Source organism: Carex rostrata, chromosome 11 (genome assembly GCF_964058835.1).
Source record: "Carex rostrata chromosome 11, lpCarRost1.2, whole genome shotgun sequence".
Lineage (NCBI taxonomy): Eukaryota > Viridiplantae > Streptophyta > Magnoliopsida > Poales > Cyperaceae > Carex > Carex rostrata.
Window position 1 is genome coordinate 9,735,965 of NC_135928.1, and position 60,948 is coordinate 9,796,912.

Genomic DNA, 60,948 nt, shown 5'->3' on the forward strand with positions numbered 1-60,948 from the left:
ATGGGCTATGGTGAGTTGCGAAGTAAAGCGACTATTTTACTTCACGCTCATATTTTGCGATTTTAAAGTTCAAAATGTCGATTCGAACCGTTCATCTTGTTCTCCATATTGAAATGTGCTTGGAGACCAAATTTTATATTTTTTGGAATTTTTTACTATTTATTAAGCAATTTTGAAAGTCGATGATCTGATGGTCCATAAAATTTTACTGTTTTTTTACTGTTCACAGCAAAACAACAATTTTAAAAAATGCTTAATAAATAGTAAAAAAATTCCAAAAAATATAAAATTTGATCTCCAAGCACATTTCAATATGGATTAAACATCTAATGGTTCAGATCGGTCGTTTGGACTTTTAAAATAAAAATACGGCGTGAAGTAGAAACGCATTTTACTTCGCAACTCACCGTAACCCATCTCACACACACACACACACACACACACATATATATATATGCATGATATGAAGAAATGGTGATAACTGTTTGCTTACAAAAGTATGCTACAAAGTTTCAGTACAATGATTAATTGTACCTTTTAAAACCTTGAGTTACTCTCGATTAAGACTGCAAGTGCACAGTCTTGCTCGTATAGTAAAATCAGGTATCGATCCACAGGGACGGTTCTTTTCTATTCTAAATTCCTACAAATCCGAGTTAGGTACTAGAAGTGTGAAAAGTTTGGTTTGAATTCGTTTGAATTTCCTAATTTCAAGTGACAATTCAATTAACAGTAAATGAAAGCAATTAAAGGTTTTGGTTTTGAACAATGATAAAAGGCGCTCCCAGGGTTTCAGGTTTCATCCCAAACTTTGCCTTCTCTGGACCCATCACGCGACTCGCATCATCTCTGATACGACCCGTATGATGCGACTCGCATCATCTCTGATGCGGGTCGCATGGCCCTCGAGCAGAGCTGACATGTGTTCCTATCTAAGTTGATTTCTTGTGCGAGGCTTCAACCTGTAGCTCTCACCTACTGGTATCTAACCTAAATTGATTGTCTGGTTTGCTAGAAGTATCCACAACCTTTCGATAATGGAAAGTTCACCTCTCGGCTACTATTGATCTTAGATCTACTTCAAATGCTAAATCACAATTGCAAGAAACATAAAGGCCAAATTACTAGAAGAGATGCTATAGACATCTAACAGTAGACAATCAAGAATCAATCAAGCAATCAAAATCAAGCAATCAATGAATACTCAAACAAAGAATCACACAAGTTCAAACTTAGATCAAAACAACATGCAACTCAAAGACAAAGTTTAGAGACTACATCCTAACCCTAGGAACTAGAGATCTACTCAAGCATAGTAAAAGAAAGCTTAAAAGAGAGAGAGAATAGGCAGATCATGATGAAGCTCGAAGATCCAAGGTGGATTGGAGAGGATCTTGCAATCTTCTCTTCTCCTCTTCTTCAAGCAAGCTCCAATCTCCTTCTTCTCTCTTGATCTCTACTCTCTAAGTGATCTGGAATGTAAAGGGGGAAAAAGCTCCCGAAATTCTGGCATAGGACCTGCTTATATAGGCAACGGATCTGACTTGGGGCTTATTGGGTTGAATTTGAATTGGGCGGCAACAGTTGATGTGACTCGTATCAGGTGGATGCGACTCGTATCAGGTGGATGCGACTCGTATCATCTGGTCTTCAAGTGAGGAGTGAGGGTCGCATCGCAGGTCGCTTTGGGCTTTGATGCGACTCGCATCAGGTGGATGCGACTCGCATCAGATCTTCCTGAAGTCTGCCATTTGCTTGATTTTACCCGATTTCGCCTGATTCCTGCAAAGTAAGAACCAAAACATAGCAGTACCACATTCTAGGGATATTCAATGTAAAAGACACTATTTGTTGGTTCAAAACATAGATTTTTGTATGGAAACAAGTCTAAATAATAGGTCTAATAATGTGATATCAATAACATCATAGGTCTTCTAATAAAAAACAAAAAAAATAAAACGGTAGCATTACTATGTTGAGGAGGGCTCAAATGCTCCATTTCCTTCTTTTTTGAGAAAAAAACTTGTAGGTGTCAAATGCTCCATTTTTTTACGTTTTTAATTGTACTTCAATATTTTTATATTCAATTTTAAAGTTTAAACAGACGATCCGAACTGCTCAACATGATATCCACACTAAAATATGATTGTAGACCATGCATGTTTTATATTTTTTAGAATTTTTTTACTATTTTTTAAGATAGGTACAAAATCATTGTTTTTAGATGGTCCACATTTTCTGAAAAACAATGATTTTGTACTTATGTTTAAATATAGCAAAAAAAAATTCCAAAAAAAATATAAAATTTGATCTGTAAGTATATTTTAAAGTGGATATCATGTTGAGCGGTACCGAAGTTTTATATATTATGAACTTGGTTCGGACTGCCCTGATTTATTAATCATATCCTGCAGCCGTACATCAGTTATCTTTTTTAATGTATTCCATGCCTCAGTCAAATTTACATCTGGTGCAAACTGGTAGTGCTTTTGCAATGCATAGTTAAAAATTAATATCGTTTGTTAGCTTAAAAAAAAGGAAACAAGTAATTATTAGAGGTTTTGTTTCATAAAATTTTACTTACCAAAAAATCTGCCTAGATAACTTCCTTAGTATGAACGGGGAAATATGAGTATCTGGAGTACGGGCCAGGATATGCTTGACGTACTTCCTGCGAAATAATTTTGGCGACTTGGTTCGTCTTCTCTGGGTGCCCTGCATCAAATGTCCTACAAATAGAAATAATTATTACAATCACTATAATTAATACATAATTACAACATACCAAAAAGTAAATATTACCTGAAACCCCCTAACTGAAGCACTGGTCGCAAACTCGGATCTGGAGGGGATGGAATATATGCATTTGCACCGCGAATATTTCTCTGACTAGACTCAACTTCATCTTCCGCTGATGCCTTTCCCTTTCCTTTTCTACTCGGTGCCATATCTAGAGTTGAGATGATAAAAAATCAATCAGTTTCACTTAAGCGAATTGAAAAAAAATCAAGTACATATAAATTCTATTACTTTAGCATTCAAACAAAATTTTTGACTCAAACAAACAAAAAGTCCAGATCTATACTTTAGACCCTCAAGATATCATCAATTAATAACGAACCCTCTAAAGCAAGTCATGGAAGAAACTCACAATTAAAAAATTGAAATCACAATCAATTGTTACATCATCCATGCAACAAGACTTGTATACAGCCGTACAAGCGGCATCTACACTACATAAACTATGAATTTAAACATACGTATCATATAGAGAGAGAGGACGCTTCACTTGCCATGCCTTGATTAGGTCTACATAAAATTAAATGCACACGAGGTCAAAACTGAACTTGAAGTTATACCTTCCTTATAATTTGACACTTCAATGAAATAATGATATAAATAGGTCCAAAGTCGTTAGTCTTTTGGGGCTTACAAAGGGTTGGTGTACAATCCTATCCCACTCTTTGAATGCTATGTCTCAGTAATGAAGAAATGTTTATGGATTTAGTATTTAAGAAAAATTCAGTAGCATTTCCCTTTAGTTCCCCGAGTACGCATTAGAAACACATCATTTTGGACATGTTTCAATATGTACTCATAGGAATAACAAGGGAAAATGATACCAAATCTTTCTTAAATACTAAATCCACAAACATTTCTTCACATCGTAAATGAGACAAAGCATTCAAAGAGAAGTCCCAAAACAAGGACTATTCAAAATTAATCCCTATTAGATTAATTTTGAACGGGTATGAACCTAAAAGACATACTAAATGTTTTGGTTTTGTTGGATCATGAAACAAGACTATAATAATAACTACACAATTAATAATTAATTAACTATAATTTCATTAAAAGAGAGAGAAAACTTGCATGACTACAGGTAATTCTTCTGCTTCTTCCCCGTACCTCTCTTCAAGCCTCTTTCCTTATGCACCGATACCCTATATATAACAGGCAATTTAAAACTTAGCTTAACTTTTTTATTTGTTCTTTATAGTTTCTACTTTGATTAGTCAGAAATGTTATTTATAGTTTCTAACTATATGTCAAGCATGCAAGCCTAGATATCTAAATGTTAATTGATGAACATCCTCTCCAACAGTACCAACCATGAGTCCACCCTTTAACTCTATATAAACCCAAAAAACATGCACACGTATCATTGCAATCAGCTAGTAATAATGTACTCAGGCAGTCACTTTGACTTAAAAAAAAATTCTCATATGTGGTATATAAGCAAATGTTATAGTGGCTGAAATTTTCTTAAATAATTTGAGAGCAAAATAAAAATACAAGCAATAGTGCAAGCTTTCTTAAATAATTTGAAGATAATAGTGAGATATTATCCAACGAGCCAAATGGAGAAAAATAGCATAAAAATAGCAAAAAAAAGTCTAACTTTGAAAATAGCTAGAAAATAGCACAAAAATCCAAATGGAGAAAACTTCGGCTCTAAACCACTTGTTTTTCTGTCCTCTATCTACTTGTGTAAGTGGATTTTAGATTTGGACTTTTGATCAGCCTGCATTGGCTGATTTGTCATAGGAGGTCAAGAAGGGATCTTAGCCAACTTATTATATATTCTAACTTTACTATTCTGCAATGGCATATATTATATATTCTAACTTTACTCAATTTTCATAGTTGTTCACCAAATATTTTTTTACTTTGAACCATATAGGTGCAGCCCAAGTCTGGTTCATGCATGGATACCATGCAATCAATAACTAACAAATAATTCCAGCAATTAATTCAAAGATCTACGCAATAGTTCAGCAAGCACACAAGCAAATGAGAAATTAAGATAATTTGCTATAGCCCTATATGGTTCATGCATGTATACAATGTACCCCATTATGTTACAGATCAAAATAAGAAATTTATCATAATTCAATTTTCTGATTTGGTCTCAAGATACATGCATGAAAACAACTTTCTTATCTTCAAAACCCCAAATTAATTAAACCTGGCATGATTCTTCAAAACAGAAAATTAGAGATAATCAAATCAATTAACTAACTTGAAACAGTGCACAGCTGAAGCAGTAGATCCGAAAAACCGAGCACAACTGTAATTAGTAAAAAACCAAGAAATCAGAAAAAAAAAACGAGAAATCACTAAACCTAGATAGAAATTAGAAAAAAAAATCGAGAAATAAAAAAAAAATGGATCAGATACCTTCAAAGAGGAAGGTGGCGGAGACGATGGTTTGGCACTCTCGTTTTGTAGAGAGGGTGGTTGTCAGATTTTCGGGTTTTGCAGAGACGAAGGGAAGGGACAGAGAGACGAAGAAGGAAGGTGGCGGGATTGACTAGGGTTTCGGGCGAGAGCGAGAGCGAGAGACAGAGAGATGGAGAAGAGAAGGAGGGGAGGAGAAAGCGCGCGGCTAGGGTTTTGGGGTGCGCGAATAAGGGTTCTGGGGGAGAAGAAAAAGGCGCGCGAGTTTTCTTTTTTTTTTACCAAACCTTTCAGCGACCGGGGAAGACGCCAGTCGCAGAAGTGGTCACCTCTGATTTTGGTTTTTCTTTTTTTTTTTGGGAAAATTGACTATCTGTGACCGGGGAAGGCGTCGGTCGTAGATGTGATCGCAGAAAAATCGTTCTACTGTAGTGATTATATTAAACGGTTCGGATTGACTGTTTGAACTTTGAAAATGCAAAAATAATCTGGGTCCAAATTTTTTTCCGCCTCGGACCCTAAAAGCTTCAGGACCAGCCTGGCAATGAGACATTTGAGCCCTCCTCTCTACTATGTTTGCTTTTTATTCCTTTTTACACATGAATAGTAACGATATTGTTTTCTTCAATTTATTTTCCTGAGATTATCTGTGTGCAGAGGCATGGTGAAGAAAAAAACCGGCGGCATTGCTACATTCCTTTAAAAATCGCATTATTATAGTTCCTACCACTTAAATAAGTTATTCCCAATTTTCAAAAGTAAAAAAAAATCTACTAGCTAGAGGGGCTTCATTCTACAACAATTAATTTAATATTACTGAAACAGCCTAATGATGAGCATTGAGCACAGAGCATTTTAACAGAAAGCTCATTTGTTGAGCATGCAGCTATATCATGCTGGAACCGAATCTAGGTTGAAAAAAAATTTGTTTATAAAATTATTGACACGTGAATTCAGAATAAATTTTAAGACAAAATTATATATAATATTTAAATGTTAAAACTTACACAGGACCCCATGTGTTAGTAACTCTAGGAGCATGAATTTTCTATTCACAGTGGGACAGATGATTCGATTCCATCATGCTATATCATGCAATCTAATCAGTAGTTGATTATCTGTATTCCCTCTTAACTATATAAAAAAGGAAGAAGTGTAAGCAGTATCAACTCGTTATGGTGCTCAATTTTAACTTATATAAAAATATATATATGTACTACAAAGTTGTTGCCACTGAATATGTTAAAAAAATTAAAAATAAGCAGCCAACATGAATGATATAATTTTAGTAGAAACAATTTTCTTGTCTTTTGCCGTGGAGCTCTTCTTAGCGAGATGGAGGCCTCCTAACGACCTAACTACTTTGTTTAATAAAATAGCAAACCAAAAAAGCACCTCATGTAAAGCTGATTTTGTAGATCCTGAAATTAATTGAGGCATTCATTTCAGGACAAAGGCCCGTGCCACAAATAGGCCGAAATTCCTAACGACCTAACTACTTTGGCTTGATGCAGCGCACAAAGCATATGCAGTGCTGTTTTGATTCTCTAGTCTGTGCGCTGTATGAAGCTAAAATTGCTCTGTTAAAAATCTTTGTACGACAAAGCCATTAACTGATATTCGTAGAGTTAGTCAACTTTTAATTACTCATCAAATCAACAAAATCATGTAAAGATATTGACAGAGTAGTTGTTTCTTAATGCAGCGTTCTAACAATAGAGCCAAAACAATGCTGCATATAACTTGTGCGCTGCATAAAGGAAAAACTACTCTGTCAATAAATTTACCCCAAATTCACTCGAAGCGTTCCAATTTTAGCAATTTTTTTTTTCATTTAACTTTCCTATATTTGGCAATGGCCAATGGGGTTTTGAACAATATCAACGGTGTTTGTTAAGCAGATAATTCTAAATTTTCAGAAAAATAACAGTTTAAAAGGTAAGTAATTCCATTGCCACTCTGATTAAGTGCTTACTTTACTATATTAATTGACTAATGAAAATGGTAATGATTAAGTTCGTTGCTCTGTCAAATGATTCAATTATATATAGTTTAGAGGATTACGATGTCTAATATGCTAATTTGTCATTTTCTAATCAGTCTTTTATAAAATAATATGAACGGCTACTTGATTGTTATAGCATAAATATATGGAATTATTTAGGTGGAAACAACAACACGTAGTACTAATCCAAATTTGATACACTCCCTAGTTCAGGTTATTCGTTATATATTTGTTTTTTTTACCATAATTTTCGGCTCATATTTCATAGAAAGTATGAAAAAGAATTCGACCCTTTTGACAAGTTACTAGGCATGGAAATTTGAGGATTTTTAAAAAGGTCTCCTACTTTTATGGTAGAGATTGTAAACCAATAAATATATGTTAAACATATCGAATAATATAAATAATAATTTGCATTAATTTTTTTCTTACAAACTTTGTAAAGGTAATAAGATATGAAAAATAGAGTAGAACTAGGGTGCTCTTAAGCTCACCAAAGTTTTGGTGAGCTTAACTCTAAAACTCATCAAATCGATTTTAAATGATGATTCTGAATCGTTGAAACCCGCCTACCTTACGTGTAATGCATCTACATCTGAAATTTTTAAACATTCGAATTAATTTAGTATAAAGTCAAGCGGTCAAAAAACGTTCAAAAAATGAATGCACTAAAATTAATTTATTAACCTTCTAATTTTGACCGCTTGACTTTATACTAAATTAATTCGAATGTCTAAAAATTTCACATGTAGATGCATCACATGTAAGGTAGGCGGTTTTCAACGGTTCGGATTCCTCATTTGAAATCGATTTGATGAGTTTTAGAGTTAAGTTCACCAAAACTTTGGTGAGCTTAAGAGCACCCTTGTTCTACTCATGAAAAATATTCTCTCTCAGCGATTGAGATGTTTATGCTCTCCCAACCTCTAGAGTTTATTATTCATCTTTTAGGCTGTACTTCACAATCACAGACACAAAGGAAAGGAATGCGAAAGAAAGAGAGGTGACATGCACGACAATTTACTCCCTTTACATTCTAATTTGGAGGTGAATAAATTCGACAAAATATATAGAGTTTACCTCCGTTTCCTCTCGAAATTTCCAATATATTCTAAAGCAGATGACTCACCTCAATTAACTATGGGCTACCATACCCATTTGAACTAATCAATTATAACATACAAAAATAATAATTACACAGCACAAAATAATTATATAGCACTCATCAACAAGTAAATAATTTACTGCAATTAACAAAAATAAACAACATAACGGCCCGAGGCTAAGCACCTACTAATGTTGCAAATTTTCGTTGATCCCCCATAACATTGGGCCTTGGCCCAATAAGTAACAGGCCCCTTTGGAAAGTCTGGATTTCTGCTAGCGAACTTCTCCTCGGTTCGCAGTCATTGGTTTCAAATAGGGCAGAAAAAAATAGCTGGTAACTTGTAACTAGTTCATAACTTCATTATTAATTTGAGTTGGAACTGATTCAAATTAGAGGACTCATTAACTTAATGAACTGAGCACAAACAAACTCTAAATTACTCATTACCAACTCAAGTTACATGAAATCAAAACATTCAATCTCAATCAAATCCAAACTCAAATCAAAATTGCAAATCTAGACCCTAGTCGGTGAGCCCAATCTATATGATTTTGATTGTAGTTAAATTCGTTAAATTTTCTTTCTATTGTATATTGTTTAGGCTTTAAAAAATTCAAATATTAATTGGTTTTAACAAGTTACTTATGGAGTTATGAGTCAACTCGAGTTGGTAATAAATTGAGCACAAATTAAATTTTCAATTTGATATTGCCTCGAATTAACTCGTTCATCAACTTAATAAACTGAGTACAAACATACTCTAACGCGCTAAAACTCAGTTCATTAACAGTGATCCTAATGTCGTTAAAAATAAGGAAGAAAATGCAAACAAAACAAACTTGGCGCTGCTAGAAAATACTAGCTGGACCTGTACTTTAGTCCATATATCGTAAGCAATTTAAAATAATAAATTTTCTGGACCACACTTGGTGTCAAGAAAATGATTTGCTTAAGGTCAAGGTCATAGCCTACTTTGCTTCGTTTGTTACAACTTACAAGTCATTGCTTAATATATGATAAAACACGCTTTCACCTTACATGCCAACACATTCCGACGACATATTATGACTTTATGAGCATCTTGAATTTTCAAACAATTTGTAATGAGAAAACCTGGAGAAGGTTCACCTGTTACCATCCACCAAGACCTCTTGGATTCCCCCAATCCCAGTGATTTTATATGACACCTACTCCAGATCTACCATTTCTCTTTCACCTGTCTTCTTCCAATACCAAAAGAAAATAGCCCATTTGGTGATAATTCTGCCAATTTTCACTAGTTACTGATAATTCTGATTTTGTTTACTGGAAAGTAGGACTTAAACCAGTATGAGCTGTTTACAAATCTGCTAATGATCTGATTTCTGTTATTAATATCTAATTTGATGGCACTGGTACGTTGATGATACCAGTCCAGCACATCTCTTCCTAAGCAACTTTCTTCATAGTATGGTCCACAACCTTCACGAATAGTCCAGAATATGAAATTGAGTGCCTTCTGTACTGGAAGCAAGATAAATCATATATTCAGCTTATGAAAAAAAAAAAAATTTGGTATTGTAAAATGACTTTGTATTCCGAGATCCCTTTTATTGGTTTCATTGCCTACAACGTACAAACAAAATCCGCCCGCTATTCACTATCCGCTATGGCATTTGCTCCCTGCTATGAATTTGCTATCCACTATTTCAATCTTTGTTCAAAAACCAACCGTTTAGGAGGTCATGAAATCGTAATACATTATTTACTGCTGTGATTATATGAAAATCTTCATACTCATCTCATTCTAAAAATCAGAACTGCAGGAATATAAGAACATTTATTCATTAATTAATCAATAGAATTTTATTACAAAAAAAAAATATAATCAGAGCTACTGAAATTTTTTTTTTTGCCAACACCAACAACTGATATCCATTTATATGCTCCACACTAATCATGATTCATGAATTCAAATTTCAATGAAGTACTTCTCCAGTTCTCTTCTAGTTTCCATCCCATCCCATTCTAGTCTTTTCCACCATTCTGAAGATCCGCGTATCTGCCTAATTTTTATAATTTTGTGCTCCTTGCTTACAGGCAATCTAGCCAAATTTGGGCATTTTTGAACTCTAATATTCTCCAGAGATGGAAATTTTCTGGGACTACAAATGCTCACCATATTTTCCATTTCACTCAATATAACCGATCTTAATTTTGGAAACCCAATGTTTTCTACAGATTCTTCATCGATCTTCTTCTTATTTTCTATGATTCTTATTTGAGATGCTGCTTCAACCAGTGTCTGTATTTCTTGTTCTTCAGACATATGATCTCTCCTGATTTGCATCCCGTGTGCCCCCTTCTCCGACTCAGCTATTATGTGCACCATTCCCTCGCAACGGGATACAACGAGTTTATCAAGTGATTCAAGCTTTGCAACCCAATTGATATTTTCTAACTTGTGGCACTCATAGATTGTCAGTTCTCGGAGACTTCTCAAATAACGTGGCAGTGTTTTAACCAATATTGTGTTGAGATTGGGTAATTGCCGGAGAGTTAACACCTGCATGTCTGACAGTCCCTCGCTGTCTTGATCCATAATTAGTTCACTTAAGTTTGGACATGATTCAATGTAAAGCTCTTGAAGACAAACCATTTGATTGAAATCAGTACCATTGATAGATTTCATATGTGGGCAATCTGTTAGGCTCAATCTATATGTTGATTTCGCTAATGGATGTGTCTTCTTCAACTTCTTCAGAACATCTTCGGTACAAATGGTGATTCCAAGAAAAGTTAGTCCTTCCAATCTATCCAAATTCAGATCAGATACATCACGGATACCATAGTGGCTCCGAAAAAGATTGAGGACCCTTAGATTTAGTAATTTAGAACAATTGTCGTGAGTCTCCTTGAGTGCTTCTGTTAGACTTAAATCAAGGTATCTCAACTCCTTCAAGACCCAAAACCTTTTGGGTAGTTCTGTAATTGGTGTCTGGCTTAGGTTCAGATGTTGCAACTGGCGTAATTCATCACATTCAGGCAGCTCTTTTATACCAGTGTTTGAGAGATCGAGAACTTTGAGATTAATCATGGATTTAAAGAATTTGGGACCGAGGCTTGTTAAATTTGGATTATTCTGGAGCAGCAAGGTTTCAAGGTTAATGCAGTTGGGTGAAAAGGATAGATCTTTAATGTTATTAGACATGAGCGATATCCTCTTAGGCTCATTCCATTGGTCAATTTCTGGTGGGCTCTCAAGATTTTTACCAGATTGTACAAGGAAATTGCTCTCCTGTTTTTCTAGCCAATGACCAAATTGGTGAATTATATTATGCAGCCTTACCTTTAGTCCAGAGTTTGTTTCTTGGAGCAAACATGCTGAAATTAGCTTGTTTATGATCAACACAGAGCCTCTCCATGACTCATTTGCTGGTATAAAACCTTCAGCAATCCAGTACTCCACTAGCTGCTGTTTTCGGATTGAACTGTACTCAGGGAACAGAGTACAGTAGAGAAAACATTTCTTGGTAGTTGAGTGGAGCTTTTCATAGCTATACTTCAATGGTTTAAAGATCTGCTCGTCGACACCTTCAAATTCTCCCAAACTACCCGTGCTTATTGCCATCTTGGCATCTCTCCAGTCATTTAGGCTCTTTAGCCCGGCCACTGCACAGCTTACGACTTTTAGAGCAAGTGGCAAGCGCTGGCAGCTTTTAGTGATGTCCTCAGCTAGTCTCTTGATGGAACCACTAGAATTTATGGAACCCTGGGCATCAGGACTAAGATGACTAAAGAAGAGACCCCAGGAAGCCTGGTCATTTAACAATTGCATCTTGATCAGATTACGCTGTGCCGCCATCTGGTTGCAGACATTCTGTTCGCGAGAGGCGAGAATGATCTTGGATCCATTATCGATATTGGGTGATGGTATGCCGATATCCTTGAGCTGAAAGTTCTTTCGAACATCATCTAACAAAATAACAAACCGCTTTCTTGACAGAGTCTGCATCAACAACCTGGCTCGTGTATCCTCAGTCTCTGTATCAACCCATGGCAATCCTAGCCTCTCGATGATTTTTTGTTGGATTGCCTTCACATTAAGAATCTCCGAGTTGCACACATCAATCAAAATCACCACATCGAAATCACTACGACCCATCATGAGTTGATTATTAAATATGCTTAGAAGCGTGGTCTTGCCAACCCCTCCCTGCCCCCACACACCGATGATGCACCTCTCGTTGTCCTTGAAGCATTTATCAAGTTGCTCTAGCATCAACTCCATCCCAAAGGTCTTTGCTACTGGTATCAGCACAGGATCATCCGGCAGATCAACACCATAGTCTGTAAATTGTTTCCCTTCTTCAATCACGCCATTCATCTTCTGGAGCTTCTTCACAATTCGCTTCCCCAGCTTGCGTCGGCGAGAGAGGTTGAACCTAGAGATAGTAAGTTTCTCATATTCTTCCTCGAGTGTTTTATCCATGATTATCTCTTCAACCCGACTCAACCACAACTTGACAAGAGGATGAACACTTCTTGACTTTTCTATTTCTTTGGCAACCTGAATGTTTACTACTGTCTGAACTGCTAGTAAGTTTTCTTTAGCTTCCGTGAGAGAGGACCAATTATCTCGAACGGATCTGAAGGAGCGAATTTCAGCTGCGACAGCAGCCGGCAAGCCAATGGTATTCAAGCATGCGCATGACTGGTTACATAGGTTTATGAAGTCAGCCATTGGGAAATGATTGAAAAGGAATGATAGATTTGCTTTGGGTATGAGATGGAAGATCAGGCGAGCAGTCTTATAGATTTGGACAAGTTAGTTGTTTTGAATGTGGGTAAAAATGCTGATATTAGCATGTGGCACTGGAGCAGTTTGTTTATTAATAAATTATAATATAATGGTTAATTTAAAGCCTTCAAGTTATCAAGCAATACTAAGCAATTTCCATATACATGCACGGAATATTACAACCATGTTCGACATTGACTTGCTAAAATGACCAGCAATTAATGCTTGCTTCGCTGGGGGGGCCTCCAAATAGGCCATTTGCGTATTTGAATAATTGTTTTGAGAGAATAAAACTTAATTTCATTAATTTCTCAATTGGATTATATATTACATAGAGATCTCTCATCTATTCTCTAATTAACTCTTTTATTAAAATATTCTTTTAAACTATAATTCCCAACACTCCCTCTAAAACGAAAAATATCCACTAAACCCATCTTGTCACATAATCTAGAAAGACTTAAAGAGCTGAGACTATTTGTGAGACAATCTGCTACTTGATCTTAAGTCGAAACATGACTTAGCTTCAGGAGTTCACTAGTTAGTTTCTTCTTGATAAAAAAACATATCAATTTTAATGTGATTGGTTCTATCATACATGACAGGGTTATAGTGAGTGACTAATATTAAAATGTTTGTTCCTACATTGTAGAACAAATGCTTCGGTTTTTACATTTTTAAAGTTTAAATAGTCGATCCAAAATGTTCAACATTAAATCTATATTAAGATATGCTTAATTGGAGACCAAATTTTATATTTTTTGAAATTTTTTTACTATTTATTAAGTTAGGTTTAAAATCATTGTTGCAATGATCCAATATTTTTCCACTGTTTATCAAAATCAGTGATTTTAAAACTGGCTTAATAAATAGTAAAATATATATATATATATATATAAAATTTGGCCTCCAAATACATTTTAATATAAAGATCACATCTAATGGTTTCGATCGACTATTTGGACTTTGAAAACTGGAAAACCAATTAATTGCACCATGACTCCGGATTTCAGAACAAACATTTTGATATTAGCCAAATTTTAATATTAGTTGTGATTATACGTTGAATTTATAAATTTTCGGGGTCCTTTTCCATATATATGAGATGAGAAGGAATATATAGCATTAAAAAAAAAAGGTCGTGCTGAAACGCAGAACAGCTGGCTTGCTAAACGCTTCGTCACACACAATTACTTGTGGAACTAATATTGTGGTTATAGTACTCAGACCGCAGACGGTTTTCTAAACAAAAACTGGTGTAATGTTTACATCAATATATGAATAGAAGTCAGACTTCTATTCCTTCATAAAAAGGAAAAAGAAAAAGTTTTTTTATTAATACCTAAAAAAAAAAATATCAAATCTGTCCTCTTTTTTAATTTGTTTTTAAAAATGTCCTGACCGCCCAAAAGGGGCGGCTTACTCTCAGCACCAGACCGTCCAAGGTGGGGCGGTCAAGTTTCCATACCAAACTGCCCAATGACTGAGCAGTCTAGTATAAAACTCCTATATAAGATATTTTTTCTTTCTTCTGCCCACTCAAAATTCATTCTTAGTTCAGAGAAAAGAGAAGTAGAAGAAGAGGAAGAAGAGAAAGGCGATTTCGGACGATTTTTTTTGGCGACTGCAGGTTATTTTTTTACTTAATTATAATTATAATTATTTTTAATTCATTTTTTTAAAATTAATATATAACTAATAAATATTTATTGGCTAATGTAGATTGTTAAGGACAAAATGTTAATTGCATTGTATGTGGGCGGCAAGCTTACTCGGGGTGTGGAGGAAGCACAATACAAGAAAGATACCACATATGGCTTCGAGGTTAATGAAAGTACCGTATTTCTAGAACTTAAGCAACTGGTATACGAAAAGACTGGTGTAAACCCCAACAAGTATGACTTAGACTTGGTTATTCGGATTGACACACAAAGAGGGGTAATAGACCTTTTTTTGTGAGGTATCCTATAACATATGAGGGGTTGTGGAGAGGTATGCACAATCAATTTGAGTCAAGAAATATTCTAGTAATGGACTTATATTCCAGGAGAGTTCTGCGTCAGCCCGGGGTTGGACCTTCTAGGTGTTGTGTATTTTAGAGGTATTTATTTTGGACTAATTCTTACACAAATGCTTTAAATTTATAAACCTAAAAACACAAAGTAGATTAAATTGCAAGCACACAATCTATCCTTGTAGTAATGAGAGATCGATTCAAAGACTAAGGCAATTGTAATTTTTACTTAAACTAAATTAAAACTAAATAAATTGCAAGTAATTAAAAATGAGGGTTTGTTGCAAAGTAACTAAATGTGGGTTCAATACCCAAAGCAGTTGGTTTGTAACAAGAAACTCAATTAAATGCAAATAAAAAGGTGTTTGTAAATCAAGATAACGAGGTCTAACGGCTTTTGGTCTATAATCACTTAGTCAATCTATTTACTTCTGGAGTTCTCTAAATTCATGTCATGTCTTGATGGAAATTCCAACTAGGTTGGTCTATTTCTAGTTCCTACAACTACCTTTCATAATTCATGATTCCGTATTAATGTACCTTTTAATTAGGGCTCTCATCCACCTAATTGGGTTTTTAATAGGAGGCATCTACTACTACTACTACTACTACTACTACTACTTGGTATCATATTTGGTTCTATGATTCCAGGGGTAGATTTGAGTCCACTTTATCCACCATCTTAAGATTATTTGTGTACAATGAAAATATTTATTCTTTATCATACACCCTTAATGATAAAAAACTATCACTACCCTAACAAGGTTCAATTACCAAAACATAGATCATGCATGTCTCACAAACATATAAAATAAAATCAAACATCAAGCCAAAACAATAATCATAAAGAGAACATCCAATTAAATAAACTAACACAAGTTCATGCTACAATCTAAGCCCTTAGAGAGAAAATTATCCTCTCATGGGTGCAATAACAATAACATCCATGATAGAAAATAAGAAATTCATACAAGTAAAATCAAGAAAATAACAGGAGAAATATAATACACCAATTCCCAAGTTATGTCTCAGTTATTCCTTGCAAGCTCCTCGAGTTCTGCCAAGTTCTTCAATCCTTCGCACCTTTGATTCACTTGAGAGATAAGATGGATGAAGAAGGTGATTAGGGTTTGAATGGAGAGAATTGTGGTATCCTCCGATGGCTTTCCAGATGGCTGCCTCCTGTCTTTTATAACCAAATTCATGGCTTGGGGAATAATCAGCGCAATCTGGAAGTGAATTGGGCGAAGATCTCGCAATAAATGCAAAAAATATGCTGAAATTCACGCTGATGCGGCCTAAGGTGCGGCCTGGTCAGGTTGCATAGGTGACTGCACTATGAAGAGAGATGGAGACTGTGCAGGCAAGGGTGGTCGCACCTTAACTCATAAAAGCCCTCTGACTCTTGGGGTGTTGTTCTGCAGAGGTGTGTGGCTAAGGGTGCGGGCGGGGGTAGCCACATAGGAGGCCGCACCAATGTGCTTGTGTTGTCTTCTGGCGCTTCTGAGAGGTGTGTGAGTTGGCCAGGTCGCACCTTAGGTCACACAACTACTTTGACTTGGCTATTTTTGTTCTTTTTCGATCGAGGCTTCTTCCAAAGTGGATACGGTCGCACCAAGTGCCCAGAAGACCGTTCCAAAGCTTGCAAATGCTCTAAAACTGCAAATAAAATGAGCAAACGGTAGTAACTTGGTTCTTGATGTATTTCTAAGCTAAATTAACCTAAATGCATGAAAATTGGTTAAATTATTGATATAAAATCCTAGGTAAAAGTATACCTAATTTACACTCATCACTAGGGAAAATATAGATTATGACAATTCAGGGTACCATTGCTCCGGTTATGATAATCCGGGGTATCACAACTCGGGTTATGGCAACCCGGGGTACCACAACTCGGGTTATGACAACTTGGGGTACCGCAGCTCCGGTTATGTACCACCGTATGTACCATCTGTTTATGATAATTATGTATCTGATTATACCCCTAATTTTACCGATGAACTACCAACACCACCACTCCAACATGAACCCATAATCCCTAGATTTTCATCTATACCAGAGTCTATACCTAGACTGTTACCCGTTAATCGGAATGATACTGAGATTGATACTGAAGGGATTGATGCCATATCAGAAAGGGAAATAGACATGGGTGATGGTTGGGAAAGGGCTTGGGATTTTGATCACTTATCAGATGGTGATGCAGATATACTACCTGCTCCCAGGGAAGACATATTTTTGATTAGAGGCCGTTGCTACATTCAACGAAACCATAGCTTTTGAAGAGACATATATTAGTTTCTTTGAGAAGTGTGTTGTATACAATCAGGAGCTTGCCCTAGGGTAGCTTTATACCAACATAGATGAATTTGTGAAGAAAATATATGAGACTCATGTTCACGGCAACTGGGAATGTAAAATACAAAAAAGGACCAAACAATATTGGTTGCAGTTTGTAAAGACGCCCGCATTGCGAGTTCCATTTTTTTGTAACCCCTGCGGGTGGAGGGGAAGTATGGATGATTAAGAAGTGTGAACCACCTCATACATGTAAGTCTGCGTCCACAAGGACATACCATGCGCAATTGACAGCATCACTTAATGCCGATGTAATTGAGAAATGCATTAAGGGTGACCCATCGATGAGCATTAAGGAGGTCGCTAGGATTGTCAGACTCATTTACCAACATGCAACCCCAAAATACAACATGTTATGGAGAGACCGTGAACTTGCAGTTTGCAGAATATTCAGTAGTTGGCAGGTTTCATACAACTTGCTTGCACCATTTCTCCAGGCTATAACAAGTACAAATATCGGTATTATATATGAGCAGTGGCATGTCAACATATATGATCACAACGGAGTACTAATGGAGAGAGTTAAACAATTTAAGCCATAGCACGGGCTTTTGGTCCATGTATTCAAGTTGTGCCATACATTAGACTAGTTATCAGTATTGATGCATGCTTCATGTCTGGTCGTTACAATGGGAGGCTGCTGATAGCATGTGCATATGATGCTGAAAACTAGTTGTTGCCTTTGGCCTTTGCAATTGTTGAGAAAGAGGATGGTGATAATTGGAGATTTTTCATGAGTTTTTTACGAAGACGAGTGATAGGGGACAGGTTCTTTTTGTGTCATATCAAACCAGCACAAAGAAATCAAATATGTTTTTGATCTATAGTTTATGGATGGTTAAAAGCGCGTGGCGAGTGTGTGCACAGGTTGTGTATATAACACGTTGCAGAGAACCTTAACAAGAATATCGGAAACAATAAATGGGTTTTAGACATAGAAGGCAAAATCGGACGATCCAGATCAGAATCGGTCGATTCAGGTCGGGATCGGACAAGATCGATCCGATTTTGGACCGATTTACGTGATGGGTGAGTTTTGCTTGAAAAAATCGGCCAAATTAGTGGAATCAGACTAGAATCAGCGGAGTTTTTGTCCAAATCAGACCGATTCTCACGATGTGAGCCTATGATGCATCTATAATAAGAGGAAAATGGAGGAGACGGAGAGAGAGCGGATGGAGTAAGCATTTGGGGGTGAAAATATTGATTTTGACTTGGGTCAAATGACTGATTGGAGAAGAAGATATCGTGGGCAATGCGGGTGGAAGCTCGGGCAGAAAATATTAAAAAGAGAAGCTGTGGTTGGGTCAGCTTTTAATGAAGTAGCAGCAGCCACTGACCATTTGAGGCCCACAAATTTGGACGGGTGGACCAACTAAAGAGATTTAGGGGACCAATTAGAATGATCTTAATTCTTTACTTACATCTATAAATACTGAATCAATCTGTTCATTTTTTAAGAGAATTAATTATTAAATTTGTGGTTATTATAATTCTTTTATTAATATACATTTTACTGGTTTTAATATATGTAATTTATTGTTTTTACTCTATTTGAAAATTAATTAGGCAATATTTTTCTAATCAATTTCATAATACAGACACCGATAAAGTGATCCAGTCAGCACGACATAGTTACTGGCAGTAAAGAAGTGTATTTTTAGTTTTAATGTTTGTATTATATTGTATTAGTGGATTATTTGATTGTAATTATTTGTCTAAATTTTTTTATCAATTTTTTTCTATTTTTTTAGTATAAAACAAGCTTCTGACAAAAAAGTCTGATTTTTCGATCCGATTCGACCAATTCCAACTGATTTTCCGATCCGAGATCGGGATCGGACGGTGCTGATCCCAATTCCGATTCTGATTTTTCCTTCTATGGTTTTAGACACATTTAGAATTGGTTGCAGGAGGAAGAAGCTAAGAAGGGTGGAAGAGATGTTCATAGATTTTGCAAATGTATGTATATTTTATATTGGAAATTTAACATATTGTAGATGATTTTTCATTCAAGTGTTTACTTATATTTTTTGTTTCTTTTTTTTATGTAGTACATGTCAAAGGAAAATGCCTACTTAATAAAGGTGGACAAAAATAATTTCAGAGATTTGCAAGAGCCACCAGTATATGAGAAAAAAATTTCATTAAAGTTTTCCAATAACCAAAATTGTTAGTATTTTCCAAGAACTAGAGGTGGAGTTACACGTCTATTTGATGCCATTTTTAGATCTATAAGTGCTTAAATTAAGTAGGTCTTAATTTAAGTTAACTTGCTCTTATACCTCTTTGTAGTCCCTAATGGCACTTAGAGGACTGGTTAATAGAGTTTCAGCAACTCTTTTTACATTTTTCGATTTGCCTTCTAAATTAACAATTCAAATAGTCCCGTACAGTAGAAAGTAAATAGAGAAGAGTTTAGAGATAATTGACATCCACAATGTTAACAAAGTTTAACGTAAAATGCATATGTCTCCGAGGTAGAGCAACCTCATCAGTGCTCCTTTTCTATTACCCATAAAGAAATGATACAGCTAGTGACATGTGATCCCAAATTGTGTAGGCTGTCACAGCCAACTTTGTGTACAGGTTGAGCCTAGAAGCCACAGCTGGCGAGTCCTACGAAGAAGATCGTCACACAGCTTTAGGTGTATTGAGCTAACACGCTTGAGCTAGTGTACTCCTTCGCGCCCTACAAGCAGACAACACTAGCTAAGATGGAAGGCTCTATAACTAATCCTAGACACTAAACTCTCTCCTAGAAGATGAGTGGATTTGAGTCTGTTAAGAAAATATTGAAGTTATAGTTCACTCAACAATAGAAACTATCAAGAGTTACATGTTAATGCTTTTTGAAATGTGGGAGGCGGCTAGCTTGAAGATTTATAGTGGGGAATTCATAATTAATCAAGATCCGTTATCACGGTCAAAACCCATCAGCTTAGATTGTACGAATAATGAAGTTAGGGTTTCTGCATTTTAATTCAAATTGATATTAACTGTTCTAGGCATTTATGCTCATCCATAACGGTCGATATAATTTGTCTCACAAAACATGATAAGCTTAACCATACGGATAACACTCATCTTGGTTGGAACCAAGTTGGAACATGTTGACTTGTTATTTGAATTGGTTCCACATTTTTTCCACTCAAGATGAATGCTTTAGAAATCAACAAGTTTCAAATATACTTTACTTAACTATTTATTACACAAATTTATAGCTTCGTAAGGATCTTATTGACTTCTTAGGTTCATGTGAAGAATCTTGAAATTGAGCACTTCATGAACCTTAGTTCTTCATTATGAATCTTGAAATTAAAGCTCTGAACCTAACTTGGGTTCTTCATTATGAATCATTCAATTTAATCGAACATGCAAACTCATAAATCATGTAAATGGTTAAATTCAATTAGTGTATGTTTTACAAATTTATTTAAACTAGTTTTGGAAGATTGCATACAACCAACACATCAACTCTTTTTTTTTTTTAAACCATATTCGTAGGGGTTTTTTCCACAAAGTCATCGTCTGAGATTTCAAACTGAATAGGCTACCTGCAAAATCTTTTTTTTAAGAAAGCATATACGACAATGGCATATTTTTTCCTCATTCCTACCTTGACCATCTATTGATCCTCCTCTCTCTATGCCATGATTAGACGATTTACCTCAGTTGCTACTGTTCATCATGTTCAACAACAACAACAACATACTAATACAATCCATATACAACATAAATTACTACAACATAAAATAATAATACAATCCAGATACAACATAAAATAATACAATACATTAGAGTTCATAAAATAATATAACATAAAATTAAGATACGAAAAATCGGTTCAAACATAAAATTATACAAGCCAGTAGAGTTCACAAAATAGTACGATACAATACAATTCAGACTATGGCTTACGAGCTGAGGAACTTTCTCCCTTCTTATTCGAAGCCTGGCGGATGCACGCATGACGATCTCATTTAGTGAGACGAACGTCATTCACCAGATCTGCATTCTTGTCGATGCAATTGACGTGAACAGTTATGCCACAGCTAAAACAAAAGAACATATCCACCATATCTTCCTTCACGTGACATAAGCCGTAATCTCCCCATCCATTTGGAGGGTCTCTGTTTTCCCAATCATCGTCAAGGATTTCTCTAACAGAAGGATCAACTCCGCTCATGAATTCTTTAGCATCTTCGGGTGAAAACATACGTTGCAAATGCCTCCTTGCGAGGGCTTTACTCGTCCAAAAATTGTTAATAACCTCTCTTTTTTCTTCATGTGCTGTTTCACTTCTTTATCTTTTTTTTCGACTTTGGGTGTCATTGTAATTAGGGTTTCAAATGACAATGATGATTTAGACAATTGGTATTGATTCTAAATATTTCCTAACAATTTGTAACGATTTGTAACAATTCCTAACAATTAAAAAGTTTTCTAAAAAATAATTAAAAAAATAACCTACAGTTGTCAAAAAAATTGTCCAAAATTGCCTCTCTTCTTCACTTTCTCTTTTCTTTGGAGTAAGAATGAATTTTGAGTGGACATGAGAGAAAAATATGTCTTATATAGGGATTTTATACCAGACCGCTCAGTCATTGGACGGTTTGGTATATGGAGACTTGACTGTGTCCCACCTTTGGGCAGTCTGGTGCTGAGAGTGAATCGCACCCCGTTTGAACGGTCATGATATTTTTAAAAATAAATTAAAACATAGAGCAGATGTGATATATTTTTAAAAATATATATCAGCTCTTCTCATACAGGTGATCGATTAGAGGCGATATACAGGTAATCGATCATCTCTTGTAATCCTGGCGATCTATTCGAGGTTATTTTTCTGTTCTTATTTCATTTAGTCAATTCAGCAACGTTTCAGCAACGATCGATCACCTATTCATACTCTTTGTAGATTATTTCGTTAATTAATGTTGAAATTACTTTCAATTACATGAAATATGAGATGTTGTTGATAATTTAATTTTTTTTAATTTTATATTTTGTTGAATAATTTGATTCAAATACTTGATCTGATATATTTTTTTAGGGTATTAATAAAAATCACGGCAATTATTGGCAGTCATATATGACGCGCTGTGGTTGCAAGTTGAGACTTAGGGGCCACAAATTTGCCATTAATAATATGAAGCATTTTTCAGAGGATTTGATTTACATGATTATATTATCTTCTCCCTATTTTTCTTCAATTAATTTTTCCGCAAACCTGCTAGTACAAATAATAATTTGAAAGTTTATTTCCAACAAGAAAGTACATATATATTAAAGGAAAATATATTTTTTTTGTAATTAAAACAATTTCTACAGCAAAGCTAGTTTGCATTCAGAATTTTTTTCTGGTGCAAACAAAATACTTTTTCAAAATATTCAAGACATATAAAATGATAAACAACATAATAGCGCAGTAATTCAATGAAGAAATAACAAAGTATTTGTATTATTTTGAAAATGATTACACCTTGGACATATTATAGTGCAATTTGATCAAAAAATAAGGAGAGAAACTAAATCATACAGATAAATATACCGACACACCTAAATTTTTTAAGCTTGAGCATCCGTTCTTTGTTTTTCTTTTGATCTTTTCTGAATCCGTATCCTCTCAGGTATTGCACAGATATTGCAGAGGATCACTTACTTTACGGTTTGAGATTAAATCTCAATCAGCTTGGGATTCGGGTCACCGTAGGGGGCTGTATTTTTGGGCTTTGAGATTCGTGCCAAGTTAAAAAGTACGGTTCAGATCTAGTAATTGTAAAAGATTCCCTTATCAGGTATTGGAGAGGATGTGAATTCTTCTTTTCTTCTCTCTGGCCCGGCAGATATTCCATAGAAACCTTGTCTGACGTGGTGGGTTATTTCTTGTTGGCCCAATTGAGCTTCCCTTTTACAACTTAGTGGGCCGAGGCTTCGCACCTACTAACGTTACAATTTTCAATTCTTTGTAGAAATTGGGCCAAGACCCACTCAATATTTCCTCGCGTATTATTTTTTTAAACGGGGCCCTTGGCAAACAACTACATCTAACAAATAAAAAGCCATCTCAATAGTCACTCCATTAATGAGATGTTCTTCGAAAGAAAAGGACTAAAATCAAGTAGCAGCAGAAGATTTTTTTTTTTTTAAATAAAAGTGTTGATGTTTTTTTTCTTTTCCAAAAATAACAAGTATCTGATCAAATTTTAGGTACATGGGTGTACCAAAAATTGATTCGGTACATGGCATGCCATACAGAATAGGGTGTACTGGAAAATTGGTCCGGTCTAGTGTATTTTTATTTTATGTTTAATATTCATAAATAAATCACAAAAATAATAAATAGTTTTATCAAAAATAATAGTTTTATTTTTATTATTGTTTTTTCTTAGTATTTATATCTCCATTCTATTATTAAGCACGTTGGATGTCCGATCCGCCAACGGCTACGATTGAGAGATGAAACTTCGGATTTAATCTCAGCTCTCCAATTACATAATTTGTCTTCTTTTGATTAAATGCATCTCTTTTATATATAGAAGTCTAAATTTAGTTAAAATCATACTCACCACATGTGCTGCCACACGATACGTTACAATTTAAAATGAACAAATTTTGAAATTTAGCGATATATTTATTTGTTTCCTTATTCCTTTATTTCCATATTTCTCCTCTTCAATTGAGAAGACTCCACTTTCCATTTTCTTATTTATTGTTTTCTTACTTCTTCGTTTCTATACGAATCACAATGGAAATCATTTTTTTTTTAATTTCCTTATTTTTCTTTCTTTGTTTCTATACATATTGGTGTGGGCAATTTAGAATATATTTTCAATATATAATCAATGTGTGTGTGTGTGTATTCCAAATTGGAAACAAAGAAGAATATAAACACACATATTATAAGATACACACACATATTATAAGAGAAATATATATTCACACATACGTTCCAATTTATATTCTTCTTTGTTTCTAATTTATATTCTTCTTCTTATTTGTTTTCTAATTTATATTATTCTTCTTATTTTGCACCAATTCTCATTTAAAATATTATTGTCATTTTGTCTAATTTTTTTAATAAAAATATGTCATTTTGTATGAGATTTTTTTAATATTCTCTTATAATATAATCCGTTGCAACGCACGGGCACGTTACTAGTATATATATATATATATATATATATATATATATATAGAGTTGGGCTATGGTGCATTGCAATGCATGAACCCCCTTATGCATTGCACTATAAATCACGGATTTAAAGTTCAAACGACCGATCCAAACCGTTAGATGTTTAATCCATATTGAAATGTGCTTGGAGACCAAATTTTACATTTTTTGAATTGTTTTTACTATTTATTAAGCATTTTTGAAAATTGCTGTTTTGTTGTGAACAGTAAAATTTTCTGGACCATCAGATCAACGACTTTAAAAATTACTTAATAAATAGTAAAAAAATTCCAAAAAATGTAAAATTTGGTCCCCAAGCACATATTAATATGAAGAACAAGATGAACGGTTCGGATCGATCGTTTGGACTTTAAATCCATGATTTATAGTGCAATGCATGAGGGGGTTCATGCATTGCAATGCACCATAGCCCATCTCTCTCTCTCTCTCTCTCTCTCTATATATATAGGTGAGCCATGGCTCACCAAGCATTTGTACTCCATGTTGTATTTTCATTTTGAAAGTCCAAACGACCGATCCGAACCGTTAGATGTGATCTCTATATTGAAATGTGCTTGGAGACCAAATTTTATATTTTTTTTGGAATTTGTTTACTATTTATTAAGCATTTTTGAAAATTACTGTTTTGCTGTGAACAGTAAAAACAGTAAAATTTTCTGGACCATCGGATCAGCAATTTTAAAAAATGCTTAATAAATAGTAAAAAAGTTCCAAAAAAATATAAAATTTGGTCTCCAAGCACATTTCAATATAGAGAACAAGATGAACGGTTCGGATCGGTTGTTTGAATTTTCAAAATGACTAAAATGAGTTATGGCTCACCAACGCGCTACGAGTCATGACTCATTTTAGCCCAACTCTCTCTCTCTATATATTTATTATAATTGTTGATTTTATTGAATTTTTAATTATTAGTTTGTCTGATATCATATTTCATTCGTCGAGTTGAATGAAATTAACAGTGTAAATAAATAAATTATTAATTTATTTGCAAATGTGGAATTCAGAGTTGATTTTGGTGGCCTGATCAACAACGTAATCCAAAAGACCAGAAAATCATACAAAAGGACACTACTAGAATCTGCACTTTTTCTGAAGGTAAGTTTAGCTTTTTCTAAGAGTAAGAGAGGCCGTCAGAAATAAAATGGTGTTTTCTGACGCACTTCTGACACTTAAAATTTCCAACGGTAGGCCGACGGAAATTGTTGCGGATGGAAAAGCCCTATTGTCCACCCTTAGAAATGTCTCATGTCTGCCCTCAGAAATACTTTTGGATGAGCCATGACCCGCCAAACAAATCAAATACTATTTTTTATTGATGGCCCTTGGAAATAGTTGACCCCATGCCCTTGGAAATGTTTTGGAAGTTGTAACACATATTATTTCCATGAGCTACCCTTGGAAATGTTTTGGTTATTATATTTATATTAGGCCCACATAAATACTTGACTGCTATATCCTTGAAAATGTTTCATTGATACAATTAATATTATTTTATAGCTATATTAACTATTTCTGTGAGGCTACCGTTGAAAATGTTTAGCTCCTAGAGACAGAAGAAATTCTATTTATTATCTCCATTTTAATGTTGAACATTCAATTAACGCAGGATATAATCCCAAAATAACATGCAGTAATTAATCAACAGAATAATTTCTATAACACATCCTAATTAATTTGAAGAGAACTTGATTTAGAGGGTGATTTAGTAATATCATAACTATTGCTAATATATTTAATTAAGATACAAAACATTAGATCAAATGGTGCACTACATAAGATTTTCCTTTGTGTAAACACCTGTTACAAGCAAAATAAGTGAAAAATGTTAATAAAAGACATTTGACCAACAATGTGAGCATAATTTTGAAGTAAATTGAAATGCAAAAAAGCAATACATATGTGTATTCCTTTACCAATTAATATTCTTCACTGGAATCATCAAAGTCTTCATCAACTTGCTCTTCCTCACCCTCCTCTTCCTCTATGTTGTCTTCGGTCACTACCTCGAACTCGCCTTCTTGTTGGACCACACCCTCCCAATCAAAGTCTTGTCCAATTGTTGGCTCAATTGGATTTTCTGGTGCTTGCAAATTCAATGATTAGGGTGAAGCTTCTTTTCCTCAACCAACTCAGGCAGTAGCTTCACAGATGCAGAATGCCAACTCCCAGGTAAGGAGGTTGGCATAAATTCTACATAATTATGAATGCTCATAGTGCAAAATTCTAAATTTTGAGGTTCCTCTATGTAAAATAATTTATTCATAGCAATAACATGTTGTTTCTTTTCCATGTGATATAAATAGGGTACTGATTCTCCTATACAGCAAAATCTTGGATTCCAAGCACTCTTAAGTCAAGCTAATTTTGGATTAGATGATGTACCCACAAATGAAGCTGCACAGGGCCAATGGCGCGTGCATTCTGCCTACAATGGGAATCATCCCCTGTAGTGCATAAAGAGTGCACCTTTTAGGGATTATTATTAGAATAGAAGTTCTAACAAATGAAAGAACTTGGGGTAAGTTATTTTGTGAATTTTGGGTAATTAGGGGTGTGTATATTTTGGTATATGGTTACAACTGCAATATGGTATAGTTTGGTTAACTGGTGTGCATATTTTGGTATAGTTAAAAATGCAAGTGCATTCCTTTCGATGTATGAACACTTTATATGTTATGTTAATGCTTATTAAATGTTAAATGCTTTCCTTATATCTCATTATAAATGAGTTTCTGTTTATATGTTTCAATGGGTATTAGTACCTGGTTGGTACAGGGAGGATTGTACCTGATTGGTACAGAGAGGATTGTAGATGAGAGTATGTGTACAATGTCATTCAAGCTATTTCCGTGGGTATATCCACAAAAAATGAAAACAATTTGCAACTGGGGAAATGTTACAGTGGGCCTCACACACACTGCCCTTGAAAATGCTACGGTGGGACCACAGACGTTGCCCTCAGAAATACTACTGTGGGTCCCATATATGATGCCCTTGGAAATAACCTGTTGGGACCCACACACTTTGCCCTCAGAAATACTATGCTGGGTCCCACATGAGATAACCTTGGAAATAACCTGTTGGGACCCACACGTCCTGCCCTCAGAAATAATACAGTGGGACCCACGCACTTTGCCCTCAGAAATAATAAAGTCATGGGCTTGATGCCAAAGTATTTCTGACGGGGCTCACGGAAAAAGTCAGAAAGTAGTATTTCCAAAGGTAACCGATGGAAAAAGTCAGGAAAATGGTATTTCCATCAAGGGTATTTTTGACGGTAGTATTTCTGAGGGTGGCGCACAGAAATGACGCTTTTTGGGCTTTTTCCAAAGGTACGCCGATGGAAAAAGCCATATTTTAACTCTAAAAAAAAATGCAGATTCTAGTAGTGGGATAACAGACCGCTAATAATTAAACATCATCGATAAAAGGTACAGCCTTAAATATATATATAGATGCTTATCATAATTGGGTTTCATTGCCCATTTAGGAGCATAATCAACAATTGGGACCGAATTCGGTACGTAACCTTTCTTTATTATTGATATACGTAAAAGAGGATAAATTAAAAGAGGAGAGATTACTTGCACTCTTTTTTGGTGACACCGGATTACATTCTATATTTTCAAAGTTCAAACAGTTGATCCAAACTGTTCAACATGATGGATACATTAAAATGTATTTGTATATCAAAATTTATATTTTTTTTTTGAATTTTTTTACTATTTATTAAGATTGGTATAAAATTCAATGGTCTGAAAACAACAATTTTGTAAAATACTTAATAAATAGTAAAAAAAATAAAAAATATGTAAAATTTGATTTGCAAGCACATTTTAATATATTTTTCATGTTGAACGGTTTAGATCGACTATTTGAACTTTGAAAACTTTGAAAATATAGGATGTAATTCCATGTCACCAAAAAAGAATGTAAGTGTATTCCTTCTCTACATAAAAATAGATTTTGGTCATTATTCAAATGTCGATAAAAATAAATCATAACTATTTGAAACTAGATGAAAATGGGACCGAATTCAGTACATAACCTTTCTTTATTATGGATATACATAAAAATCTCAATAAGTTTTCAAACCATTAGAAAAGCCATCAATAAAATTTTAATTTATCACTGTCGGGATAGATTTTTATTTATTTATTTAAAAATAAATAAAGAATTTAAACGAAACAAGCACCTTAAATGCCGGAATTTAGAAAAACAGTTCTACCAAGGCATTACTTCGGTGGAGGATAGAAACATGAACCCATAAAACTTAAATCTAAACTCTCCACCCTCCGCTGAGGCATGCCTCTCAGTGGAGCTGGTTTTTAAAATTTCAGCACCCAAGATGTTTGTTTTGTTTAAATCTATTTGTTTATTTTTAAATAAATAAATAAATCGCTTAGTATTTATGGTTGTCAAATAAATTTGTTTGCAATATACATATTCTTAAAACAAAATATATTCCGGTAAATCGTTTCGTTGATTCAATTCCAAAGATATAATATCATACATTAACAAAAAAAGATTCATAGATAGAATTACCAATTAATCAATAAGTTTCTTTTTTATTAGACCCCATAGATTGCAAAATTACAAACTTTTTTGTATTTATACAATTGAGCCCCTAGTTTTTTTAAAACAAAAATTTGGGTCCAATAAAACAAACCAGCAACTTTTTTGTCAGAAAATTCTTTCAACATTACTTTTGGATAAAATTTAATGAAACTCGGTCAACTCTGTGTAGAATCATGAATAGAAAAACCCCAGTAGGCAAGTACTATTTAAATTCTTCATGTAAAAAAATACTAATTGATCTAAGAAGAAAGTTGTTGCTAATTGCTGTTGATCACCTTTTGACCTTTTCCAAACCTGAATCTAGTTAATTGAAAATATAAAGTGTATGGTATAGCTATTTATCTTCTCAAAGATGGAAAACTTAAATTGAAAAGTTCACGAGCATAATACGGCATACATAGCGTGCAAGCAACATAAGCATTTTTGGCTAGATTGGGGAAATAAACAAACAAAATATTGCAGCATTTTGAATTCTGACCTTCGAAATGTACAAAGAAAATATGTTATTATATATAGAGTTCAAAACAGTTCACAAAACTTCCTGTTTTTGAAAGGACAGCACACTGTTCAAACTCCAAATTGATCAGGTTAATAGTTTGAATAATCAAAATTATATAGAACACTAGGATTACTCCAGAATTCTCTGCTTACTAATTAGTGTATTAATTAAAGCTGTCAGAGATACATAACAGTATAACACAACCGACACCAGAAAAGGAAATATACCATATTACCGTTTATTAAGCCTTGTAACTTATTGTAATAATGATTGTGTATATGATGTAAATTATGAGAAAACACTCAATAAAGTTCTAATTCAATCATTTTGCTAATTGTATCAGACGCGCTGGATTTCGTCAAAGCAACTTGTGCATATCCTGCATAATGATAATTCAAACACGCAAATGGCCTATTTGGAGGCCCCACAACGAAGCAAGCATTGCTGGCAACTTTAGCATGTCATTGTCGAATTCAGTTGCAACATTCTGTGTATATGAAAATTGCTTAGCATTGCTTGGTCGAAACACTCCATCCAATCATAAAATTGTGGGTCCAATAAAACAAACCAGCATTTTTTTTTGTCAGAGAATTCTTTCAACATTACTTTTGAATAAAATTTTAATAAAACTCGGTCAACTCTGTGTAGAATCATGAATAGAAAAACCCCAGTTGGCCAGCACTAACTAAATTCTTCTACATGAGAAATTAGGACTAAAAGATATTAATTGATCTAAGAAGAAAGTTCTTGCTAATTTCTGTTCACCTTTTGACCTTTTCCAAACCAGAATCTAGTTAATTGAAAATATAAAATGTATGGTATAGGTATTTATCTTCTCAAAGATGGAAAGCTTAATTTGAAAAGTTCATGAGCATAATACGGGATATTAGCGTGCAAGCAACATAAGCATTTTTGGCTAGATTGGGGAAATAAACAAACAAAATATTGCAGCATTTTGAATTCTGACCTTCGAAATGTACAAAGAAAATATGTTATTATATATAGAGTTCAAAACAGTTCACAAAACTTCCTGTTTTTGAAAGAACAGCACACTGTTCAAACTCCAAACTGATCAGGTTAACAGTTTCAATAATCAAAATTATATATAACACTAGGATTACTCCACAATTCTCTGCTTACTATTTAGTGTATTAATTGAAGCTGTTAGAGATACATAACACAACCGACACCAGAAAAGGAAATATACCATATTACCATTATTAAGCCTTGTAACTTGTTATAATAATGATTGTGTATGTGATGTAAATTATGAGAAAACACTCAATAAAGTTCTAATTCAATCATTTTGCTAATTGTATCAGACGCGCTGGACCTTGTCAGATCCTGCATAATGATAATTCAAACACGCAAATGGCCTATTTGGAGGCCCCAAAATGAAGCAAGCATTGCTGGTAAATTTAGCAAGTCATTGTCGAATTCGGTTGCAACATTCTGTGTATATGAAAATTGCTTAGCATTGCTTATTGGTCGAAACACTCCATCCAATCATACCTTTTATTTTATTGAGGAAAGTCAATCAATCATTCCTGATAATTAACTTGAAGGATTCAAACCATTTAACTTCTGTCCCTAGAAAAAGTGATTGGCAACCAACTGCTTCTCCATTCTATTATAAATAAACAAATAGCTCAACGGAATATTAACAAACTGCTTGCTCCAGTGATACATGCTAATTATATCAGCAGTTTTACCGCATTCAAAACAACTAACTTGTCCAAATCTATTAGACTGCTCGCCTGATTGATCTCCTCCCTCACACCCGAAGCAAATCCATCATTCCTTTTTCAATCATTTCCCAACATGGCTGACTGCTTAAGCCTATGTAACCAGTCATGCGAATGCGTGAATTCTGTTGGCTTGCCGGCTGCTATTGCAGCTGAAGTTCGCTCCTTCTGCTCCGTTCAAGAAAATTGGTCCTCTCTCACTGATGCTAAAAAAAGGTTGTATGCTGCTCAAACAACAGTAAACACTAAGGTTGCCAAAGAAATAGAAAAGTCAAGGGGTGTTCACCCTGAAGTTCAGTTGTGGTTGAGTCAAGTTGAAGAGACAATCATGGATACAACACTTGAGGGAGAATATGAGAAACTTACGATCTCTAGGTTCAACCTCTCTCGTCGACACAAGCTGGGGAAGCAAATTATGAAGAAGCTGCAGTGTGTGAATGGGCTAATTGAAGAAGAGAAGCAATTTACAGACTTTGGTATTGATCTTCCAGTTGATGTGGTGGATCTGATACCAGTAGCAAAGACATTTGGTATGGAGTCAATGCTAAAGAAGCTCCATGAATACCTCGAAGACAATGAGAGGTGTATCATTGGTGTGTGGGGGCAGGGAGGGGTTGGTAAGACAACTCTTCTAAATGTTTTCAACAATCAGCTCAGGGGTAGTGATTTCCATGTGGTGATTTTGATTGATGTGTCCAACAGAGAGATGCTAAATGTGAAGGACATCCAACGTGCAATCATTGACCGGCTGGGATTGCCGTGGGTTGATACAATTACTGAGGATGCTCGAGCCAGGTCATTGATGAACACTCTGGCAGCAAAGCGGTTTGTAATTCTGATAGATGATGTTCAAAAGAAATTTCCGCTCGACAAAATCGGCATACCGTTACCAAATTCCGAAAACAGATCCAAAATCATTCTCACCTCTCGCGAACAAGATGTCTGCATCCAGATGGGCACGCAGCATAACCTGATTGAGATGGAATTACTAGACGACCAGGCTTCATGGGATCTCTTCTTTAGTAATCTTACTAATAATGCTCAGCGTTCCATAAAATCTAGTTATTCCATCAAGAGGCGAGCTGAAGCCATCACTAAAAGCTGCCAGGGCTTGCCACTTGCTCTAAATGTCATAAGCTGTGCGGTGGCCGGGCTAAAGAGCTCAAATGACTGGAGAGATGCCATGACAGCGACAAAAATGGGTTTGGTAGAAATTGGAGGTGTGGCCGAGCAGATCTTTAAACCATTGAAGTATAGTTATGACAAGCTCGACTCAACTACCAAGAAATGTTTTCTCTACTGTACTCTGTTCCCTGAGTACAGTTCAATCAAGAAAGAGCAGCTTGTGGAGTACTGGATTGCTGAAGGTTTCATACCATCAAATCAGCCATGGAAAGGCTCTTTGATCATCATAAAAAAGCTAAGTTCAGCGCGTTTGCTCCAAGAAACCAACTCTGGACAAAAGGTTAGGCTGCATAATATAATTCACCACTTTGGTCAATGGCTAGCAAAACACGAGAGCAATTTCCTTGTACAATCTGGTAAAAACCTTGAGAGGGCACCAGAAATCGAGCAATGGACCGGGCCTAAGAGGATATCAATCATGTCTAATGACATCAAAAATATTTCCTTTTCACCCAACTGCAGTAACCTTGAAACCTTGTTGCTCCAGAACAATCCAAATTTGAAGAACCTGGATCCCACATTTTTTAAATCCATGAAATACCTTAAAGTTCTTGATCTATCCAACACCGGTATAAAAAAGCTTCCTCAGTGTGATGCATTATGTCAGGTACAATATCTGAACCTAAGCCATACACCAATTACAGAACTACCCAGAAATTTTTCGGTCTTGAAGGAGTTGAGATACCTTGATTTAAGTCTAACAGAAGCACTCAAGGAGACTCACGACAATTGTTCTAAATTACTAAAGCTAAGGGTCCTCAATCTTTTTCGGAGCCACTATGGTGTCCGTGACGTATCTGACCTGAATTTGGATAGATTGGAAGGACTAAATTTTCTTGGAATTACCATTTATACCGAAGATGTTCTGAAGAAGTTGACGGAGACGGACCCCTTGGCAAAATCGACACATCGATTGAGCCTAACAGATTGCTCGCATATGAAATCTATCCATGGTACTGATTTCAATCAAATGGTTTGTCTTCAAGAGCTTTACATTGAATCATGTCCAAACTTAAGTGAACTAGTGATGGATCAAGACGACAGGGGAGTATCAAAGTCAAATCTGCAGGTGTTAACTCTCTGGGAATTACCCAATCTTGATACCATATTGGTAAAATCAATGCCACATTATTTCAGGATGCTCCGAGAACTGACAATCTATGAGTGCCACAAGCTAGAAAGTATCAATTGGGTTGCAAGGCTTAAATCACTTGACAAACTCGTTGTATCCCGTTGCAAGGGAATGGTGCAGATAATATCTGAGCCAGAAAAGGGGGCACATGGTATACAAATCAGGGCAGATTGTATATCTGAAGAAGAAGAAATACAAACACTGGTTGAAGATGCTTTCCAAATAAGAATCAGTGAAAATAAGAAGAAGAATGATGAAGAATTTTTAGAAAACATTGAGTTTCCAAAATTAAGATCGGTTATATTGAGCGACATGAAAAATATGGTGAGCATTTGTAGTCCCAGAATATTTCCATCTCTCGAGAGTATTAGAGTTCAAGAATGTCCAAATTTGGCTAGATTGCCGGTAAACAATGAGCACAAAATTATAAAACTTAGGCAGATACGTGGCTCATCAGAATGGTGGAGTAGACTAGAATGGGATGGGATGGAAACTAGAAGACAACTGGAGAAGTACTTCATTGCAATCTGAATTCATGATTCGAGTGGAGTATGTACTATATAAATGGATATCTGTTGTTGGTGTTGGCAAAATATGTTTTTTTTTTTTTTTTTTTTTTTTTCAGTAGCTCTGATCATAATTTTTGTTTGTAATAAAAATTGTATTGATTAATTATTGTGAATAAATGTTCTTGCACTTGTGCTTGTTATAATTAATGAGATGAGTATGAAGATTTGCACATAATCCCAACTGGAAATAATGTATTACGATTTGGTTTGTGAAGAAAGGTTTAAATCATAGTAGGAATTATCTGCCGATACCGATCCGATACTGAGCCGATACTCACGGATTTTCTGTTTTTCGTCCAATTTCTGCTATTTTGGTCCGATTCTGGTCATTATTCATCTAAAAACTTGAACCTGTGATTGATTAAATAGAGTATAAACTATGCACATGCTGAAACTCGTCACATTCATTGATTAAATAGAGTATCAAGTATCAACTATGCTGAAATAGAGAAATATGAACACGTGATTAAAGATGTTAATAATCTTTCATTTGGTTCTACAATGTTTTTTTTTTTTCAACAATATCTCCATTTTTATCATAATACGAATGACGATGAAGTGATCCAGCCAGCACGACATATATAGTTTCTGGCAGTAAAAGAGTGTGTTTATAGTTTTAATGCTTGTATTATATTGTATTAGTGGATTATTTGATTGTAATCATTTATCTAAACATAAATTATTGACAAATTAATTTTTTATCAATTTTTTCCTATTTTTTAGTCCGATTTTCCAATCCGAATCGCCCGTTACCGGCCGATACCCCGATTCCGTATCGGTATCATCCAGGACCGATCCCGATACCAATACTGATAATTCATACTATGGTTTAAATAACGGATAACAAATTCATAGCAGTGAGCAAATGTCATAGCCGAGAGTGAATAGCGGGCGATTTTTTTTGCACTTTGTAGGCAGGGGCGGAACCAAGGCCTGGGCCTTGGCCCCCCTAGGCCCAGTAAAAATACAGATCCCCTTTAATTAAAAAAAGAAACGGGCACCCCTATTTCTAAGCGATGGAACTCTGGTGAGTAGCGACTGTGCTCTCGGCTCTGCGTCTTCGCAACTGGGCTCCGTGTCTGGACTCCGCGACTATAGCGACTGGGCTCTGCGTCTCCGCGATGAGGTGACTGGGCTCCGCGCCAGACTTCGTCTTCCTCTCCGTGCCACGCCAAAGAGAGCCGACAGGCGTCTCCGACTCCGTCTCTCTCCGCGGCTCTAGTTTGCAGAGACCCTAGCCCCTCTCCGAGCATTAGTTTGAATTAAATATTCACTAGTTTGCATTAGTTTGAATTAATTCTGGCCATGACCCTAGCCCCTCTCCGAGCACCACCTCTTTAGGTTTTTATAATTCATAGCATATATATCAATTTGTTTTTTTGCAACAGGAAGGAGGTTGATTTGCTAAGGAAAGAGAAGCAGGAGTAAAAGACGAAAGAAAAGAGCAAAATCAATTCAATAGATGTAATTAGTTTGTTATGATGTTTTTTTTTCTTTCCTTTTGCATCTTTGGTTGGGAGTTTCAAACTAATGTGGATTCATCTTTTTGCTAAAAATTCAATTTGGTGTGATTTTATGCAATTTTATTTTGAATGATACAAGTACAGAAAAGTTTCATCTAATTTCATAAACATGATAATTGGATTGCTATGTCTTTGTGGTTGTAAACTATAAATTTCTTGAATTAATAAAAGATACTTTGAAGAAATCAGACCATTAGCAGATTTGTAAACAGATCATAGTGGTTTAAGTTGTAGTTTCCAGTCGAAAAAAAATCAGAACATCAGTAAATAGTGAAAATTGACAGAATTAAAAATTATCATTGTATGATTGGTTTACTGGTGAATGTAAATGGGCTATTTTCTTTTGGTATTGAAAGAAGATAGGTGAGAGAGAAATGGTAGATCTGGAATAGGTGTCATTTAAATGATTGAGATTGGGGGGATCCCACAGGATCTAGGATTTTCGTCAAGAGAGAGAAAAAAAATATCGAATCGGGTTTAAATAGCTAATCGGATTTAAACTCATTAACTAATTGGGTACTCGATAAAAAAACAATACTTTGACTTGTATTTTTTAATACTCCGACTTGTAATTTCTAATGCTTTAACTTATAATTCTAATTACCAATAATAATTCATGAAATTTATTTTGATTTTAACACTAAATTTAACCTGAATTACAAATCAAATAATCAGAGGGAGGCAAAAAATTTCAAGAGGAGGACAAAATCGATCACTACCATTACATGTTGGGTCCGCCCACAGGTCTTTTGGATGGTAACTGGTAAGATAGAGGAATCTTCTCTCGGTTTTCTCATTAGAAAATCGTTTGAAAATTCAAGATCCTCATAATATGTCGTTGGAATGTGTTGGCGTATAAGCGTGTTTGATCATAAGCTAATCAATGACTTGTTTAAGAGATGAAGCAAGTAAGCTACGACCTTGACTTGGCCATGCATGTAGAAGAATTTTTTTTTTGTCTGTCAATATAATCCGTTTCTCACAAATAATAGCCTATCTCCAGTTCTAAAAAATGTTAAATTGAAACAGAATTCCATATTTTGACAAAATTCCAAATAGGCCTATCTCCAGTTCTAATTGCAAAAATATAATGGTCATTTTCTCACAAATAATGGCCTATCTCCAGCACTAGAAATTGTTTTTTTTTTTCTAGTAAAATTGGAAGTCAAATCACTCAACTACACATCTTTTAAATTAGAATTGAAAAGCATATTACAGAGCTAAATCAGACAGATAAAAATACCAGCACACCAAATTAATAAACCCTGTTTGAAAAACGGGAAGGCAAAAAATTCAATCTCTTCGCTATTTTTCACCGGAATCAAATTTTTTTATCCAAATCTAGCATAGCTGCCATCCTATCTGATCAATCAAAGCGCGACGATGAATAGATACAATTTTAGAGCATGACGGCGGTTGAAGAAGAGTGGATCCGATCATGAAGAGAGACATAATTAAGATGTTAGAGTGATTAAAAATGTATATAGGAGTAAGTGATAAGAAATTTAGAGTCATTTAGAGAATTTTGTAAGAATGAATGAATAGATTTGAAAATTAAAAATATTTAACTCGTTGTAAATTTTTTTTTATCAATAAAATTGTTAGTTAACATTTAAAGTTACTAACTTAAAAAAATATTAGCAGACCTAAAATATTTGAAGTCTTAAACAAACTTTTTGAATTATCAATTACATATTTGGAAATATTCAAATAAATTGTATAATACCGTAAAAAAAAAATTAATTCTTAACATACAATAAATAAGGAACAACTAACAGTTTCCGGCCCTCAGTCCCCCGAAAATTCCTGGACTTTTTACACTAATTTTATAAACAAGTTCATTAGATCCGGTAACACTATGAAAACAATCCTATAAACAAGTTCAATGGATGTTCTGCAGATGAAACCGCGTGATCCCAGATGAAAACGCGTGAAAGCGGTTGAAAACGCGTGGTCAACGAACAAAGTACAATTGAAGTACAATCGACAGTTAAACTAGGGACCACCTTTTGTGAACATACACATATTATCCTATTAACATACAAATATTATCCTGTGAACATACACATATTATCCTGTGAACATACATATATTATCTTGTGAACATACATATTGTACTTGAAATTATGACAGTTGAAAGCGCGTCGTTGCCGGTTATGGCAGTTGAAAGCACGTGGCCAAAAAAGTACTTCTTCCGTTACTGGCGGTTGAAAGCGCATCAGAACTAAGCTAAAAATGGAAGGTTTTTATACGCGGGAATTTTCAGAGGATTGTAGCCCGGAGAACGTTACCTTTTTCTCAATAAATAAAGCGTAATCTATAACCATTTACATATTAGAAAATGTTAAACTTTTGTACTAGTTTTACTGGTGATCAATTGAAATTAAAATATAACGATCTATATTTAACGGCATTTGTTGTAATAAAAATTTAAAATTTAAATGTTATGAAAATTAATTGACAAATAATCTACAAAAGAAATAATATGTCTAAAATGATTTGAGAATATGCTGTCCAAATTGTTAAAATAAATCGTTGTAAAAACATAATTTCACCCTAAATTAAAACCTCTAACCAAAGAATTCAAAACGGATGTATTCTGAAATCTGAATGATTTTAATGCTTTATTTTTTTTTCTCTCTTTGTTAATCATTTCTCAATTAGTATATTTGAATTCCATAATATAATCGGCTTGGATATCAAATTTTACATTTTTTTATTTTATTTTACTATTTTTTATATTATTTTTCAGAAATTCACTATTTTTCATAAAATCACCGCGTGCCGTGGTGGGCCCCCTTCTTCCTGGCCTTATCGGACTTTCCTTTTACTTCGATTTTATAAACATATGACAATAATAAAATTTGATTCAACTTTTAAGTGGGCCGAGGCTTTCCACCTACTGAAGTTAACTATTTTCAATTGCTTACCGTAAAATTGGGTCAAGGCCCAATAAGTATCTCGTCGGGCTGTAAATTGCAATAAAATAAACAGATTCAGAAATCAGAACTCAGAAGTAATCACTCCGATGGATCTATCAGTATGTGCAAAGTATTATTGCAGATCAAGCATACAGCGGTAAAATCAAACAACAAAATATTGCAAATAAGAAAATCAGCTCAACAGTTATTCTAGTGTTTTAGAATGCGATTTATACAGCCTCATATGCATTTACAGTCCCCAGCCTCATAAAATCCTCATGATTCTTATTTCTCATCCAAATTAAATTCCAGTCAAGTGGTTTGGACTTTGGATAGATGTTCCCAGCTTGATTTATAGGCTTTCAAGAGATGCATTTTTTTTTGGTTTGGAGGTGTGGGACTAAAAAGGATTGATTGTACCGGAGTCATCATGCCATGGTTTTTATCTTTTTTATTAGTGTTTACTTCATGCGGTTTCAATGCTGAGCGCCACATGGTTTGATTTTCTTTTGAACTAGGCTGATAGGGGTGAAAACGGAGCAGATTTGGAAAAAGCAGTGGCAATTGTTATATTTTTATTATTTTAATTACTTTTATTATGTAACGTGATATTTTAATGTTTGATTTGTCGTAACTATTATTAGACAATGTTGATATATGATGAATTTTTATTTTAATATAAAAAAGATATTTAACTTAGTAGTGCAACATGCCTTTGTATTTTCAAATCATTTTTATTGGTAATTTCATTTCCTACAGAGTACAAAAATAATCAAATATCATTTTTGCTAGTTACAAACATCGTGTGCCAACTGCCCGCTATCCGCTATGACATTTGCTCACTGCTATGAATCCGCTATCCGCTATTTAAACCGAATCCGTATCCTCCCAGGTACCTGACGGGTGAGAATCTGCTGCGATCCTACAGGATCGCAGGGTCCTGCGATTCCAATTTCAACCCTTCATTTATTACAGTGTGGGAATCTTAAAAAGAGATAGTTTTTGTGCACGAATATCAAAAAATATAAACGGCTGAGATTAGAATTGCAGGAACCCTGCGATCCTGTAGGATCGCATCGCAGCAGATTTATTTCCGGTACCTGACTGAACTTGATTGAAACGGACAGCTCAGATTTACTCTCAACACAGATGTTTAAATTGGCACCAATCTCAAAGCACAAATAATATTGCTCCTGTGCCATCCCGAGTAGTCCTTGGCTGAGAGTAAATCTGGGCTGTCCGTTTCAGTCAGGTTTAGTTAGGTACCTGAGAGGATACGGATCCTATTTAAACCTTTCCTCACAAATCAACCCATTTAGGAGGTCATGAATTCAAAACACATTATTTACCGTTGGGATTATGTGAAAATCTTCATATTCATTTCATTCAAAAAAACTGATCACTGCCAGAATATTTATTCAAATTAATTAATCAATAGAATTTTATTACAAACAAAAATTACAATCAGAACTACTGATAAACCATATTCTGCCAACACCAACAACTGAAATCCATTTATATACCCACACGAATCATGACTTCAAATTGCCATGAAGTACTTTTCCAGGCCACTTTTGGTTTCCATATTATCCCATTCTAGTGTATTCCACCATTCTGAAGAGCCCCGTATCTGCCAAAGTTTGATAATTTTGTGCCCATGGCTTACTGGTAATCTAACCAAATTTGGACAGTTTTGAACTCTAATAGTCTCCAGAGAAGGAAATTTACTGGGACTACAAATGCTCACCAGATTTTCCATGTCACTCAATATAACCGATCTTAATTTTGGAAACTGATCAATGTTTTCTGCAGATTCTTCATCAATCTTCTTCTTGTTTTCACTGATTTTTATTTCAGATGCCTCTTCAACCAGTGTTTGTATTTGTTCTTTTTCAGACATACCATTATTTCTGATTTGCATCCCATGCTCCTCCTTTTCTGACAAGTGCACCATTCCATTGCAACGGGATACAATGAGTTTCTCAAGTGATTCAAGCCTTTCAACCCAATTGAGATTTTCTAACTTGTGGCACTCATAGATTGTCAGTTCTCGGAGTCTTCTGAAATAATGTGGCAGTGATTTAACCAATATGGTGTCAAGATTGGGTAAATTCCAGAGAGTTAACACCTGCAGATTTGATACTCCACCGTCGTCTTGATCCATCACTAGTTCACTTAGTTTTGGACATGATTCAATGTAAAGCTCTTGAAGATGAACCATTTGATTGAAATCAGTACCATGGATAGATTTCATATGCGGGCAATCTGTTAGGCTCAATCGATGTGTCGATTTCGCCAAGGGGTCTGTCTTCTTCAACTTCTTCAGAACATCTTTGGTACAAATGGTAATTCCAAGAAATTTTAGTTCTTTCAAGGTATCCAAATTCAGGTTAGATACGTCATGAATACCATAGTGGCTCCGAAAAAGATTAAGGACCCGTAGCTTTAGTAATTTAGAACAATTGTCGTGAGTCTCCTTCAGTGCTTTTGTTAGACTTAAATCAAGGTATCTCAACTCTCCCAAGACTGAAAAATTTCCGGGTAGTTCTATAATTGGTGTCTGGCTTAGGTTCAGATGTTGCAACTGGCATAATTCATCACATTCAGGCAGCTCTTTTATACCAGTGTTTGAGAGATCGAGAATTTTGAGATTTTTCATGGATTTAAAGAATTTGGGACTGAGGCTTGTTAAATTTAGATTATTCTGGAGCAGCAAGGTTTCAAGGTTAATGCACTTGGGTGAAAAGGAAAGGTCTTTAATGTCATTAGACATGAGCGATATCCTCTCAGGCCCGTTCCATTGCTCGATATCCGGTGGGCTCTCAAGATTTTGACCAGATTGTACAAGGAAATTGTTCTCCTGTCTCGCTAACCATAGACCAAAGTGGCGAATTATATTATGCAGCCTTACCTTTAGTCCAGAGTTTGTTTCTTGGAGCAAACAGGCTGAAATTAGCTTTTTTATGATAATCCAAGAGCCTTTCCATGGCTGATTTGATGGTATGAAACCTTCAGCAATCCAGTAGTCCACAAGCTGCTCTTTCTTGATTGAACTGTACTCAGGGAACAGAGTACAGTAGAGAAAACATTTCTTGGTAGTTGAGTCGAGCTTGTCATAACTATACTTCAATGGTTTAAAGATCTGCTCGGCCACACCTCCAATTTCTCCCAAACCCATTTTTGTCGCTGTCATGGCATCTCTCCAGTCATTTGAGCTCTTTAGCCCGGCCACCGCACAGCTTATGACATTTATAGCAAGTGGCAAGCCCTGGCAGCTTTTAGTGATGGCTTCAGCTCGTCTCTTGATGGAATAACTAGATTTTATGGAACGCTGAGCATTATTAGTAAGATTACTAAAGAAGAGATCCCATGAAGCCTGGTCGTCTAGTAATTCCATCTTGATCAGGTTATGCTGCGCGCCCATCTGGATGCAGACATCCTGTTCGCGAGAGGCGAGAATGATCTTGTATCCATTATCGGTATTGGGTAATGGTATGCCGATATCTTCGAGCTGAAATTTCTTCCGAACATCATCTAACAGAATTACAAACCGCTTTTTTAACAGAGCCTTCATCAAAAACATGGCTCGAGCATCCTCGGTGTCTGTATCAACCCACGGCAATCCCAACCGATCGACGATTGTGCGTTGGATAACCTTCACATTGAGAATCTCCGAGTTGGATACATCAATCAAAATCACCGCATGTAAATCACTACAATCCGTGAGCTGATTATTGAATTCGTTTAGAAGAGTGGTCTTACCAGCCCCTCCCTGCCCCCACACACCAATGATACACCTCTCATGGTCCTGGAAGTATTTACGGAGCTGCTTTAGCATCGAATCCATGCCAAACGTCTTTGGTACTGTTATCCTATTTACCACATTAACTGGCAGATCAACACCAACATCTGTAAATTGCTTCTCTTCTTCTATCAGGCCTTTCACATACTCGAGCTTCTTTATAATTCGCTTCCCTAGCTTATGTCGGCGAGAGAGGTTGCACCCGCAGAGCATAAGCTTATCATATTCTTCCTCGAGTTTATCATATTCTTCCTCAAGTGATTTATCCATGATGGTGTCTTCTACTCGACTCAACCACAACTGAACTTGAGAATGAATACCCCTTTGCCTTTCGATTTCTCTGTCAACCTTTGTGTTTACTTCTGTTTGAACAGCTTGTAAGTTTTCTTTCGCAGTTTTGAGAGAGAACCAATTATCTTGAACGAAGAAGGAGCGAAATTCAGCTGCGACAGCAGCCGGCACGCCAATGGCATTCAAGCATTCGCATACCGAGCTACATAAGCTTATGCTGTCAGACATTGGGAACTAATTGAAAAGGGATGATGGTTAATTAGATTTTTTGAAAGTGGGTAAAAATATTATTTGTTTTAAATATTCCGTTGAGCTGTTTGTACTTATAATAGAATGGAGAACGCGGTTTAAATGCCATACACTTTTTCTTGCTAGGGACGAACAATGAATGGTTTGAAACCTTCAAGTTATCATGTATGAATAATTGATTGATTGATTTTGATTAGAGTGTTTCGACCAAGCAATGTTAAGAATTTTCATATACACGGAATATTGTAAACCATGTTTCGACATGGACTTGACTTGGCCAAATGTAAAGCATTCAAGAAAATCTGCTTACTTCGTTGTGGGGCCTCCAATATGGCCAGTTGCGTGTTTGAATTATATTATCATATATATGTAAATATATGTGCGTGTGTATATATGTGTATATATATTTTATATAGAGATGAGCTGCAGTGAGTTGCGAAGTAAAACGCGTTTCTACTTCACGCCGTATTTTTATTTTGAATGTTCAAACGATCGATCCGAATTGTTAGATGTTTAATCCATATTGAAATGTGCTTGGAGACCAAATTTTACATTTTTTGGAATTTTTTTACTATTTATTAAGCATTTTTTAAAATTGATGTTTTGTTGTGAACAGTAAAAAAAAAGTAAAATTTTCTGGACCATCAGATCAGTAACTTTCAAAATTGCTTAATAAATAGTAAAAAAATTCCCAAAAAAATGTAAAATTTGGTCTCCAAGCACATTTTATTGTAGAGATCACATCTAACGGTTTAGATCGACGATTTAGACTTTGAAATTGTAAAAAATTGCTTGTTGTAACTTGTTGTAACTCAAAAATTATTGTAACTTGATCCCTCATATATATATATATGAGAAAATGTTAATATGCTACGCGTAGCATAGAGGGCCTCCGTGCAACAGCTCAATATTTGAGTTTTCAAAATCCTAACGGTCGATCCGAACCGTTCAACATGATCTCCATATGAATATATACTTGCAAACCAAATTTTATATGTTTTACAATTTTTTTAGATAGGTATAAAATCATTTGATCTGAAAATTATATACCATTCAGATCAAGTGATTTTCTATCTATCTAAAAAATAGTAAAAAATTCTAAAAAATATAAATTTAGTTCTCAAGTACATATTCATATGGAGATCATATTGAACGGCTTGGATCGACCGTTAGGATTTTAAAAACTTAAATATTGAGCCGTTGCATAGAGGTCCTCTATGCTATGCATAGCACCGTAGCCAACTCCTATATATATGTATGTATGTATGTATGTACGTACGTGGGCTAATATGCTATGGGTTGCATAGAGGCCTCCCGTGCTACGGCTCAATATTTAACTTTTCAAAATTAAAATGGTCGATCCAAACCGTTCATCTTGTTCTCCATATTAATATGTGTTTGGAGACCAAATTTTACATTTCTTGGAAATTTTTTACTATTTTTTTAGATTTATTGAATATCGCTGTTTTTTATGGTTCAGATTTGTCTAAAAAACAACAATTTTCAATAAATCTAAAAAAATAGTAAAAAATTTCCAAAAAATGTAAAATTTGATCTCCAAACACATATTAATATAGAGAACAAGATGAACGGTTCGGATTAACCATTTTAATTTTGAAAAGTCGAATATTGAGCCGTAGCACGGGAGGCCTCTGTGCAACCCATAGCACCGTAGCCAAGTCCTATATATATATATATATAGGGATGGGCTACGGTGAGCCATGGAGTAAAATGCGTTTGTACTCCACGCTGTATTTTCAAATTGAAAATCCAAACGACCAATCCGAACGGTTAGATGTGATCTCTATATTGAAATGTGCTTGGAGACTAAATTTTACATTTTTTGGAGTTTTTTTTACTATTTATTAAGCATTTTTGAAAATTGTTGTTTTATTGTGAATAGTAAAAAACAGTAAAATTTTCTGGACCATTGGATCAGCAATTTTCAAAAATACTTAATAAATAGTAAAAAAATTCCAAAAAAAATATAAAATTTGGTCTCCAAGCACATTTCAATATGGAGATCATGTTGACCGGTTCGGATCGGTCGTTTGAATTTTCAAAATAAAAATATACTGCCATGGAGCACCAACGCGTTTTACTCCATGACTCACTATAGCCAATCCCTATATATATATATATGAGTATGGCTAAATTGCTACCGGTAGCACTTCGACCTAAGTGCTTACGGAGTCAAATTTTAGTATTTGATGTTCAAACAACAAATCGAAACTGTTAGATGTTCAATTTATATTAAAATATGATTGGAGACCAAATTTCGCATTTTTTTGAATTTTTTTACTATTTATTAAGCTGGTTTGAAAACCGCTTGACCTTGTAGCAAATAAACTCAAAACTTCTAAAATTCATGGATTTCAACGGTTTGAATTTAGCATTTGAAATCGATCCAATATACTTTTGGAGTTGTGCTCACCAAATCCTCTTAGTAAGCACATCACACCCTAGCTTTACTCTCCCCCTCTCTCTCTCTCTCTCTCTCTCTATATATATATATATATATATAAGTAAGTCTACCATACATTGTAATGCATAGGCATTTTTGTACAATGGATTATAAATCACCTGATTCAAAGTCCAAATAATTGATCCAAACCGTTCATATTGTTCTCCATATTAATATGTGTTTGGAGACCAAATTTTATATTTTTTGAAATTTTTTTTATTAAGTTTCTGTAGCATTGAAAAACAGCGGTTTTCAAACCATACTCATACTCATATATATATATATAGAGAGAGAGATGGGCTATGGTGCATTGCAATGTATGAACCCCCTTATGCATTGCACTATAAATCATGGATTTAAAGTCCAAAAGACCGATCCGAACCGTTAGATGTTTAATCCATATTGAAATGTGCTTGGAGACCAAATTTTATATTTTTTGCAATTTTTTTACTATTTATTAAGCATTTTTGAAAATTTGTGTTTTGTTGTGAACAGTAAAAAAACAGTAAAATTTTCTGGACCATCAGATCAGCGACTTTCAAAATTGCTTAATAAATAGTAAAAAAATTCCAAAAAATGTAAAATTTGGTCCCAAAGCACATATTAATATGATGAACAAGATGAACGGTTTGGATCGGTCGTTTGGACTTTAAATCCATAATTTATAGTGCAATGCATAAGGGGGTTCATGCATTGCAATGCACCATAGCCCATCTCTCTCTCTCTCTCTCTCTCTCTATATATATATATATATAGACTGTCTAATTTGCTGCCGACAGCACTTCGGCGAGGTGCTTACGGGGCTATATTTTATTATGTGATGTTCAAACAACAAATTCAAACCGTTAAATGTTTAATCTATATTAAAATCTACTTGGAGACCAAAATTTACATTTTTTTACTATTTATTAAGCTGGTTTGAAAACCGCTATTTTCAGTAAATTTCTGCAACATTGAAAATAGCGTTTTTCAAACCAGCTTAATAAATAGTAAAAAAATGTAAATTTTGGTCTCCAAGTAGATTTTAATATAGATTAAACATCTAATGGTTTGAATTTGTTGTTTGAACATGTTACATCTGAAAAAAAAATCGTAAAACGTTATAACGTTTTTCACTGTAAAACTTGATAAAAATGGCAATTTTATGAAGGTTGGATTCAATTAAAACGTCATAACGTTTTCAGAAAACGTTATAACGTTTTATACACTAAATTATGCATTTTATACACTATTTTCTACGTTTCTCACCAGCTGAATCGTTATAACGATTTACCAAAACGTTATAACGTTTTATCCGACAATGTGAGAGTCTATTTAGCAAAATTCTGTGTCTCTTTCTCTCTCACTCCGTCCCTTCTCCCTGCCTCTTGTGTGTTCCGCTAAAGAAAGAAGAAAAGAGAGAGAGGGCTTCCCCTTCCTCCAAAACTCTCCAAAACTCCCATGAAATCGAAGAAAGGAGCGAGAAATTGGTTGCTTCTCTCATCTAGCTCTCCCATTTGGTATTCCCTTCTCTCCTCTTTTCCCTCAAACTCCGAATTTCACCATTGTTAGGGTTTTTCGTTTTAAACCCGAGATTTGTGTTTGAATTGCTTGTAGACTAGCTCCTTGAGCCTCCTTGATTGTTTATGTGTCGATTCTTTTCCCGATTTCACCTTGATTTTGGATTTCCATTTCTAGGGTTTTTGGTACCAAATCTGAAATTTGTAAATGTTGTTGATCGGTTAGGCTAATCCGACCAAATAGACTTGTAATCGGTAAACCTCTCTCTCAACCTTGACATAGAGTGATTAGTTCAATTTTCGACCAAATTAGGGTTTAATTAATCGGCAAATTGAATTGTTACGAGAACCAAAATAGTGAGACGGTAAAGGAATTGTTACCAAATTGGAATTGTGTATGGTCTAGAGGACCCAAACGTGAATATGAGAATTGATAAGAGATGTTAAGTAATTAAGACCAATGAAGAAAAGATTGACACTAAAATATATAAATTTCATTAAGGAACGTATAAAGAGATTAATACAACTCAAGCAAGCATTCGAACAAAGGTAAAACAAGGGTACATGTAATATAGGTGTAGGCTCGGTCAAGCAAGACTTTGCGGGACATTTCGAGACGTCTGATCCACAACTAAGCGGTACGCTCGTCGTAATCAGGTGCGGGATTCTTGGACTTGTTTGATATCTCATTTTCAGGAATTAAACTGTTTATTCGTTTGTCATGTTGAATGCTTAATTGTTGCATACTTTGAAATTCATGCTGCATATTGATTCTTGCATAAATGAGAATGATTGAATTGTTCGGTTAAGGTTATTTGGCATGTTGGTATGGTTATTAATTGATTAGTTCTATTAATTGTTCTATACGTGAATGAATCTGCCAGACCGACCTGTTTAAGTGGTTGGATTAAGGTGACGCTGCTGACTTATGCGTTGACCTGTTATGAATTTGCCAGACCGACCTGTTTAGGTGGTTGGATTAAGGTGACGCTGCTGACTTATGCATTGACCTGTTATGAATTTGCCAGACCGACCTGTTTAGGTGGCTGGATTAAGGTGACGCTGCCGACTTATGCGTTGACCTGTTATGAATTTGCCAGACCGACCTGTTTAGGTGGCTGGATTAAGATGACGCTGCTGACTTATGCGTTGACCTGTTATGAATTTGCCAGACCGACCTGTTTAGGTGGCTGGATAAGGTGACGGTGACCTATCCGTTGACCTGTTTAATGAATTTTCCAAGGCTAATAGCCGACTTTGGTTCTATTTGAATGAAATTGCAAAGTTGAGCAGTATGGCTGACTTTGATTCCGCGTGATTGCATTTTTGTCAAGTTGACCTGTATAGGTGACTTGTAACCAGACCTTAGGAAATGGTTAAGCCAAACAGCTACAGATGGGTGTCAGATAAAGGGTCCAGCTCGGTGGGCCATCTGTAGGTGCCAGTAACCCTACAGATGTGGGTTTGATAAAGGGTCCAGCTCGAAAGAACATCTGTAGTTGTTACAAGCTCTAATGTGTCGAGTTAAGCCAAATATATATTGTGTTTGAAATTCACCTTGGAAATTCCGTGAACCGTGATCCGGTTTTATTATTTGTTGTCGAGCATGCGCATTCCTTTTTATAATTATGAATATGAATTGATTTGAATTGCTATGGTTTGGGTTTCATTTTTGAATATGGAATTTGATTGCAAGTCCAATAATCTAACTGTGGCAAATTTCGTACTGAGAATTTATTCTCACCCACTCCCTTTGGGTCATTTTCAGGTGTATTACACGAATACAGAGAGACGGTTCTGGATTGCATCTGACAGCATAACCACATGAAATTGGGGATTTGGGTGGTTGAAACTGACAGGATGCGGGAGACAATTCTAAATTATAGTTTGTTGTATTCTGTCAGATAAATCTTGTAAGGAATAAAGGGATGTGGTTATTATGTAATGGTGTTATTGGTAATCCATATAAAAGATCCACTGCCTTGCGTATATATATGTCTTAATAAATATACGCGGCAGGCTGTTATATCCTGGATTTGGGGTGTGACAGAATATCACATAATAAAATATAGCCCCGTAAGCATGTTCGCTTACAAAAGTATGCTACAAAGTTTCAGGTACAGCTAGCTGTACCAGTTTAAAACTTGAATCAACTCTCGTCTAAGACTGCAAGTGCACAGTCCTATCCGTATAGTATAATAAGGTATCGATCCTCAGGGACGGTATAATTCGACTCTAAATTCTTACTAATCTGAGTTAGGTACTAGAAGTGTAGAAAGTTGGGTTTCGTTTGTTTATATTCTCTAATTTCAAGTGACAATTCAATTAACAATAAATGAAAGCAATTAAAGGTTTTGGTTTTGAACAATGATAAAAGGCGTTCCCAGGGTTTCAGGTTTCATCCCAATCTCTGGCCACTCTGGACTTGTCATGCGACTCGCATTATCTCTGATGCGACCCGTATGACGCGACTCGCATCATCTTTGATGCGGGTCGCTTGGCCCTCGAGCTGAGCTGACATGTGTTCGTATCTAAGTTGATTTCTTGTGCGAGGCTTCAACCTGTAGCTCTCACCTACTGGTATCTAACCTAAATTGATTGTCTGGTTTGCTAGAAGTATCCATAACCTTTTGATAATGGAAAGTTCACCTCTCGGCTACTATTGATCTTAGATCTACCTCACATACTCAATCACAATTGCAAGAAACGTCAAGGTCAAATTACTAGAAGAGATACTATAGACATCTAACAGTAGACAATCAAGAATCAATCAAGCAATCAAAATCAAGCAATCAATGAATACTCAAACAAAGAATCACACAAGTTCAAACTTAGATCAAAACAACATGCAACTCAAAGACAAAGTTTAGAGACTACATCCTAACCCTAGGAACTAAAGATCTACTCAAACATGATAAAAGAAAGCATAAAAGAGGGGAGAAGAGAAAAGACCATGATGAAGCTCGAAGATCCAAGGTGGATTGGAGAGGATCTTGCAATCTTCTCTTCTTCTCCAAGCGATCTCCAATCTCTCTCTTCTTTCTTCATCAACACTCCAATTCTTGAGGTTTTGAATCTTCCAATTCGGAACCCCCTCCCTGGTAGCAGGGGTGGTCTATTTATAGACATTTCAAAACGAGTGCTTCAATTCTGGGCCTTAATTGGGCCTTTGCTGTCTGCTCTGGAAGCTCGCGATGCGACCAACGTCAGGTCTGATGCTACCCGCATCGACTCTGATGAGGGTCGCGTCAGATGTAATGAGGGTCGCGTGCAGAGTCTCAGAATTCAGTAACTTCCCTGATTTCACCTGTTTTCTGCAAAATAAGAATGAAATCGCAGCAGTACCACATTCTATGAATATTCAATGTAAAATACGCGATTTGGTGATTTAAAACGCAGATTTTGGTACAAGAATTGGTCGGAACAATAGATCAAATATGGAGATATCAAATTCCCCCAAGCTGAACTCTCGCTTGTCCTCAAGCAAAGATCTGTTCTTTGTTACCGGGTTGGACTCTAAATGCAAGTTAAGTTCCTAAATGTGAAAATTTACATGAGTTGCTTAAATCAAGAATCTCGAGAATCTTTATGGTATGATTTGGACTTTCCTTGATCAATTTTGATTCACCCCACAAATTGACTAATCAAACTTCAATTTCTAGAATGTTTTAATACTTGCAAAGCTGAATACTCGAATTGATCAATCTATCATTCTTTTACTAAAATCAAGCTCTCATTTGTGAAGATTTTCCCTTTTTCTCCCCCAAGCTTGGAACAAGCTTAGGTTAGCAAGTCGCGGACTTCGTGTGTTGATATATGCAAAAGTTATTTTTCTTTTCTAAATTTGGGAGACGAGCTCAAAGGCGCCCAATATGACTTATTGCCAGTACTCTTATTTTCTCCATCCTTTTTTTTTAATTTGGGAGACGAGCTCAAAGGTGCCCAATAGGACTTATTGCCAGTACTCTTATTTTCTCCATCTTTTTATTTTTTTATTCTTTTGCTTTTGCACATATACCATGAATACACACATCCATTGGTATTCATTCATATCAATGAATATCCAAATCTATCTTTATTTAAAATCCTCATTTCCCTATTTAAAAGGCACAGTTTAGTTTCAAAAATTGATTTTCGATACAATTCAAGTTTTCATCCTTTCAAGTTCTCAAAACAACCCTTCCTAATCAGTTCTTTGATCAATTATGAGGTTAGTTCTAATTTTTCAAAGTCATCCAAATCACAACCAAAATTGTTCAACAAGTCCTTAACCCAAGCAATCACACAAATTTATCACCTAAAAATGCAAATTTTGGAAAAAGAAACATGACCTAAATGCAGATACATTTTTCTTCTATTCACCCCCCAAGCTTGAATGAAGCATTGTCCTCAATGCTTGAATTCACACAAGAAAAAGTAAATAGAAGAAAATATGGAAACTAACCAAACATGGAGTGAAGGGTGAGGCGGGGGCGCCTCACTGGTTGGTGGAAGGTGGATCAGGCGGTTCTGGGCGGAGCGCCCACTTCAGAGGTGTATGGACCATATGCTGGTTTGCTGGTAAAGTCCTGAGCTTGCATGTGGCTGAATGAGTGCCTATCACCTTCTCGATCAAGTCCTCAATCACAATTTGCTGAGCTTTCAAATCCTCCAAGATTATGAGGATGTGAGCTGGGTTGAGGCCTGCATTTAAAATCACATGACAGGATTTATTTGGGCCTAGGAACTCATACCTGAGGTTAGCTGGAAGAGGCTTGAGTTCAGGAGTCGGCGGCTCTGTGTGGGTCTTGACACGGTCTGCGTCAGGTTCACTCGGGTCGCGTGAAGACCTCGCGTCAGCTTCATCAGATCCTCGTTATCTGTTTTCCAGGCCTTCAGACTGTGGCACGCGACCCGCGTGGGATTCATCCGGCCCGCGTCCTAGTTCATCCAGATCGTCAAAATTTGCTTTTGCTGCACACATCTTCTCCTGCAAATTATCCAAATAATCAGAATAATTACTCATTATTCGTGTATCGGATCCATCTGGTCTGTATTGCCTACGAGATTGTTCTTTGGCCAATTGATCGACCGCATCAAGCCAGCTGCATGTTTCTGTTTCGGAGGGACACTTCATAGCTCGGTTGAGATTAAACTCCACTTTCTCATCTCCAATCCGCAGAGTCAGAGTTATGTTCTCCACGTCAATGAGTGTTCGAGCTGTCTTCAAGAATGGTCGTCCCAGAATGATAGGGATTTTCTTGTCCTCCTCCATCTCCATCACCACAAAATCAACAGGGACATAGAACTTACCGACTAGAACTGGCACATCCTCCACTATGCCAAGTGGTACCCTGACAGAAGAATCAGCAAGCTGTAGAGTCATGCGCGTGGGTCTGAGCTTGCTTACTCCTATGCGCTCAAAGATGGTGCATGGCATGAGACTCACGCTGGCCCCTAGGTCACACAGGGCTCGCTTGATGGTAGCTTTCCCAATTTTGCAAGGAATTGAGAATTTACCAGGGTCCTCTAGTTTGGGCGGGAGCTTGCTACTAAAGATTGCACTGCACTGCTCTGTGAGTTTCACCTTTTTGTGCTCCTCCAAGCTTTGCTTGTTGGAAAGGATGTCTTTGAGAAACTTGGCATAGGTGGGCATTTGGGTCAAAGCCTCGATGAATGGAATCGTGATGTGCAATCCTTTAAGAACCTCGACAAAATTAGCGAATTGTGCATTCAATTTGGTCTCAGCTAATCTTTGAGGGAAGGGTACATGTAGTCTGTATGGAGGTGGCTTCTCAGTCTCCTTCTTTTTCTGACTCTCAGACTCACCTGACGCGGGTCGCGTGTCTGGGATGTGGGTCGCATTTACTGGCTCTTCAATTGGTGATGCAGGTTCAGTTGATCCTACGCGACCAGGACTCACCTTTTCAGAGCTTGATGCGAGTCGCATCTCTGGTACGCGGGTTGCGTCAGGTGGAATCTGATCAGTTGGGTTGGTTGGTCCTTCATACTGGGTCCCACTTCACAGTGTGATCGATTTGACCTCTCCTCTGGGGTTGGGTTCTAGTTGAGCAGGTAACTTTCCAGGTTGAGGTTGGCTTGAGATGACTATGTGACTCAATTGCTCCAGCAACTTATTTTGAGCAGCCATTTGAGAAGACATAGATTGCATCTGTTCCCACATGATTTGATTCATTTTCCCTTGCTCGTGCATGAAGTCACTCGAATAAGGTGCCACATGTGGTTTGGAGAGACCGGATTGAGGTGCTTGGTTATCCTGATTGGGGAAGGAAGCATTCTGGTAGAAGTTCACGTTGTTATTGTTGTTGCTTCCAGAAGGGTTGTTCCAGTTGTTGTTGTCAGAGGGGTTATTGAAAGGGGGTCTGGGAGCATTGTTGAATGGCGCAGGGTTATTCTGATTCCACCTCCAGTTTTGTTGCTCAATAGGGTCCTTGGAGTAAGAACGGTTGAAGGGAGGTTTTGGAAAGAATGAAGGTTCATTGTTGATGGAGTTGACCTGCTCGATCTCCTCTTCAGCTTGCACCAATGAACATTGCTCGTAAGCGTGCCTTTCGTCACCACACATGACACATGCTTGCGGCTGCTGCTTGACTGCTTTCACACTTAGCTTGTCCATTGCCCTTTGCATAGCATCCAACTTGGCGGTTAGAGCAATGATTTGATCGACTTCGTACTTGCCTCCACCTCTGGGTCGGGTATTGTCTCTGCCGGACCATTGTTGATTCTGTGCCATGTTGTCAATCAGGTTCATGGCCTCCAGAGGTTCCCTTGACATTAACGCCCCACCTGCAACTGCATCAACAGAAGTGCGAGTGCTCTCAGTTAGACCATCATAGAATGTTTGAATCAACAACCAATCAGGAATACCATGATGGAGACAAGAGTATTGCAATTCCCTAAACCTTTCCCATGCCTCATTGAGGGGTTCATCAGACCTCTGCCTAAAACTGGTCCGTTGGTTCCTTACCTTGGCGGTTCTTTTGTAGGGGAAAAACCTAGTGAGAAACAACTTAGATAATTCCCTCCAATTGGTAATGGAATCCCTTGGTAACGACCCTAACCATTTCTTGGCTTTGTCCCTAAGAGTAAAAGGAAATAAAGCGAGTTTGGTGTAATCAGCTGTCGCCCCATTGGTCTTGATGGTTGTGATGCACTCGAGGAAGGTTTGGAGATGAGCATGTGGATTCTCGTGATCCATTCCATTGAACACATTCTGCTGAACCATGTTGACAACTCCTGGGTTGAAATTCGGTTGTTGTCCGGGAATTCTTGGTAGTCTGATCGCGCCTCTGACATCTCCAGCCCTCGGCACATTAAACTCTAGTAAGGTTCTTGGCATGAAGACATCCATGTTGTCATCAGACTGGTCCGTAAAGTCTTCCCTTTCTCTATCTCTGATTTCTGCATCCCTGTCCTCCCTGCTCGGATGTTCTGACATTGTCTCTGTGGCGCGAGTCTTTTCAGAAGTAATGCGGGTCGCGTCAGTCGTGACTCGAGTCGCGTCGACTTCGATGCTGGTCGCGTCAGCTGATGACTGAGCAGGAACAGTGTCGTCTGGAGGAGTGTCGTCAAAAAACGGTCCTCTGCTCCTCAGTCGGTAAGTCAGCTTGTATTTACCTGCAGGAGGGGGAATGAAAGCCAGTTTTTAGTAATAAGGAAGTAAAGCAAAAGAAAAGAAAAGATACAGATTAAAATCTAGATTAACTAAGATAAGCAAAAATCTAGAAAAGAATTACTAGCCGTCCCCGGCAACGGCGCCAAAAACTTGTTCGCTTACAAAAGTATGCTACAAAGTTTTAGGTACAGCTAGCTGTACCAGTTTAAAACTTGAATCAACTCTCGTCTAAGACTGCAAGTGCACAGTCCTATCCGTATAGTATAATAAGGTATCGATCCTCAGGGACGGTATAATTCGACTCTAAATTCTTACTAATCTGAGTTAGGTACTAGAAGTGTAGAAAGTTGGGTTTGGTTTGTTTATATTCCCTAATTTCAAGTGACAATTCAATTAACAGTAAATGAAAGCAATTAAAGGTTTTGGTTTTGAACAATGATAAAAGGCGTTCCCAGGGTTTCAGGTTTCATCCCAATCTCTGCCCTCTCTGGACTTGTCATGCGACTCGCATCATCTCTGATGCGACCCGTATGACGCGACTCGCATCATCTTTGATGCGGGTCGCTTGGCCCTCGAGCTGAGCTGACATGTGTTCGTATCTAAGTTGATTTCTTGTGCGAGGCTTCAACCTGTAGCTCTCACCTACTGGTATCTAACCTAAATTGATTGTCTGGTTTGCTAGAAGTATCCATAACCTTTCGATAATGGAAAGTTCACCTCTCGGCTACTATTGATCTTAGATCTACCTCACATACTCAATCACAATTGCAAGAAACATCAAGGTCAAATTACTAGAAGAGATGCTATAGACATCTAACAGTAGACAATCAAGAATCAATCAAGCAATCAAAATCAAGCAATCAATGAATACTCAAACAAAGAATCACACAAGTTCAAACTTAGATCAAAACAACATACAACTCAAAGACAAAGTTTAGAGACTACATCCTAACCCTAGGAACTAAAGATCTACTCAAACATGATAAAAGAAAGCATAAAAGAGGGGAGAAGAGAAAAGATCATGATGAAGCTCGAAGATCAAAGGTGGATTGGAAAGGATCTTGCAATCTTCTCTTCTTCTCCAAGCGATCTCCAATCTCTCTCTTCTTTCTTCATCAACACTCCAATTCTTGAGATTTTGAATCTTCCAATTCGGAACCCCCTCCCTGGTAGCAGGGGTGGTCTATTTATAGACATTTCAAAACGAGTGCTTCAATTCTGGGCCTTAATTGGGCCTTTGCTGTCTTCTCTGGAAGCTCGCGATGCGACCAGCGTCAGGTTTGATGCTACCCGCATCGACTCTGATGAGGGTCGCGTCAGATGTGATGAGGGTCGCGTGCAGAGTCTCAGAATTCAGTAACTTCCCTGATTTCGCCCGTTTTCTGCAAAATAAGAATGAAATCGCAGCAGTACCACATTCTATGGATATTCAATGTAAAATACGCGATTTGGTGATTTAAAACGCAGATTTTGGTACAAGAATTGGTCGGAACAATAGATCAAATATGGAGATATCAACTTGTGATCAATATGACCACTATTCTTCAACTTGTGAACGGAGGAAAGGGGCTGATGCTATGGATAATAAACCAACTGGAGACTAAAGAGCATAATTGAAGAATGAAATGTTTAGCTTAATTTTTATTGTTCTTTTCAAGGTCAAGTTTATGTTGTTAATGTAATAGTTTGACTTTTGCATAACTGAAGACTATAGAAAACAATTTCCTATATAAGATGTCATAATTATAATTATAAGTTTGGTTCAGTTTTTTTTAGCTGTTATAAATTTTTTTTGTTATTTTTTTGTTCATTATGTTGCAACTTTATTATTATCTGTTTTTCAGTCATTTGGCAAATTCACCAACTTTATGGGGGCTTAATGCAAAGTTTCTGTTGAATTTTTTTTAGCTATTATAAATTCCTTGTTATTTTTTTTGTTCGTTATGTTGTAAGGACTATTACTTTTGGCTGTTATAAATTCCTATTATGAACTATTTTGAGAAGGATTTGGTTGATATTGTATTTTAATGTGGGATAAGGACTAAATGGTAAAAGATGCAGCTGCTTGTCAGATCCTTAATTTCGATTAATATGTCATAGAAAGAATATTTTAGATGTAATGATAGGAATATTTTGTGAATTTGTGTTGTATGAAGACGATTAAATATGTCTTTTAATGAAACTGTGATTTTTATGAATACCGATTATGTATTTTCATTGTTTATTTTTATGTGCTTGGTTGATTAAGAACTGCTTATCTTTATGTGTTTCTATTTTGAAACTTTACAAGTTCTTATTTCAACATTTTCTTTCCGAGGAACTTTTTAATTTCTAGTTGTGTATCACTTGGCAATTGGCATCATTTGCTTTCAATTACTAAGCTTCAGGTATGCACAAGATAAAGAGTTTGAGATGAATTGTCATCTTCTTCCAAACTTGATCATATATCTTCAAGCTAGTATGAGTATGTTGATATTAAAAGTGATATCATAAGTGACATTTACAAGGCAAGTGCCCATTTGCATTAGCAAAATTGTTAATTACATCATCTAGTTTTGAAACCCCACTGATGACAGAATTACCCACTAGAACTAATACTCCTGGCTACTGGTATATGTACCAGCACACACAAAACTAAACCTAAAATTGATCTTCAAGCAGCTTACCTCAACACAAAACTATGTCAGTTAACAAAACATTCAATTAACAGAATGACTGGCTTTATTTAACAACTACTAGATAACTTCAATTACGCTACTCTATTGGATCTACTGCTGCTCCTCCTGTCAGGTTTGGGTTGACCGCTTCCACCATTTGAGTATCCTCCTGGCTGCACTCATGAATGGAAATGCTCTCCAAGCTCTAAGGCAGCACAACTAACAAAAAAAAAAAGCTATATTTATTAAAGGTAAAGTCATAGCAGTAGGCAAAATATCTTCAAAGCTACTCCAAAATATCTCAAGAGTCTTAAAATGTAGATTATGCAAAACAAAAAGTCAGCATGAAGCGAGCAAATATAAGCAATTTGTGTTTTCTCATTCAACACCAGCAATTTGTGTTTTTCCAATTACTTAATAGTCCCGATCTTAAAAGGAGAATTTTCAGTTTGACAAATTTTGAAACAAAACAATAAAAAAAAAATCAAATCTGATGAACAAAAAGAAATAACTTGATTATGGGTTGATATCAATCACGAAAGGAAATAATTTCAAATATATGGCCTCCAAATCTCCAATCACCTATAAATTTGGTATACATGTGCATCGTTGGGGTCGGGGTCGGTGTCAAAACGGACAGGAGGGTCGACGGGGTGGAGGCAAGCATCGGGGTTGGGGCCGATAGGGGCGCATAGCTGGCGGAAAGGGTGCAGCTTCCGCTCCAAAGAGTCGAGAGAGGAGGGAGGAGCAAGAAGGTGGAGCTACGTCTAGAGAGAGGGAGACAGATCTTTTCATTATTTCTCTTCGATTTAAAATTTCATGTAAGAAAAAAACAATATTAGTTTGATCAAGTTAAATTCCATGTGCCATGCTTTTTATGCCCTTATTGACCGCTAAAATAAATTGTTACTAAGTTAGATGGTTATTGCTCAATTTAAAAATTAGATTACCTCAATTCTTTGAGATTTTGGCGGTGAAGTAAAGCATTGAGATTTTGGCGGTGAAGACTTGACTTCATCCATGACCGATTGCAAAGTAGAATTAGCGAATTCACATTCGCTGGCGAGAGGAGAGAGCGCGCTCGCGACTGTATCTGTCGGAAGAGACGAAGAGACGCGATCAGCCATTTTTGGTAAGAACTGGAGACCGACTGCCAAAAAAGAGAACCGGAGAGACCTAATCGGATGAAGCGCGCGTCTAATTTAGAAACGAAAAGTCACGGACAAAGACAATCTGAACCTCTCATCTAAAATTAGATGTGTTGTTGAGATTTTGGGAGAGAACTGGGGCATAATTATTGGGGCATTTGAGCCCTCCTCATATATATATATATATATATATATATATATATATATATATATATAAGAAAAGTACAATTAAGTTGCTTTAACGAAGTACCAGAGCGTCAACTAATTTACCTATTAGTAAAATCATAAGCAAGAAATTATATATATAATACTGGACATGTTCACCTGATCGGTTTTTACAATGTGCTGTCCCTTTAAAAAAAGGAAGTTATTATAAACTGTTTTGAACTCTATATATAATAACATTTTTTTTCTTTATATAATTCAAAATTCAAAATGCTGCAATATCTTGCTTGTTTATTTTCTTCAATCTAGCGAAATTGCTCTGTTACTTCCACGGTATGAAGAGATTTTCTGACAACAACAAAATGCAGGATTGCTTATTGGACCATAAATTTTGTTTAAAAGAAAATAGGGGCTTAATTGTGTAAAGACAAATTGGTAATATTGCAATCAATGGGGCCAAATAAAAAATAAACTTATTAATTAATTGATAATTCTATCAGTAAAAGAATTAGAAAAACGTTGGTACTCTGTGATTGGAACTAATAAGCAAAGAAACAATATATATTATTTAGTATTTTTTTTAGAAACAATATATATTAGTCCAGAGTTTTTGTATGTGGAAGTCCACCGCATACTGCGTACTACTTATGAAGATGGGTACAAAATTCAATGATCTGAATTTGAGTAGTTTTTGTAAAATACTTAATATATATAGTAAAAAAAATTCAAAAAAAAAATGTAAAATTTCATCTACAAGCACATTTTATCGTGGAGATCATATTAAACTATTTGGTTCGACTATTTGAACTTTAAAAATGTAGAAAATGGTTGTGGTAACTCAAAATTGTGGTAATTGGATCCCTCCTCTCTCTATATGTTACGTTACGAAATTTTAACAATTAATTTTTAATGATTTAAAAGCAAGAATCGAAAATCGTGCTAACAAAATGAAAGTTTAAACCTTAATTAAGGTTCCTCTAAATAAGTAAGTCAAGTGTGAATCGAAACCGCGTTGAAATTTCGAGAATTTGAGACTTTATAGGCTCAGTGGGTCCGCACTGGTGGTGAGTGCGGGTGGCTGACCCGCACTGGCCTCTGTTTGCCTTGGATTGTTGTCTGAATTTCTCCTCAGTGCGTCCGCACTGGTGTGAGTGCTGATGGGTGACCCACACTGATTCCAATTTCTCTTTTCCTCCAATTCTGACCAAGTCCTGAGTGCGGGTGACTGACACGCATTGAAATTGAGTGCGTCCGCATTACGCTCAGACATTTCCTTTGTTCAGTGCCGTTTTCATGAAAATTTGACTAAGTATGGAGTGCGTCCGCACTGATGGTGAGTGCGGGTGGATGACCCGCACCGACACCTGTTCTTTTCCTCTGGAAGGCGCTGGAAAGCTCAGCTGCTGAGTGCGTCCGCACTCAAATCCAGTGCGAATGGGCGACCCGCACTGGATGATTTGAGGGTTTATTTGCATAATTCATGCTCTCTCTCTCTCTCTCTCCCACTTCATTTCTTTCACATATTTGAGTGAAATTCCGCCAAGAGAGAAGAAAAAGAGAGAGAGAGTTTCCCTTCCCTCTCTAACCCCCGATTGTTGCGAGAAATCGAAGCTGGAACCGAGTAAGCGCCCGTGAATCTCTCCTAACTCTCCGATTCGGTATTCCTTTCTCTCATTCTCTCTTTCGAAACCTCGAATTTTCTCGATTTCTCAGATTTTCGTTTTAAACTCGATATTTGTGTTCAAATTGCTCGAGGATTAGTTCCTCTACACTCCTTGCTTGTTTATTTGTCAATATTTTTCCCGATTTCCTTCCGATTTGTGGATTTTGATTTCTAGGGTTTCGTGCCAAAACTGAAATCGGGCATAATCGTGAATTGATTTGTTTAATCCAACCGATTAGACTTGCAATCGGTAGGGTTACCTCTTGACCTTGAAATTCTAGAACGTTTAACGGTTAATTTGAGGTTTTGACCAAATTAGGGTTTAACCAATCGGTAAATCGAATTGTTACGAGAACTAAATTGGTGAACTAGTAAATGAATTGTTACCAAATTGAGATCGTGTATGGTCTAGAAGACCCAAATGGAAATTGTGAGAAGTTAGAGATTTTAAAGCAAGAAAGAGGAATAGGAAAGCATAAACCCTAATATAACTCGAGTGAATACCTCGATCATAAACCAAAGTTAAACCTAGTATACGTGTAATATAGGTGTGGACTCGATCGAGCAAGACTTCGCGGGGCAATTCGAGACGT

The 60,948-nt window shown here is 36.0% G+C and overlaps 3 protein-coding genes, 1 long non-coding RNA gene and 1 other non-coding gene across 5 annotated transcripts; 2 read left to right on the plus strand and 3 right to left on the minus strand.

The window, feature by feature from the left end:
- Nucleotides 1–10,096: 10,096 nt before the first annotated feature.
- Nucleotides 10,097–13,160, minus strand: LOC144562208 (disease resistance protein RPS2-like). The gene has a single exon (XM_078311386.1). The coding sequence runs from the start codon at nt 13,015–13,017 to the stop codon at nt 10,246–10,248; it is 2,772 nt and encodes a 923-aa protein (XP_078167512.1). The 5' UTR covers nt 13,018–13,160; the 3' UTR covers nt 10,097–10,245.
- Nucleotides 13,161–31,392: 18,232 nt separating this feature from the next.
- On the plus strand, nt 31,393–34,528 carry LOC144561778 (disease resistance protein RPS2-like). The gene has a single exon (XM_078310872.1). The coding sequence runs from the start codon at nt 31,549–31,551 to the stop codon at nt 34,318–34,320; it is 2,772 nt and encodes a 923-aa protein (XP_078166998.1). The 5' UTR covers nt 31,393–31,548; the 3' UTR covers nt 34,321–34,528.
- A 5,670-nt stretch (nt 34,529–40,198) lies between these two features.
- On the minus strand, nt 40,199–43,199 carry LOC144561777 (disease resistance protein RPS2-like). Its single transcript, XM_078310871.1, has one exon. It carries the CDS (start codon nt 43,121–43,123, stop codon nt 40,343–40,345), a length of 2,781 nt encoding a protein of 926 aa, XP_078166997.1. The 5' UTR covers nt 43,124–43,199; the 3' UTR covers nt 40,199–40,342.
- A 10,771-nt stretch (nt 43,200–53,970) lies between these two features.
- LOC144562494 (small nucleolar RNA R71) lies at nt 53,971–54,077 on the plus strand. Its single transcript, XR_013514111.1, has one exon. It is a non-coding gene; the product is annotated as a small nucleolar RNA R71 (small nucleolar RNA).
- Nucleotides 54,078–57,196: 3,119 nt separating this feature from the next.
- On the minus strand, nt 57,197–58,593 carry LOC144562379 (uncharacterized). Its single transcript, XR_013514067.1, has 3 exons — nt 58,330–58,593; nt 57,962–58,181; nt 57,197–57,598 (listed from the first exon to the last, which is right to left on the minus strand). It is a non-coding gene; the product is annotated as an uncharacterized LOC144562379 (long non-coding RNA).
- Nucleotides 58,594–60,948: the final 2,355 nt, after the last annotated feature.

Bases quoted from the DNA above. Each gene is read 5' to 3' on its own strand.
- LOC144562208 (XM_078311386.1), bottom strand. From the start codon at position 13,017: ATGGCTGACTTCATAAACCTATGTAACCAGTCATGCGCATGCTTGAAT.
- LOC144561778 (XM_078310872.1), top strand. From the start codon at position 31,549: ATGGCTGACTGCTTAAGCCTATGTAACCAGTCATGCGAATGCGTGAAT.
- LOC144561777 (XM_078310871.1), bottom strand. From the start codon at position 43,123: ATGTCTGACAGCATAAGCTTATGTAGCTCGGTATGCGAATGCTTGAAT.